The sequence below is a fragment of the Echeneis naucrates genome, chromosome 1, assembly GCF_900963305.1.
Source record: "Echeneis naucrates chromosome 1, fEcheNa1.1, whole genome shotgun sequence".
Lineage (NCBI taxonomy): Eukaryota > Metazoa > Chordata > Actinopteri > Carangiformes > Echeneidae > Echeneis > Echeneis naucrates.
Window position 1 is genome coordinate 20188708 of NC_042511.1, and position 72089 is coordinate 20260796.

Below are 72089 nucleotides of genomic sequence, written 5' to 3' on the forward strand. Positions count from 1 at the left end.
CTGCATCCCCATCAAGCTATTGTCTAATATCACTTATAAATGTAGATATTTAAATTATTTGCAAGGCACTAGCTAGAAGACTTGAAAAAGTAACACCTCACATAATACATCCTGACCAAACTGGGTTTATAAATACCGACACTCTACGAACAACACCTGCAGACTTATCAACCTGATAGACTAATGTAACAGCCAGAGCAAAGATTCCATAATAGTCTTGCTAGATGCAGAAAAAGCATTTTACAGGGTAAATTGGAATTTTCTCCTCCTATTGAATAGCCCTCCCAGTGCCTGTGTTAAAACAAATGATGAAACTCTCCAAGTTTTTCTCCCCAGAGGGGAACCAGGTAGGGTTATTCACTTTCCCCTCTCTTTTTGCTATATTTATAGAGCCACTCGCAGCTGCAGTTCAAAAAAGTAAAAATATTAAGGGAATTGATCCAGCAAATGTGAACCATAAGATAAACCTTTATGCTCATGATGTATTACTTTTCCTATGAAATGCACAAACGTCTCTCCCTGACACAATAGCACTCATCGACACATTCTCAACCATCTCTGACTACTCTATTAATTGGAGAAAATCAACTGTACTACCCAACCAACTCAGATTTCCAGTGTACGTTAGCCACCCCACTGCAGCCAGGAAACATTAGATACCTAGGTATCGACATCCCCGCTAAACTTTCCAACCTGTCATGGCTAAACCACACCATCCTAATTAAAGAAATAGAGGACGACCTCACCCGGTAGAGGACACTGCCCATATCACTTATGGTAAGAGTAGCAGTGAAACTGTGAAAATAATGATCTTGCCAAAAATTAACTATGTTTTTTTAATGGTTCCAACCAAACCTCCCCTGACTTGGTTCAAATCAATAGACATCTCCAAATTTCTTTGGAAAGCTAAACCACCACATATAAGCTTAAAGACCTTACAAACGAGTAAAGGCCATGGTGGTTTGGAATTACTCAATTTTTACAATTACTAATCCCTACCAATATTGTAATTGTAATTGTAATAAATATTGGTAGGGATTGTTGTTGACAAGTGTACAAAGCCAAAGAGCATACAGATAGCAATCTGGGGAGACAGTCCCGCATTTCGGACAAACATTTGTTTTCATGAGGCCCATCTTGAACATCCTTTGTCCTGTATAGTGTCTTCTGTGTAGAACCTTGTAATTTATTAATTATGGATTGCTATTTTGTCCTCACATCTCCATCCCATCACACCCACCTAATGTGACACTAGGCCTTGAGGCGCTGGACCCCCCAGTTTTAATCACAACATAGACAACCTGGTAATGAAGTGGTTCCCAAGCCAAGTCAGCCTCCTCCAATTTTAATTGCATCCTAGTCATCCACACCATCGCATCTACACTCCCACTCACAACATGAACCCTACACCCATGTTGGAATTGGGGAGGTGGCTGGGGCAGGGCGTAGACCCATTGCTGTCCCTGTCGCCGTCCACACCAGTGTTGGGCTGGGGCTCTGAGAGAGGGGAGCGGGGCCTCGATCCGGGTCTGGGGTTACATTTGGCGTTCACAGGGGCAGGGGTTGTTGGGCTGGGGTTGGTCATGGGCCTTGCGTGGTGGGCCCCTGGCTGATGGTTTTACTGGGCCTGGGGTACCCTGGATTATATGCTCCTGTTTTGGTGGAGGAGGATTGGGGTGTTTATTTTTCATTTTTATTTCTTATTTCCCCTTTGTTGGTGGGATGGATGTGGGAGTGGGAAGGCAGCCTGGTCGCTGTGGTGGACCACAGCTCGCCAGTGTGTGGCAGGGCCCTTGCTGGAGGCCCAGCTGGGTCTCTGGCCAGGACGGCTCCTGCCCCAGGGCTTAGCCTGTGCTGTGTGGGGTGCACCCAACGGGCCTGGGTCATTTGGTTCCTTTTTCTCTCTGTGGGCTACCATCGAGTGTTTTCCTATGAGTCCTTACATGGGTTGGACCCGGCTAGGTGCCTTGGTGGCTCGGTCCTGAACTGCCTGCCACCCTGTGCCTGGGGCGTGTACACACATATAGTACAGGTCAAAAGTTTGGAAAGTTTGGACACACTTTCCTATTCATTTGAATGAGAAGGTGTGTCCAAACTTTTGGCCTGTACTGTATATACACTTGCATATATACAAGGTTTCCCATGTTAATTGTGTTGCTGCTGATGTTGTTGTTGTTTTTGTAAGACCCCCCGGCTTCCCTATCCGAACGAATACCATTGCCAATAAAGTCAAACGCAAATGGCGACAGCAGAAATATGTCAGACTCCTTCACAGAGTAAAACTCTTTCAGCTCAATGAGGCACCAGAAACATTCATACTTCCTGCCCCAGGTGATGAACAGAACAGGTGAAAATAAATAAATAAATAAATAAATAATTTAATTTTTTATATGTTTTTATTTTCTAACTGTAAAGTTGGTTCAGGTTATATATTAATCCCAGCAACTGATCAAGTACTCAGTCTATGGAGACATGCCCAAAGCACACTTTTAGGAAAACAAGCTGTCACAACTTGGTCCTCAGCTCAGTCACATTCACCCCACCAAATTGTTTTGTATGATGTTTTGTGTGTGTGTGTGTGTGTGTGTGTGAGTGTTCACTTAAATTCTGCTATATTTTTATTGGAGATTGCACAAAAAATAATTAATCACACTCACTGGCCATTTATTACCAGAGCTTTGGAGACCAGAAAACAGAGATATAAAACTTCACAGCTCACATCCATCGTCTTGTTTTCGGTTCTTCAAAACAGATTAACCTGCTTAAGTATTTCAACACTTAAATATTGGAAATGGATTCTAATATTGGATTTTAAAATATTGGAACTTTAAGGGGCACATTGCCTTGATATACATTTTTGTCACATCGACATGCTATCTATATTTTAAAAAAAAAGTAAAGCAGTTTTATAAAACTTGTATGTTACTGTTTATTTTACTGAGGTTTTACAAGAGAGTTTTAGAGAACTGAGAAACATTTTAGTGACATCATCGGTATTGTGGGATATACTTGGAAGAAATTTATTCATAAAAAAGATAATGATGAATTCCAAATTTAAACCCATTCCTGTCTATTTTGAAAAGTAAAGGAATTCACACTTCTCTATATGTAAATATATAATAATCACATAATCCCAGTGTAATTTGTTATTTACATCAATAATTTAGGGAATGTCTATTAGAGGAAAAGATAAGACAGAAAGCAGAGGGAAGATGATTTTCAGTGTATACTAAAAGAATATATTCAGATACTGATGGGGAGTGGAAGTGTCTGAAGGAGACAGTAGTCCTGGAAGCCAATCTCTTATTTATTGTTAGGTTACTGGCACTCATGCTCAGACTTTCTAAATTATGGAGGACAACACCAAGAAACACACACACACACACACAGTGCATAACAAGTACCGTATTTTCCGAAATGTTTATTTTCATAACTTATTTGTTTCAAAACGGTGCTGTAAAACAGCAGATCGAACAAAACAGAAAAGTTGTAATTTTTTTTTATTCATCCTCCTCTTCTGTACTGAAACCATTGAAGTCGTCTTCTTCAGTGTCAGAGTTAAAGAGCCCCAGAAGATCTCCATCACACACGTGTTCAGTCTCTCTCTCCATGTCGCTCTCAATATCACTTTCATGTCGGGGCACAGTTACCGCTGAAGTTGTGCTGTTCTCTCCATGTAGCAAAATTACTGTCTTCTTCGTCGCTTTGACCTCTTGCATCTGTCTCGTTTTTGCACCTCCTGCGCCCCCTGGTGGCTGTTAGCCAAGAAAAATCTGTAGATAAGCCGCATCATTGTATAAGCCATGGGGTTCAAAGTGTGGGAAAAAATCTGATGCAGAGTGCAGACAAAAATCTTTTTTACTGCAGTTTTTTGTTGTTGTTGTTGTTGTTGTTTTGTTGTTTTTTTTTTTGCTGCACTGCTTTGACACTGTCATTCCTCTGTGTAGCAGCTATAAACCATTGAGTTGCTGAGAGTGTGTGACGCGCCAGGAGGTTATAGTTATATATATATAGTTAGATAAGCTGAGATCCAAATATACTTTTGTTACATTTATTGCTTAAAACAGTACAGAGCTATCACAGCACACCGAGGATGGATGTATGGAAAATGACACCAGTGGATTACAAAGGTAAAAAAAGGAGATTAATGAACAGGTGAGTAGAGAACAGCGATCAACAAAGATTATGGCTACTACCCAACCCTGACTCTCTCTCTCATCTGAGTCACTGGTGAGTGCACACCTTTATTCACACACACACCCACGCACACCCAAGCACACTGTGCTCCTCCTCTTCCACCTATGTCCCCTACACTCTGGTTAAAGGGATCTAACTTGCTCAATATGGTAGCAGTTGTTGAATTTAATAATAAGGTGGCATGTGTTCAGCTGAAAAGTGAGTGGGCAATAACACTGAAGAAAGAAACATTGTAAAAAAAACAACAACAAACCAATTTTTTATTTGTTTAACGTGAAGACCTTGTTTCTTCATATATCACTAATTCACCTCTGTAATGTGTTTCATGGATCTCTAAAGTCCAAATTCAAAACCAGTGCACAAGACATTCGCAGCTCAATGATTTTCATCCATTGCCTTGTGTGTCACAGACATGCAGAAACACACACACAGATACTAAGATTTTATGACACACTTATCTGTCCCATACTGGAAGTCTTGAACATTTAATGAATATTTGACTTGCAACCACTAATATTGACATATATCCTGAACCCAGTCTGATAATACAGAAAGGCTGATATATACCCATTTGTCCTGATGTTCTGTGAGTGGTTAGCACTGTTGCCCCACAACAAGAAGGTCCTGGGCCTGCAGACTTTCCTCCGGGTACTCCAGTTTCCTCCCATCATCCAAAGACCTGTTTACGTTAATTGGTGGCTCTAAATTGACCCTAGGTAGGAGTGTGAGTGGTTATTCGTCCCTGTCTGTGTGTTGGCCCTACGATAGAGTTGGAACCTGTCCAGGATTCTCCTTCACCCAATGTGGGCTAGGATTGGCTCTAACACAATACAATAACTCAATATGACCTCCACAACTTTGCATAAAATTGTGTCAATATTGACTTCCAAATGATAATTTCATAGACATGTTTGAAATTTTTTAAAGCAACTAATGAAGCAAATTTCCCCCCTTTTGGTAATTTAAGTCACTATCAGACTTTAAACAATGTTAAAAGTTGTTAACACTGTTAATCGTTGAGAGCCACAATTTTTCCAGACATTTTGTAATAATTAGGACATGGGGTCGATTCCCAGGCCTGGGGCCCTGACTGTGAGCCTGAATTGTTGTTTGTCTCTCTATGTCTCTGGATGTTGGCCCTGAGATGAACTGGCAACCTGTCCAGGATGCACCCCGCTCTTGCCCAGAATGTTGTCTGAGATTGGATCCAGCACCTCCCATAACCCTTACGGATAAGCAGTATAAAGTGAATGAGTGAGAGAGTAGTACCAATACAGTGAAACAACCAGGCAATAAAATCACACTGCACTTATATTTATATTTGGAAACATAAAAAATAATGTCATCAATGTAATGAATGGATCATTATCTTGCTTTGTGCATCTTGCGGGACCTGATTTGCTGATGTTCATTTTACATTTTAGTAGAACCATAAGTTGGAATAGGATCTTATGCCAAATTTTGCTGCATTGAGGGCATAAAAAAATTGTATATATAAAAAAAAAAAAAAATGCATTAACTACATGTGTGAAAGGAGCAAAAAGGCAGTAGAGAAGCTGAAGGTACACTTACTTTGTGCACTAAGTGCTTGAAGCTTGAATATGCAATGGCCAATGTATCATTCTGCTCAAGGTTTCTTGCCAACTGCTTGTATAAGTTGTGGGGTTCAAAGCGTGGGAATAAAGTAGTGGCTTATAGTCCGAAAAATACGGTAATCTGATTCAGAGTGCAGACAAATAAATACATTTCTTGAAAAAATATCTGCCATTAACATTCGTTATCTTTTATAAATTCTTTTGACGGGCTTCTTTTTGTGTTGTGCATCTCTGCCATTTAGTTGCCATTGAAGTGTTTTCTATCTGAAATGGCAACGGAGAAGAACAGTCTTTCCCCTCTTGTTCCTTGCCTGTAAACGCTAAAAATAAAATAAATAAAATAAATAATAAAATAAATAAAATCACATGTACATACGCACGCAGCATGCCCAACCATACATGTCCCAGAGCATTCCCAGCATGCATCCCCAACATGCAGCACATCACAATGTTCACAGTTCAGAAGCAGCACACATGATCCCATGCAGCACATCATAATGATCACAACAAAGAAGCAGCATATAAATCACAAAAACAGACTGGCAATATTTATCACTATGATCATGTCACATACAATTCAGCCTATTGTGTACAGGTATAGTTGTCAGCGAACCAGGTTTTTAAGTGTGCAGTAAAGGTGGAGTATGTATGTATGTCTTTGATTTGGGTGGGTAGAGAATTTTAATCCTGAGTGGCTCTAGCTGAGGATAGTTGACCAAGTGTACTTTTCCTGAAAAAGATTAACAGGTTGCCATGTGTAATGCTCCTGGTAGTTTGACTGTTATTGTTACTTTTAGTTATGAGTGATTTAAGAGTGGGAGGAGCTGTATTGTGCAGAATTTTGTGGAAGTTTGGAAGTTTATGTTTTTTTCAGAATCGGACAATGATGGGAGCTGTTCAGTCTCTTATCCAGTACTTTAACAGTTTGCTTATAGAGAGTGGCTAGTGGTTTCAATGTTGAACTGTTTGTTTGTCCCCAGCTTGTGAGACAATATGTTCAGTGTGGCATGATCATTGTATTCACATATAACATGGCAGCATGTAGAATCATTGTGTTCTGTATGTATCTGAAGCTAAAGCTAAGCTAAGCTAAACTTCACTCTTCTGGACACTTTTTTAATGCGTGCTTTAAAAGTCAAATTGAAATCAGTTATGATTCTTGGGTATTTGGCTTCTGGCATAATGGTGATGTTTTGGCCTGAGATTTTAACTTCTGGCACAATATCACACTGTCTTAAAAAAAAAAAAAAAAAAAAAAACATTCATACAGTTGTTTTTAACAATTAGTTGGAGGAAGGAACAGTTGAGCCTGTTGATGATACGCTACAGAGCGGAGTGTGGTTTATCAGCAGCTTTGCTTTGTTTTAGCATGCACAAAGATCACTGTATCATCTGCATAACTGTGTCTCCACATCTGGACATACTGATGATGGTAGATCATTGATATATAGTTTGTTTGTTTTATTTAGATTTAAATACTATTGAAATCCTAGGCAAATCTGTTTGCTGAAGATCTGGGTTGTCGGGGCAGATGATGCTGGTGGGATTGGTAACTTTTGATGGGGCAAGTGTTTTCTAGGTTTGACATTTTGTTTTGCAATTTTTGTAATTTTCATTAGATAAAATGTTAGTTTATTTTCCTTGTGTGTGGTTTTGTGTATATAGTGATTCTTGTTGTGTTGTTGCTGCTAGATGTAGCTTGGGTCAGTCTCCTGTATAGGACCTCTTCTTCGGGGGGTGTCACAGCCCTGTGTGTATCTCAGGGCCTGGGCTGGGTCCTCCTGGGGTTGTGTGTCTCTCCCTTCTTTTCTTCCTTTTGGTGCATGGGGCTCTGATTGGGACAACTCAGTGCACCTGGCCAGTGCATGGTGGGGTGTTGATTTGAGCCCTGTCTCAGCATCAGTCTCTCTCTGACTACCTGAGAACAGCAGCACCTTTTGGTTTTGTTTGACTTATCCTTTGTTCTTGTGTTTCGCACCATACAACACACATGCAGCACATTCTACATTCATAACATCCCCCACACTACTGACTACTGCTTGCCACATCCCACCTTTATTCTTTTGTTGCACATTTTGGTTTGAGTAAGAATTATTTAAATAAATTGCATTCTTTCGTTTGTAAACCAGTGCGCTTCCTCCTTCTTTTGACGTGGCCATTTAGCCAGGTCGTGTCAACACACATTACAACACACGCTACCACAGTAAGGACAACACAAAACAACACATTAAATTTTCTCCATTTTGATCTGACGACTTCTAGAAATGGCATTACAACTAAAAGGTAATACACTGAAAGTGATACACTTTCAGATGAAGTTTCTTGTTTGGTAGTAGTCTTTAAGTTTCATTTTAAAATTTGTCATGTATTTCTGTATTGTGAGAACAGGAGTGGCATGGTAAGGGATGTTACCATGCCTATGCATAACCGTATGATGCATGTAGATATTAAAAAGAATAGGCCTGAAAATTGATCCTTGGGGACGCCACATTTCATCTTTTTATGCTCAGATTCGAAGTTAGCAATAGACACAAAGTAGTCCCTGTCTTGTAGGTATGTTTTGAAGCAGTTCAGTACAGTACCAGAGATTCCCACCCACTGTTCCAGTTTGTTGAGCAAGTATACCATGGTCAGCGGTGTCAAAAGCAGCACTGAGATCAAGCTGGTAAAAAAATTGTTAAAAAGGGCAGCAGGCAAAATGTCGAGGCTGCAGATAGTTGGCCCAAGATGGTAAACAGTCTCTGTTATAGAGGTGTAATCTAGATGGTGAAACTTTTCTAACTAACCGAGTATACAAAGGCACAGGTAACATTGCAGTTTCACTTAAAGTTAAGACTGTCTGCCTTAAGATTCTGATTTTCCCATTGAAAAGAGAAGCAAAGTCATTATATGATTTAGTCGATAAGCATTCTGGAGGAACTGATGTTGCAGGGTTTGTCAATCTGTCAACAATGTTAAATAAAGTGTGTGTATTATTCTTGTGTGTGTTAATAATGCCAGAGAAAAAGGAGTGTCACATACCATGTGCACATGTCAGTTCTTGGTTATAAGTGCAAATACTTTGTAATTCTTGTAGTGAACCTGGAGTTTTGTGTTAAACCACTTGGACTCTGTTTGTCTACACACTCTCTTCTGAGTTGTAACAAGTGTGGCCTTCCTCCAGGATGCCTTTTTTTTTTTTTTTTTTTTTTTACCAGACACAACTTTAGATTTCACGGGGGCAATGCTATTGATAACACTCATAACTGTTGACCTGAAGGAATCAACAAGGTCATAGACACAAGCTGAAGGTGTAAAAGCCTGGCTGAACAACAAAGTGTTTTCATTAATGAAGTGTTTCCTCATTACTTCTGTTTTGGTTCTGCAGGTCTCAAGAGGAAGGCTCATTTTAAAGAACACACTGTAATGATTTGAGAGAGCCACATCAATCACCCCTACCTCAGAGATTTTAAAATCCCTTACAAGTGATTAAGTCTAGAATGTGTCGCTTATAATGGGTTGGTTCTGTTACATGCCAAGATAGCCCAAAACGATGCATAATATTTAACAATTCTTTAGCATTTGCATCATAGGGGTTGTGAACATGAAAATTTAGGTCACCCACTATGAGAAGACACACTCGATGCACTGTAGACGTAAGACTGGTAAAATCATCAAAAAACTGCATTGTATTGGGAGGACTGTAAATGTTTATTATTACTGCTCGAGAGGAAAGTCTTTGCTGCAGTGCAACATATTTTAAGGAGTGAAATTTCCCATACAACCACTGTTTGCACTAAAACACATTACTGAATAAGATAACCACTCCCCCTCCTTTTCTCTCTGCCAAGTAAGCGTCATGTACCTGTAGCTTGGTGGAACTATTTCAATGAGAACTGCTGCATTGCTGTGCTCAGTTAGCCAGACTTCAGTTAAAAATATAAAATCAGTTTTGTTCTTGATTACAAGATCATTAATTAAAAGTAACTCACTGGCTAGTGACCTAATATTCAATTAAACTAAGTTTAGTCCACTACAGGCACTGTTGTGCACTGTTTGTGACTGACATATAGTTGGAGTAAGATAAAGTTACAGTGCATTCTAAATACGTTCTAGTATGCCTGTCCTATCTCTGTTGCATTCCTGGCTGATGGTTAGGTCTCTCGGTCACTAAAACTGTTTAGCAGTTCATCTATGTTACTAACGCTTTAACGTGGCAGAGATCAACTTCAGCATCATAGGCACCTCTCATCTTGCTATTTGCGCCTTTAACCTGATGTCAACTGATGTAAAAAAAACAAACAGTTTCTCTGTGCAGGACTTGGGATGCACACAAGGGAGTGGGGACTATTTTTTATCTTTCTGAATCTGTGTACTTTTCTGGGCTGACTGCCAAACTATCAGTCAACTGTACTACACTGCCCACACAGGCCTTCTTCAGTCCCACTGGCCACTCACACCAATACCACTAGACTAGGAGGAGCCTGGAGGTGTTCCTCTTCAGTCATTCACTCCTTTCTTTTACCTCTTTAACTTTCATTTAACTGCTTCGATTCTGACTTCACAATTTTCCTACATGTGCCACAACCTGACCTAACTACCTCACCCTATTTGTTCACTTCCAACAGTCCCCCCTAAACCACACAACACATCTTTTTCATCCATTCACTTACATCCAGCCTAGAAGCTAAGCATATTTATTTATGCTTAGCTTTATTTATGCATATTTTCAGAATAACCACACATTGCAGATTTACTAAAATGTGACAGTTTGCATTGCAAAACCTTACGCTAATGGGATGGAGTTTTCTTCATACAAAATACATTCAGAATTTAGAGTTGCAACAGTATATATAGTGACAGCATATCAACAGAGACAGCTTTGCTTTGTTTTGTTGAGAGTCACCGGGAGTCATCAAGTTTTGAGGAGCATGCAATTTAATACTACAGTGCTTCACTCTCTCACACTTCATTCACTCTCTTTCTCTTTTTTCAAAATGACTCACCTCTATCAATTCAAGTCACATCTGGTTAGCTGTCCTTAGACAAGGGAACTTTATATAAGCATTTATTTATGTTTTATTTTATTTCCTAATTTTCAGGGGCCACACAATTCCATCATTATGACCTAAAATTTTTCTCCCGTTTGAGCTTTTCTAAATTGGAAATTAGAGAGGTCCGAAATTCACTCTTAGCAAGGAGTTATAAACAGATATTATAATTGTTATATTATTATAAATTATTTAATTATAAGTGGCTAAGGAGCTGGCTGATTTTGGATGAAATTGAACTTACACAGCACAGCTTAAGTGGTTATTTTTTTCTTTTCTTTTGCATTGGCACTGAAATGCATGTGATAAGTTTGGCTCGTTCCTTGATGAGGTTTAATACTCCTCCACATATATATTTTTATTAGGTGAGTATAATTTGGCTTCGGGTTTCCCAGTTAAGAGTATGGCCGCCCAAAGACTTCTCCATACTCTCACCGACTTATAGCATAGCTCACAGTTCGCTTCCTATCTCATTCTATCCTCAGCCTGCAGTTATCACACGCACACAAACCAGGGGGCCCCTGGCGCCAGTACTTCACTATTATTCTGCACTTCACAAAACTCATATTTCCACAGCACATAGCTCGAGCATCTCTGGCTCCTTTCTGTAGCTGGACAGCTCAATTTTTCTAACATACAACTGGGACCCAATTCCTCCCTCCTTTCCTGTCAGACAACCTCTCCAAACACTATGACTGGCAAGTCGCCCAATCAGCCAAAATGGAATTTACACCTACGCTGATCAAGCCGTCCCAGAGTACCTTCCGTGCTTCTCATAAATGCATAACCATAATAAATACAGCAAACACACTTTCTGGCAGAACCTCCACATGCAGGTTTCACCCAGGACCTATGTCCCCTTCTGATCCTCTACCACTCTTCAACAATGTTTTTGATTCTATAGCCTCAAATCAGGGGTATAGCAAACAGTCTTTTTAAATCAGAATAACTTTATCTTGTCCCCATGGGGAAATTGTTTTTTAGCGTCTATGGACATTTCATAGACACTGGGTTACACACACACAGTTAGACACAACATACAGTAGAGAACATACCATAAAAATGGTACAGACAAACGCCTTGAATTAAGTGCAATGATAGAATGAAATGTAAGAGTACACCAGCTGTATGGGTATTTGGATCTGTTTTTTGTGGATGGGGGTGGGTGGTAGCGACACACAGTAAAACATGTTCAACATTTGGTTGTGAACTTTAAAAGACAGCAATTTATTATTATATTAATTAATTCCTTATTATTTCAAGGCATGTTGCTGTGTTTTCTTCTTCCTGAAGTCAATGGACATCTCTTTTGTTTTTGTTGTGTTCAGGAGAAGATCTGATTTCTCACACCAGTCAAAAAAGTAGTCTAAGGCCCAGTCCCAATACACCCCCTACCCTTACTTTTTAGCCCTACCCCTAAATTTTGCACGTTCCCGTGAAGGTAGTGGTGTCCCAATTCCTTTTTTCATGTAGGGGTAGGGGCTATTTAGATCAAGTGTTTTCAGATGCTGACTTCCCAAGGAAGGGCCAGTGAAAATTTCCCAGAATGCATCACGTCATCATTTGCATACTGAATGAAACAACGACAACCCCCAGGGAGCGAGATGATGAGAAGTCAGAGAAGAAAAACAGCAAAAAATAAACCATCAACAAACGTTGATGGTGTATTCTTCTCTCTGTACCTCTCGGTTTATTTATCAACTGAAGCATGATGAATGCTAAAAAAACGATTGCAAACGATGCAACCGTTGCAAATGATGCAAATGTTGCTGCTGGGACTATGCAGTCGCTTGCCTGCCCAAATGTATTAAGCACTGACAAAGCAAGTGGTATCCCAATTACTAGGACATATTACAAAGCCCTACCCCTTGTGGCTTGTGGTGAACAATGGGATTGGGCCTAAGACTGGTCCATGCTCCTCCTCATCATTACATAAGAGGCTCACCAGAGCTGTTTCATCTGCATATTTCATAAAATGCCTGTTAGTGAAAGTACTAGTGCATGAGTTTGTATATAGATTAAATAACAGAGATGATAAAAATACAACCCTGAGGAGAGCCTGTGCTGGTTGTCATTTTGTTTGAGAGTGATGTACCAGCTCTGACCTGCTGGGTTCTTCAAGTGAGGAAGTTCACAATCCATGAGATCAGTTCTGGCTCAAGTAAAATCTGTGTAGATAAAATGTTGGCTAAAATAGTAATTTGAATAGTATTAAAAGCAGATAAAAAGTCCACAAATAAAATCTTAGCATGAGCCTATGGTTTCTAAAGGTGAGTGTGCAACAGGTGCAGTAATGCATTTTCCACTCCCCTGGAGGCCTGATAGGCAAACTGCAGTGGGTCCATCAGGTGCTGTGTTGTTGATTTAATGTACCTCTTCACTAGACGCTCAAAACACTTCATGACCAGGGATGTTAAAGCTATTGGTCTGAAGTCAATAAGTTCTGTGGGTCTGAGAGTTTTACGTACAGTTGTTGATGATTTCCACAGAGCGGGGACCTGCTTAAGATGGAGGGATGATTTAAAGATGTCAATGAAAAATGGTGCTAATTGTGCAGCACAGTGCTTTAAAACATGACCACTGATGTTGTCCAGGCCAGGGCTTTTCCGAGGGTCACAGCCTCTGAGTAGACAAAGGACTTCTGATTCCTTAATAATAGCATTAGATAACTGGGGAGGGGTAGATGGGGGGTGGAGGCATCAGGGAGCTAATCTCAGATCTATTTCTTCTTTATAGAAGAACGCATTCCATGATTTACAAATGGGAATAATCAGATAATTGTGTAACACGTTACAGGTTGAGGTTGATTATGTCTCTCCATGCTCTCTCTTCTGTCTGCCATTGTAGTTTGGCCCTTGTTTGAATACTGTGCATGCGCACATAACAGTAGCGATTGGTTTAAGTGTGGAGAAATCTAAAGAGGCATATGATTGGCTGAATGAAAACAACCTGATTGGCTGATGAATCTATCAATCAGACTCATACATTTGATTGACAACTTTATCAGCCAATGGTGACGTCTGTTGACCTGCAGCATCAGGTCAGTCTCAAAATTGACTGTACAGATTGCGCTCACAAATGCAGCGAAGTTTGCACAAATGAGAAACAGTTCATAAATGCACATTCAGCAATTCGTATGATCAGTGAATTTATATTACAAGTGTGTCTCAAGATAATATTTGTGAAGCAGAGTGTGTACATTTCCGAATGTATATAAAAAATTTGCATAAAAATTATAATCGTGAACCAAAGCGTGTGCATTTATTGAACAGCCAAATCCAATTTGATTGATAAAGTTGAGTCAGGTAGACCCTTAGTTTGGGATCTTACATTTTTTCAGGTTCTTAAGAGAGCATGAAGAAGGCATGAGAAGTTGGCTATGACATTTTGAATATGAATAAACTAAAATGAACACTGTAAAATTTTAAGGGTTATTAGCAGATCAGGTTCAGCGGCCTCATTTATAAAACTGTGCGTAGGATCGTTACTAAAAGTGAACTATGCCCCAAAGCAAAGGTTTGTGTACGCCAGAAGATTTATAAAACCATGCGTACACACATTTAAAGTAAACTTTGCTTTATTGCTTTATAAAGACTTGACTATAAGTGTGCACAGCTGTGTCGGCTCCATGTCATGCCTTGTACATGCCCATTTTTAACCAAAAATTGTCAATGGAGAGCACCTTATGAATATAAAATAAGACAGATAGAAGTGCTATGTTTTGTTGGAAACAATGGCGGCTACAGGAAGAAAAGGTAAAAAAATATATATATTCTGAGGTGGAAGTGGAGATGCTTGTCAGTGAGGTGAGGGTCTGAAAAACCATCCCATTTGGAGGTCACAGCACCGGAATCACAAACCAAAGGAAACAAAGCAGTGCACCTTCTCCCTCCTAATCCTGCCATTGGCACAGTTCTCCAACAGTGCGAGCATTAGCACGTTCGTACTAACCCCCACCACTAAAAATATTCTTTAGACTAAAGTGTGTGAACATTACCCTTTGATTATGTGTTCACAGTATCACAGGAAAATATTATGTTATTTACACATGTTATGCAGATACTTTATGAGCCATCCTCTCCTCCTCCTCCTTCACTCCAGGAGTCGACAATATGATGGAGAGATGGTGTTGATTAAATGTAGAGAACAGATTTTGATTTAGAATTTTCAGTTAGATTCTAAGGAGATGTTTCCGAAACAACTGCTCAGTCCAATGCAAAATAAGACAGCTGAATTAAATTATTCTGATGACATGGCTCTAACGCATGATACGGGTTGAAATTAAATGTATGAAGGGCAATCATAAACACCTAACTGTTCTTCCCACTCTTCTCTGCAATCTGACTTCACCACCGCATTGTCTGTGTCGCCAATTCCCCTTTGTACACCCCAAACCGTGTGTACGTATGGGTCAAAGTTTCCACAGGTGTGCACACAAGTCTATTTTTTATAGCTCACAACCTTTGTGTGGAAATGACGTACGCAGGTTTTAGGTCTGGTTTTGTGCATACGCAACATTTATACATGTGCTGTTTTCTGGCGTTTACTTCATATGTTTAAACTGAATACAAACAGATTTATAATACTGCTGCTTACACACATGCACAATTGATAAGTACATATAAAGTTTTGAAATGTAACACAACAAAACATTTGCAAATGTCTACAAAATCATGTAGTGTTGTGAGTTAATTTAAAATAATGAGTACATTTTGGGAAAGTAAAATTGTCTTGCTGGTTTATTTCTTCTGCTGACAGTTGCCTAGTAATATATGGCAGAAATGAAATTATTCTACCATGCCAAACTACTACAGGGAAGTCACAGAGATCTACACTGTCAAACAAGAAATTTCAAAAGTTGAAACTTTATGAGAAAACTTTTTCAGCATCTGGCAGCCATTAGTGGCACCGGCTGCAGCTCTTGGCAATGGTCTTGGCCATTTCTGATAGACATAGTGGTGAAATAGATAATGGCTGAATTCTTATTTTGGCACAGTCGAATGTATGCACCCTCTTTATAGCCATGACTCCAGCATCTGCCACAACCCAGAAATGGATAAGTGGTAGAAGATGAATGAATGAATGAATGAATGTTTGTCATGGTGCAAATGTGTCGAACAGGTTTTTGAATAGAGGGTTAACCTGTCCATAAGCTATCCCCTTCAACAGACTTATATAAAAGTCAACACAACAAGATGTTGACATTCAAAAGGTGAATGCACAGGTGCCTTGGCAAGTCACCGCAGAAACCATTATGGGTGACTGTAAGGAACACATTATGGATAAATGGGACCTTCACTATATAGCTCTGCACAAACATTCAAGTTCATCTGTACAGAAAATACTGTAATGTACATGCATGGGGGACACACAGAGAGAGAGAGAGAGAGAGCGCAACAGGCTTACGTACTCTTGCACTGATACGCACTCACACCCACCCCCCCGCAGCCCATATGCACACACACACACATACACATACACACATAAAGCAAAACTTAACACATTTGCACATACTTGTAGTTCTAAAAAGCTTAATCACAGAGCGTCCTGCTCAACCCTGCAGAGAACCTCCCCAACACCCACACAGTGACAACAGACACAGTGCAAAATGCTTTAGGCCAGACACCATTATATAAAAGACAAATTCCACCGAGGCAAGCAGCAATCAGACTCCTTGGTAAGAGTTACTGGTCTGTGAATTCTGTTCCTGCGATTTTGTTCTTTCTTGAGAGCCAAAATGCCATTTTTTTGCCTGATCTATTTGGAAGTTGATCAAGTAAATCTTTTTCCTCTGTGATGCCTTGTAGTTTGGACAGATAAAAAGTTCCCCTCCCAGAACCTGACCCAACCGCATGAGCTACCGTCACAGCAGTCAGATCAGTTTCTGTTCAAAAACCTCACTGCCTATGTGTAGAGGTCCTTCCTGGTCACAATGGAGAAGTCCATCTGCTGCTCTGCTCAACAGATAAACAGGGCTGTGTTGGCGTCCTCTGTATCGCTGTTGATGGCTCCAATTTTCAGTAGTGAGAAATTCAGTGGTGTGGCCTGCTGGTCCCCCACACACTCTCTCAAGCCCTGGGAGTTTTCCTGCCACCGCCTCCAACAGTTTCTCAAGCAGCCGCAGAGCCTTGCAGCCAGTCCTGGCTCAGCCTGGCAGCAGACTTCCACTGCTCCGCCATCCTCAGGTCAGACAGTCTGGTGATGCCTGTCCCCCTGCTGCTCACCACTGTGTTATAAAAATTTGGCTGCACATCAACATGCCCATAAAAGTTGTGGCAGTTCTTGGGTTAAAAACATTTTTAAAAACACTGAGGACAGATCGATCAAAGTGAGGCGTCAACACCATTGACATTCACAAGGAACAGGCCTCCCACTATCTGGAGCAACATTAATACTGTCTGTATCCATGTCTGCCCTCCCAGGAGGACAACTGTACCTCCCTGTTCCACTGCAGCCCCAATGGCAGCATCATTGGCCCAGCAGAAGTCCCTAACACTTTTCCCAGCACAAAAAATGCTCTTTCAGAATGTTAATTACTGTTGAAGGATGTGAATGTTTTTTGTGGCTGGTTATAAATACTGTGATGTTGTCTGCATATGCTAACATGCTAATGGTGTTTTCAGTGTCTTCTGAAAGGGCCAACCCCACCAGGCTTCTCTTCTCTCAACAGGGGTTCGATGGTCAGGGCACACAGAATCCCAGAGATGGGACATCCCTGCCTGATGCCTCTCCCCACTATGACTGGCCTGCTCAGCCCAACCTCAACTTTCAATAAAACTGTGGCCCTCGTATATCGAAGTTTGATCCAGGAGATAAACCTACTGCTAAAACCAAAGACATCAAGAATTTTAAAAAGATAGTCACGATCCACTCAATCAAACGCTTTCTCTTGGTCGAAGGCCTCACATCCAGGTTTTGGAACTTGGCCCGAGACATCTCTGGTTAAAACCAAGTTGTCCATTACTGTCCTTTCTGGTACACAGTATATCTGGTTGCTGTGGATGATGGTGTCCAGTAGGGTTGAGCCGGATACAGATATAGCAATTTTGACAAGTACAAATGCCATGAGTAATATGAGTCAATATCCGTGCTTGGGCTGAAGGAAAATCCTCCTCAGGGTGTCCTGTGATAGAGGAGATGGCGTGCTTCCTCATCTCAGCAGGGTTGTTCGTCACCTCGCTGTTCGGGAGCCTAAGGTGAAGTAGCTGGTCACGTTCCTTAGGTTAGGTTTTACTCTTGTTGTTATTAATGCCCCCTTTGCCTTTTCCTGTAGGAATGCATCAAATGCTTTCTTTTTTTGGTTCCATTTGTTTTCTATTGACTGTTCTATCTGTACTTTGATTTTCCAGAGTTGCTAGGTTTGATTCTGGGTCTTTCTGTCCCTCCACTGATACCATAACCCAGAGAAGGCCTGACAGAAGGCCACCAGTAGGGGCAGCGCTGAGAATTTTGGGTTAGGGAGAGGCCTACAGACACCAGGTAATGGTCTGGGAAACCTACAAGAGTGATCTTTGCTCCAGATAGTTTATTGTTGTGAATTTGGTTGATGTGCATTGGCCCACTCCCACATGAACTGTCTGACCACATGGTGAAACCTCAGAATATCAGAAAACTCTGATAGGAATTCTGAATACAGACCGGGTGGATGGTATACTGTAACTAACAGAACTGGTTTTTCGCCTTTCCAGTTTGAGTGGGAAAGACTAAACGTGAGGCTACAAGAGCTAGAGACAGCTAGAACCTGCTGCAGCCAGGTTTCTGCTTCAACTATACAAAATAGGTCAATACAAAGATCAGTTGTAAGATTTAGTCACTTTTCTAAATGTAGGTGATTCGGGGACAGACACAGTTTCTATAGACCTAGACATGGACAGAGACTCGATTCTATTCTCGGCAGGTAACCACTCTGACTGAGGCACAGAGAAGCAAGTTAAACTGCAGCTCATGTAAGGTACAAGTTCATCTTTGTCTCATCTGGCCATAGGATGCTTTTGCAGAACTGGCAGGCTCTTTCAGATGTGTTTTTGGCAAACTCTAATTTGCCTACCTATTTTTGAGGTATACCAATAATTTACAGCTCACGCTGTCTCTCTTAATTGCTGACTTTTTATAGAGATACCCTTGCCTCCTGGAGAGTGCTCTTGATCTGAATCTACTGTCATCCACCATACTTTTTTTTCATGACCTTCTGGGTCTTTTGGTATTATTCAACTAACCAGTGCATTATTTCATATTAAGAATTTACCACCTAATTATTTTTCTATATCTCTGATGAGTTTGTTTTGGTTTTTCAGCCTAATTGCTTCACTGACAATGACAGCTCTTTTGACTTTATAGTGAGAGCTGACCTCACCAGATTCCAAATGCAAATACCACACTTGAAATGAACTCTAGAACTTTTGTCTGCTCCTTGTAAATAATAATCAAGGGAATAACCTATGCCTCACCATGGAACAACTGAGTGGCCAATTGTTCAATTACTTTTGGTCCCTTAAAAAGGTGCAGGGCACAAATAAAATGTGTTGTAATTCCCACACGGTTAGCCTGGTTTGCATGCAAATTACCTCAAATGAAAGCTGATCCTCTGCATGTAAAGTACATCTTGATTATTTAATTTCAAATCCATTGTAGTGGCGTATAGAGCTGAAATGCTGAACATGGTGTTTGCGTCTAAATATTTATGGACCTAACTGTATATGTGTATGGGATTTTGAGAATTTGAAGCAAGTCCACATCATAATCTAGATCTGACAATTCTTTATTCTTTGTAAAGTTCTGGTTACATAAGTGATCTTACCTTTTCAGCGTGAATGCAAATAAAGCATGGGACTTACTGTAAAGTAAAACCTAAATGTAAATAGTGTTTGCTGAATGATCTGTTCCAAATGGACTGTTGTAAGTGCTTCAAATTAATTCTCTGATCCATTGGCAAATGAACACGTACATCATTCCTGTTAATGACCAAATGTCTTCTATATTTTCATTCAATCAGACATGTCTGATGATTGGCCTAGGCTATGTACTGCTCTCAAAGCTCTGCATTGAAATGAGGTTCTAGCCATTTCAAATAAGAGAAAACTGAAAATACATTTGTGGCAACTAATGTGACAGGCATACCTATAAATGAGGGTGTTAAAAATACCTGTTCGTGGGATGAGATTGTAATGTTGTCCAGCACACATTAACACTTGAACTACCAAGGCAGTCATTTTGACTGCTTTCAAAATTTTCATCGTCATAACTTTGTTTAAATAAAAGCTGTATACCAATAAGACCCTGACTTCTCCTAAATGTGTGTATATTTTATTCTAACATTTTTTTATCATTACATTTCAAAACACCAATGAGATCTGAGTATCACTACCTCAAATGACCATAACAGTCAAATTGACTGCAAGCTTTTTACAAGGGGTGTCATGTTTCACAGTTGTCTGCCTTTTCCCTCTCTTTCTCCTGCTCTATTGTCTGTTTTTTTTTTTATGCTCTGTGAAGCCAAAATCTAGCTATAGCTTCACTCAAAAACCCAAGAGAGCCAAAAATGACAACTAGAATGAGAATGACACATATGCAGACTTTAGCCTTGCTTCAGGTAACTATTGATGAGTAGCACTAAATGTCACTCGATACTGTGTGGAAGTTGCACATGGAAGGTACAGGTTGCCTGTGTTGACTGTTAGGGATTTTGAGCCATAAGCAAAACATCTTGACATCGTAACAGCAGTGTGTCTTCAGCTAGCTGCCAGCTATCACAGCATTTGGGAATGTTAATAATTCCAACAGTAGCCTGTTTTCAGTAAGGGTTTTCAAAGAAGTTACGTTGATATCAATTAAATAAATAAAAATCTCATTCACTATAATTTTCCTTTTGTGTCCTTATGTGTTTTTTATCTTTTCCATCAATTTATTCTTCTCTTTTATTGATTATCCAAATTATATGCACATAATGTCTGAGCAGTCCAAATGACTGCTATGGTCATTCTAGTAGTAGCAGAATTCTGGACTGAGTGTTAATATTGCACAAATTCCAATGTGGTCCATGTGAGATATCAATGCCAGGTCTGAACAGTGTCTGCGAAAATGGAGACCGTGTTTATTAAAATGATGTTGATGATGATTCAGCTGATGATTCAACTCAAGATTTAACATAAGTGACAAAGAAGAAAAATAATGCATTCAACAGATCCCTACACAAATATCCATGATTACTGTAGTCCAGCAGAGGGTTTAAGCAGAAGGTTTAACCTTTGAAAATGCTGGCATTGTCTCTAAATCTGTTCTTCATCCACTCCAGATTAAATAATTTCTTGCGTTGTGCAGTTTATCTGGACATTATTTGGAGAAGCACTATGAAAACCTCATCTTCCCTATGCTGACATCCTAAGAGTCTGTGTGTGTCTGTGTCCCGATTTTCAAGGAACATCTTTGACCAGACATGCCTCATTGTGTAACCTTCCCACCAGTGATTCTGCTTCTCTACCCTGGCCTTGGTAGAATTGTAAAAATCCTACTATAACATTCCTATCAGTGGTGGTTTTATGAGGTTGGCACAGACATAGATTTTTTTTAAATCTTGAGGGAATAGTTTTGATCTTTCTATGGTTGTCTAGCCAGAAAAAGTTGACCGCAGTGGGGAAAGATATGTCCTGATACATTCATCACAAGAACTTCATATTGTGGATTTTTTTTTCTTGTTCATAAAGAAGGATTTTATGTTTGCTGCTGGCCATACATAGAGACGGTGTCAGTATAGTGCTACAGTTGCAGTCAGGCCATTAACACCTTTCACAGGATTTTAATTGCCATTGTTCCATGCTAGTGTCCTGCAGGAGGGCAGTCCTCACCCTAATGCCAAAGAAGGGGAAGCTGCAGGACATCCAGATCTGGCGCCCTGTGTCGTTGCTCTGAGTGGATTACAAACTCCTGTCCAAAGTCTTGGCCTCCAGTCTGGGGAAAGCTATGGAGCAGGTCATCCAACAGGACCAGACCAACGGTGTGCACGTCCATGGTCCATGGTGGACCATGGACCTGCCAGTATCCCGAAATAGGTGGACCATGTTTTGGAATCAGTGTCCTGCAATCATTAAAAACACTGAGGGTTTTGTAGAATTCTGACTTCAGGCCATTGACACCAGGGGCTCTTTGCCCCTGCATGTCGTACAGGGCAGCCTGCAGTTAGTTGGCCTCTTTTGAGACTTGAGGCAGTCCTTCACAGAACCCCTCCAGGAGTGCCTGTTGTAAAAACTCACTGCTTTAAGGCGTGCTGAGAGGCTGGATGAAGCTCTGCATGATTACAATCTAAAGTCGCAACTCTAGTACGGTGATAATCCCCACCCAAGAATAAAAAATCCTCAGAAGCACAGCCATTTAACACTAGAACAGCCAAGACGGTCATTTTGACCGTTTTGAAATTTCTATGTACAATAACTTTGCCAAATAATATGATACAATCCTGCTGGTACTTGACTTTTCCTAAAAGTATCTCTAATTTAATTTAAAATGTTTTTTATATAAATAACACAAAAGACAAAGCAGATATGATATTTTTTACCTATTTCGTTCGTAAGCGGTCATATTGACCGCACGGAATTTCACGGTATTGAAGTTCATATTTCCTGCGATTTATGTCGCAGTTTTAGTTGCTCAGCAACTATTACTGTCTGTCAAGTCACGATTAGTCTCGGATTATACAGAGATTTGTATTTGTACCATTCTATATATCAAAGTTTAGAGTAAGGAGACCAGACAATGTCTAAAATAAATGAGCGAAGGAAGAGAAAGATGACAGCTGCCATGGCCTTGGAAATGCTTCAAAACTTGGACAGCGACCTACATGAAAATAGGTCTACACTGAAGAAAAGGAGTCGACTTTCATTGGATACTGTGGATCCAGATGTTCTCTTCAAGGCTGACATGGGCCAGGTGAGCTCTGCTGCCCTGTGTTTTTGTCCTGCTGCTCTACTGTTATGTCCTGTGCTGCCTTTTTCTCCACGACCCTTTCACTATTACTATTATTATTATAATTAGCTGATTCTTGTTCTTCTTATTATTATTGTTGTTGTTGTTGTTATAGGGATTCCAGAACCAGTACATACCCCTGAGCCAACTGTGTCCAGTCTGCCAGTCTGGGGGAAAGCTGTCAATATTGAGGATGCGCTCAGAGCCTTTTTATGTGTGTTCCATGACGGCATGCTGATGAACGTCAGAGACGACTGTTTTGTTACAAAGGTTAAAATAAAATGTTTAACTATCATGTATAATACTTAAAATTTTTGTATTTGTGTTCTACGTTATGTTGAATTCTATCGAGAAAATAATTACGATTTACAATGCTATAAATGAATAATTAAACTTGTTAAAATATACATCTTGGTGTTATTTTGTTTTTTAAATATATCTTAACACAATTAATGAATACATTTTTAACTGGGTATTTTTCATGAGAGATTATAGAGTTTGGAATCAAGCGGTCAAAATGACCGTTTAGGCAGTTCTAGTAGTTATGGAATTCCGGCTCTTCTAGTGTTAAAACATCATTAACTCTGAGTAAAAACTGCTTCCTGTCTGCACCAGTTGTTGGCGCATTTTTGATAAAAACAGCTTTAAAATGGCCAAACTGAGCTCTGATGAAAAGCACTCTCCCCTCAATACAGTGTTGGACTTCCAGTGAGTTTGGTTTAAAAGCTTTGGAGAAGAGACTTAAAGAAGTCCTCTTGACTTAACTTAAAATGGCTTCCCCTTCCCACTGTGCCATTCTGCTTCATTTGTAAAATCACTGTGTGATTCTTGTAAAAAAAAAAAAAAAGAAAAGAAAAGAAAGAAAGAAAAAAAAGACCAAAATAAAATCAGAGAGGCAAGAAAATTGCCTCTCTGGCTCCAATTACATTTAAAGAACCCAGTTTAAAAACATGGGCGATCTGGTTCCATCAAAACTAGAGTTAAAAACAATAATCTTATGAAAACATGCATATCTTCCTTTCCCATTATTGCTCAATTTTTGTTGTTTGTTGTTTTGCTTTAAGCACAAATTTCTTTAAACACCCAATATGCAAGTCCAGTCTCCTCCTCACTCATGTGAAATTTGGCTGAAAAATAAAAAAAGAATCAAGTCCGGAAAAAACGGGCTTCTATTTTTACACTATGTTGTTTTTTTTCTGTTAAAAAAATCGTAAAATTTTTCAGAACTGTACATTTTCATTCGACAATTACAATTAATTCAAAATGCAGCAGCACGTATTCTCACTGGTACAAACAAATATCAACACATTACACCCGTTCTTAAAAGCCTGCATTGGTTACCCATCAAAAAAAGAATAGATTTTAAGATCCTCCTGTTAGTTTACAAAGCATTAAATGGTCTTGCACCTCAGTATCTAACAGGCATGCTAATTACTTACACACCAGCAAGAACCCTCAGGTCCACAAACACTAGTACACTAGTCCCGCACAAACCTCAGGAAGGGAAGGCTGCATTTTCTGTTTATGCCCCACGCAGGTGGAACAGTTTGCCTGAAACAGTAAAAAGACAGTGAAAAGACCGCCCCGTCAGTCAATATTTTTAAAAATAGGTTTAAAACTTTTCTTTTAAACTATGTTGTCACAGGGTAGAGTATATCATTTTGGGGTGATGAAAGCAGTGGTAAACACAGTGAAATATCAGGTGCTAGTTCAGTGCAAAGGCGAAAATGGAGAGGTCACACAGCCTTAATTGCCTCCCAATCACTCTCCATATCTACATCTGTCCCATGTGATAATTATCTAAAAGTCATATAATAATAATAATGTTGTTATCATGATTTGACATCGGTTTATACAGGGTGCGTATTTAAAGCACAATGCATAGAGTATCAGCACAAAATGGTATTCTGTTTTACTTCCAGTCATACAGACATTATATATATATACATATATATATATATATATATATATATATATATAAATAATAAGTATTTATAATAGTATTATACATTGGTATATATATATATATATAAGTATATAAAATTTACCAATGTTTAATTACGCTTAAAGAGGAATATTGTCAAACTTAAATCCAACAGTTTTATCATTGATGTGGTAAACCTGCATAAAATTTTATTTAATTGATAATTCAAAATCCAGTTCAAAATCATAAGTAATCAATTTAACACTACTTGAATATTAGCTTTCTTTTGCCATAAGGCCGATGCTTAAGAGGATAACTGTTGAGACAGTGAGAAAATATAGGTTCAATGTTTAATATGAATGTTTTTAATATTTTAGTTAATATCTGTTAATATTACTAAGCCAGTAATTGATGGCCTACCTATAACAATATCATGAAAAAAAATTTGTTGAAATGCCCAAATTGGCAGAAATGCTTTACTTATTGTGTGGACACAACAAGACATTTTTATTGGCTGATTATGACATAGGAGCTACTGCACAGGCTCTGACAGGTGCATTTAAATATGGAGATGAACCAATTAAATCACATTCAGGGGAGAGAGGATGTTTTAAAGACTTAAAATACAGCTCCAGGCCTAAGCCTAATATGACTCACACAAAATTTTCCTTATAGAGGCATGACGCTGCTGTTAAAGGTGAGACACTGATAGATTGAAAAGGTTGTCATCTCACAATAACAAGGCTTTAACGAAGGTCACTGACTGCCGATCTACCAACTACTGAAAGAAAGAAGAAGAAAAGATGGGACTGACCAGAATTTCTCCCAGATTAGATTTTTCCAATTGGATTGTTGGTTTTCTTTTAACGAAAAGGTAGAATAGGCTTCAAATTACTAAACTGTTATGTTATGCTAAGTGAAATAACCCTTAAAGGTAATTAATGGTACTATTGATGGTAGTACCATTAATTATAAGTGACTTAATATGTTCTCTTGTATTGTAATTGACAGATTTTCTAAATAAATATAAAAATAACTGGAAATACACAATAAAGAAATAATATAGGAAAAATATTAACTCAGGTTTTTGTACATAATACTGAACATGGTTGCAGCAAATGCCAATCCATCTTTGCTGATAAACTGCCCAAACCATAGCATAAAATAATGGAGTCAATGGATAAATATCTTTGTTTTGGCTTTTTGACAGCACAGTTCAGTCAAGTCATAATTATTTCAATGTTTTAAGAATGATTTATTATCTTTAGCGGTGTTGGGATCGATTCCCACGTGCTCTGAAAAGAACAATAAAGAGGTCTACATGTCCCTCCTGAAGCCTGAGCCAGACATGTTACTATTGGCTGTAGATGGCGACCAGCTGCCATCTTGGCTCCAACGTGTGCGTAATCGACGTCACATTGTCACCATCTTCGCTCTGACGCGTGCGTAATTGACGTCACCCTGTTGCCATCCTGGCTCCGACGAGTGCGTAGCCAATGTCACTCCGTTGCCATCCTGGCTCCGACGAGTGCGTAGCCAATGTCACTCCGTTGCCATCTTGGCCATTGCAGACGTCACTCACATGACTCTCCAGCCATCCTTACTGCTCACACAGACATACACACAGATACACACACCCTCAAGATCCATAGATAGACTGGTGCTATTGTGATTGTCATTGCTATCGCTATTTATTAGTGTTGCTGCATATGATGTTACTATTGTTACTGCTATAGCTATTACCATCGCTAAGGCTATCCATATGACTGACCCATTCTTATTACATGGGTGCTATCCGTTGTTAGTAGCTGATGTATGTCATTGAATAATCAAACTATAACAGCCATTTATCTAGAGTGATGTTATTTTGAATAATTATTGCTGTAAATAAATTCTGTTATATGTTAAACTGTTGTTGTTTATGATTATTGTGGCTATAATTTTGACAATTACTGGATTTATAACAGACAGAGCTTGGCTTTGTTAACCCTTTTGAGACTTGATATTGATTTTGCTTATTTGTACATTGGTCCCTGGTAACAGGGTGGTGCCCCAAAATGTACTACTTATAGTAAATAATTTTAGATATCAATAATCAGTTTCATAATCATTGATATTAATTGCCAATCTCCAAATTACCCCTACTAGTGCACAACAAGAGCAATGGGAGAATGCCTGGTCTTGTGAAACACATTTTCTTTTACATTATGCAGTCGGCCAGGTGTGTGTACATTGTTCACCTGGGAAAAATTATCACTAGAATGTATAATCGGAGGAAGGCAAGCTGGTGGAGGTGTGATGCTTTGGTTGATGTTCTACAAGGAAACCTTGGGTCCTGCATGTCATGTCAATGTTAATTGTGGCATGCATTTTCAAGCAGTACTAACCTACACATTGTTCAGAACAAGAACAACCCTTCATGGATGCAGTATCCTCTATTGGATAACAAGATAAAACTACACAGAAACAATAGTTCAGGAATGGTTTGAGGAAGAACAAGCAGTTTGCGTGTTTTGGATAAATAAATCCATTCCACAGAGGGCCCACCTCACAACTTCCAGAACTTAAAGGCTCTGCTGTCTCTGTCCAGATAACACAGCTCACCTTCAAAGGTCTAGTAGAGTCCATGGCTTGATGTGTTAGGGTTTGGAATATGTCAACTCATTCATAGCTGCTTTCATGTATCATCTGTCACTGTCTTTATCAGAAAATTATTAGTAGTGATTTAGAATTTTGCCTTTTCGGCCTAGAGTTGATGTTCCATTTCAACAACTTTGTAAACTACAAAAAGATTTTTCATTGCATCTCGCCTCATATCTGAGCTCCCCCTTGCTTCATTTTTAGGTAAATGAAATGATAGATGTTCAAAAGAAAGCTTCACTATAACAGTTTCATGTCTAGTATCTCTGCTGGCTATATTAGTATGATCTGCAGTAAAACCCTTTTGGCTTTCTGACTGAAAGACTATAGGACTATAAGTTCTGTGCTCTCGTTGACTGCTATCACTTTTCATTTTTTGACAGTATGCTTATTTATTCTTTCAAGACACATAACTAACACAACTATAAGGGTTGCGTTTTGCATTTAATTTTGACATTTCAGGAATTTAATTCCATATACAGATGCCCATGAAAAATTAATGCATCCTGTATTGAGAAACTGAGCCATAAAATGAGTCATTAGGACCTCTTTAACTATGATGCCACAGCAAAACTGTCACCTGACCTGTCCAAGTCCAAGAGAGATGTAAAACTAAACTGGCAGGAATTTGATTACGAAAACCACAAATATATCTTCATATAGATAAAGGGACTCTTAAGAAAGCAGTAGAAATCGAGCATTTGATATTTCATTAGTTTAACCTATTTTTACCAGTTCTGGAAACAGCAACAACATAACTGGAGGACAGCTACAGTATTACTGTGATTCACCGCTGTACAAAACAGTATGTGTTTGGCCTACTCCCACTAAGTCACCTCACACTGGAGATGATGCATGCAGATCAGTTTGATAGGTAGAAAATAGTTTAGAGAAGAATTGTAAAGGCTAATCAATAATGCATTATCACAACAATTATTACTCAAAATAGCATTATTTTAATAACATCAAAGCACAGAGCAGAAATGCATGTGCGTGCACACACACACACACACCAGCAATCTTCATTATAATAAGACATAAAGAAAGCATTGCCCTTATGTAAGACTTGTACGGTCTGCTTTTTATTCACATGGCTCTAATCAGAAAAGCCCTGAAGGTTCTCATCTAACCCTAACCCAACCCCGACCCTAACCCTCCTGAATAAATTATTCACTTGTTATTCACTCTCTTGTTTCAAGTTTTTTTTCCAATACAATACAATGCATATTTTTTAAATTATGGCCACCATAACTGATAGACTGTACCACAAATGGCCACCTGCCATAGCAATCACATAGCAGGTGAGATCCATCTTTCACTCCACCTCAGCTACACTTCTCATCCATATTTGATTTCTTCTGGTTTCAAAAACTAAGACTGCAGGCTTCACATACCTATGGGTGACATAGTGGGTTAACAATCGATCCTGCTATGTGTAATAGTGTACTTTGCGTCCATTGCATTCATTTTCACAGCCAAGCGTTTCTAAATTATGAAAAACCCTAGGCTTTTGGGTGATTCTGACAATTCACTACTGCTGAGGACCTAATGCTTAAAGAAGTCCATTAGGTTCATTTGACATGTTCATTACATATGCTGAAAGGAATCAGTAAGAATCTATAATGATTCAACCTACTGCATGTAAGCAGTAAGTTGAAGCTTACAGTCCCCATTGAATAAAAGTTTGGAAATACACTGTAGAGACAAATTTTATTTTTAAAGAATACATATGAAGACAATACTGAAGTTCATGCATTTGTTTTTATGAAAAACTGGAGAAACAATGCTCCACATACAAGTGCTAAAGCTGAGGAAATCTTAGTATATATGTATATGAGAGAACAAAGAGACAACAGAAGTATCAATAGTCAGTGAAAAGATATTGACTGGCAGTGTCAGGAGAACCAGTGGAGGACAGGGCATGTGTCTTGGCTAGAGACTGGGATTAGCTGGCATCCCAATATTGTAGAGCCATCATATATCATACAGCAAAACTGACACAGACAGGAGTATCGATACTTACCAACAACAGAAAATAATGAGCTTGTTTCATATCTCCATTTACACTATATAGCAAATATTGAAATTTACCGCTAAGGGAGAATGAATGAGAGAGAGAGAGAGATGTAGAGAGAAGTATGAGAGACACAGAAAGAAAGGCAAGAGAGACATAAACATTCTCTGAGTCCATACGTGCTTCAGGTAGCCTATATACATTACAGCAAGGTTCATGGAACATTCCAGGTATGTTTAGGGTGGAAATAAATATTTCTTGGTGGCACGGTGAAATAGTGGTGAGCACCATTGCCTCAACAAGAAGGTTCTGGGTCGATTCTATATGTTATATATGTTATATATGTTAGTATCTCCTCCCTGTGCCTGCATAGGTTGCCTCCAGGCACTCCTCTCTCAATATCCAAAAATGTGCACAGATAGGTTAATTAGTGACTCTAGACTGCCATTGTGAGTGTGATTGGTTGTCTCTATGCGTCCTGAGATAGACTGGCACTCAGTCCAAGCTGTACCCGCCCTAGCGCAATGTCAATTGGGATTGGTTCCAGCACCTGTGACCCTGACAGATAAGTGATATTGAAGTGAAATTGTTTAAGTTCTTTCACTTTCTTTCACTTTCACTTTGATGTATGTCAAGCATATCTGCATATATGGTTAGGGCTGCATGCAGCAGCAGCCTATTAATAATACACATTTATTATTTATTATTATTTATTTATTTGTATATTTATGAATTAAAGTGAAGAGCAGGCACATTCTGTCAAATTTTAAATAAATGTTATTGCCTAATTCAAGACACAACACTGCAACTGTTAAAACATATATGCAGATGTAGAAAATGTGTATAATTAAAAGAAAAATATATCATCTAATAACTTTCATAACAGAAAGCACTTGGAGTGCATACTTTAAAGGAGATCTATCTCAGTCCTCAATTATAAATTTTGTACATAAAGCATCTGTATCTGGCTCCATATTAAAATATGTGCAACCCAAGTACGGAAGATTACATAGAAGATTGCATTTTTGAATGTCTGTCTCTGTATGTTGGCCTTACGATGGACTGGCTGGGACAACAGGGGGAAACAGATAAGCAGTAGAAAATTAATGAATTTTATTTTATTTTCAGTTTAACTGTGTTATCATGCTCAAAAAATTATTATATTGTTATAATATTATAATATTATATATTATATATAATTATATTTTGAACAATGTTTTTATATTTGTTTTTCACTGGCTCCAGAGTCCTCTTTGCTCTGGTTAAAATTGTCGAGCAAGTGATTAAAATACAGTACAATACAGTAAATCTCTCTGATATTTGTGTAATATTAAACTCTGCTACTTCATTGAGAAATACGGTGCTATTTGTGCCTCTCCATGGTCTGACTGGTCAGATGCAGCAAATCTCACCCTCTTAAGTGAACATGTACATTTAGATCGGATCACTCTGGATTCAGTTAGCAAGTTGATAACCAGCTTCGTGACACTGATTATCCAGATTGAGGATGTCTGGGTAAATTAGGCCAGAAAATGGCCAGGGCTCGGGCATGTTCATTTGCCAGCTTCGAGATACAGGACCCCAGGACTACTAGTTATTTTTATTTTGATGAACAGCATCCTCAAACAATTCCATTTCATCACATACGGACACTTGAATTTTAAAATTGAATAAAAAAAAACAAATAAACACAAAAACTCTCCAGCATTGTAATGAGATTGTTTTTTAATTAAGGGGTTGTATGAGGAAATTGATTTGCCTGAAGGCAAAACCATGTCTATATTAAAGGAACATACTTGTTTTCATTTCATACAGTGCATGAGCCACTAGTCACTCTCAAGAATACAATAAACACATCCATAATGTGAAATACCTCCCAATCATCACCAAAACTTTCTTGCTCTGTTTTTAAATCCGACACATCAGTGTTAACATGCTGGCTGAATGTGTTCTTATGAAACAAAGACATTTTATCACACGACTCATCACACTGACCAAGGCGCTGATCCTTTAACCTGGTCAAGCGAAGGCTCCAGGAACTTCATCTGAGGTACTCCCTGAAATATCCCTGCACACTGTGCATCTTCACTGTTCACTAATCACAAAGCTGCTGAATCTGTCTTTATGCCCACAGCAAAGTCCTCCATAAATTCTCCAGGTTAAGTTTCCCTACTAGTGGCTATTGCCACTAATTATAGAATTAGACATAAAATAACTGCAGTGAAAATAAAAATAGGCACTAAAAATGTATTACAAAATGAACATGTAATGTAAAAACTAAATGGAAAACCAAAGACCAAACTCAACATGAAGTTGTGTGTGTATGTAACACTCAGGTCAGAGTGGGCCTTGCAAACATAGGCATCACATTTGCAACATCTCAGGCTTGTTTTGTTGTCTCTAGCGGCACAGAGCTCACAGCGCTTCCTTTTCTGCCGATGTCCTTGTTGGGGGAGAGCAGCCAGGGCAGTGGCTGGGGCTGGGGCTTGCACATGCCTAACCAGACTGGCAGAGGCTGGTGTGTGGGGAATGTGATGGCACCTTTGAATAAGAGAAGTCACCAAAGCTTTCCCCAGCTCTGCTAGGAAAAGTCTAACCCTGACCCTAACCCCCTCTTGAAACTTTTCCCCTGATTCCAGGTTGGGTCGATGGCTGTCCACACCACATATGCAGACACATCAAGGATGTTGTGGAACAGTGCCACAGGCCAGCGGGCTGTCATTTGCTTGCAGGTGTATGTACCAGTAAGCTGCAATAAAAGGAACAATAAATAAGAGATTGGGAACAATATTGAATCTGTCGTACACAAAATGCTATGATTCGCATAAATAAAGATAAAATAAAATGCATGATGGGTGAAACTTTACATTACCTTATCAAGGCAGTCAACGCCTCCTTTGTTCTTGTTGTAGTCCTGGATCATAAGGGGCTTCCTATCCTCTGTGGTTCTGACAGCAGCGTCTTTGTGTAGCGAGCTCATCGGGATGACATTTCTATTCTTCTTGGGAACATATGACAAGAGTGTGTATGACAATGAAAGCAAATTTTGATGAGAGTGCCTCTCTTCCTCTAGTCGATACCAGTGCAGAGGGAAGTTCAGTCTTGTTCTTCCTCACTGTCCCTACCATGGTGAGCTTTCTCCTGACCAAGAGCATATGATGTGAAGAGACCGGTTGTCATGTCCAGCACAGCACGCATGCCCTGGTTTTTTTCGGCCCTTCCAGTACTGGGTTTCCCCATGTATACCTGCATATTCAAAATAATTCTTGCTCAGAAAATAGGCCTCCAACACTCTGCATCCCACAGACTTTTTTTAGCCTCATTGTTTGAGCAATATACTCCAGCTAAAATCAACAGACTTATGTAGGCTTGGAGGTCTATCAGACTACTACAGTAAGTTGCTTGCTCAGCACTTTAAAAATCCCAAATAACTATGGAATAGTCAGCACTTTTCAACTATATCCTCTGCCACTATGCCCAATTCTCCCACATCTGGCTATCTTAGCAATGTCTGGTCTGATAATTTTTCATTTAAAAATTTAACACCTGTTAAGGTATATAATGCAATTAATGAGCGAAAAGTAAGTAGCAGTCTTGGACTGGATGGAATCAAAGCCAAATTTCTTAAATTATCATCACATTTCTTAAAATATCCTCTCTGTGATCTCTTTAATTATGTTTTTATCCACCTATCAAAAACCTGTCATATCTAAATGTTTGTGTATCACTCCCCTTCACAAAGGTGGTGATACTTTACCATTGCCAAAGTATTTGAAGAGATGATTTACAATCAGTTATCATTATATACATATAATAACAATATTCTATCATCATCTCAATCTGGCTTTCAATCAAATCACTCAACAACTACTGGCCTACTGAAACTTACAAATTAAATCTTCTCTGTGTCTAAAGACAGTCAATTAACCGGTGTAATTTTCATTGATCTAACTAAAGCTTTCAATCTTGTTTCTTCCAGATAAACTTTACTCCATTGGTCTATGCTCTACTTTGGTTTAGTTCTTATCTTCATAACAGAAAACAATGTGTTGATGTGCTAATACAAGAAAGATACAAATCTGATACTTTAAACTTCCTCGTGTGTTAGCTTTCTGTTACTATCTCATGTTAACAGGTCGGTTTTGGCTGGTGTCAAACCTTAAGTCAGCCATAAAATGCCATAAAAGCAATTATTTATCCATCCAATTTGTTTCTTATATCTTGGTTACCTTGTTAAGCTTCCTTATCCATGAAAAGATTGATTTTAATATTTTTGGTGTGGCCCCCTGGGCCTTTCTTTTGACAGCATACCCTTTGTTTGCAATATAAAAAATATCAAATGAATCTCAATATATCATATTTATATATAATATATATAATTTATATATATACATTTATATAAATAAAAAGCTGTTATGTTACCTGACTATTCCTGAGAGGGTTTTTAACATATCTCTGAAATGTTTAAAATTTTAATATTATTAACTATAGTGACATCTATGGTATTATGGGTCAGTTTCGACCCATACATATTTACTTCAAGAAAAAGTCAAAAAAACATGTCTTTTTTTTTTTTTTATAGAACTTTAATACAAATACCAAATGAAGAGCAGAACCAGTAATAAAACAAAATGTAGATTTGCAAGGTCAAAAAACATTCATGGGTATCCATGCATGTTAGATACATGTATGGAAAAACGTGACACTTACAATGTGTTAGTCTTTCTGTCCTTATTGCTTGGGCAGAGCTGACACCTGTTTCTTTTTGAATCAGGTGGTCTCACTGGGGTTTTGGCAGTGGCTCTTGTTTTTTTTTTTTTTATTGTTTACTGACAATTAATGAGATATAGCTCAGCTGTCAGTACATTTTCAGTCCATATAAAATAAAAGTGATATAAGGACAAAGCAAAAACAAAAATAATAAATAAAATGAGAAAAAAGAGAAGGGAAAAAAGAATATGTGTATGCAGTATAACTATATAAACAAACAAAATATGACAGAAAAAAAAGAGGGAGGATGTACAGGGAGCATACACATCTCATCTCACGTATGTAACCAGCTAATAACCAGGCGTATAAAGTCTCCCATATTCAGACCCTATACCAGAAACACAAAGGTTTCAAAGATCAGTGAAAAGAGGATAGCTTGCATATTATATTGATTATTTCTCTCCACAAGAGCTGTTCCTCCTTGCAGTTTTCCAAAAGGTTAGAGGTGGTTCCCTCCATGGAGATTGTCTCTGAAAAAGATTGCAGCCATTTCTCTTCATCCAGATGGCCAGCGTTTTTCCAGTTGGTTGCAATGAGTCTTTTAGCCATCACGCATCCAGTTGATATCATTTGTTTGCTACATATGGGACCCAATCCCTTGTTCATGTAATACAATAGACACAGTGTTGGATCATAAACAACACATTTACCAATAATTTGACCCAGTTAATGTGCCACCCTTTCCCAAAAGGTTTTGATTTTAGGGCAAGCCCATACCATATGGAAAAATTAACTTTTTTCTTTTTGACAATGCCAACAACAGTCAGATACAGAGGGATTCATACGGTGCAGTCAAATGGGAGTAAGGTATGTTCTATGACTCATGTTAAAATTCATCATTCTGTTCTTTACTAATTTTGAAACTCTATATAAGTCTTTTCAAATTTGGCTCAATTTTTCCATACTTAGTGGGCTGCCCAGATCAATTTCCCAGTTTCAGAGTTTAAAAGCAATTTTGTGAGTCTGTTTGACCAATGATTCAAGAAAAGTTTCCGATCCTGTCACAGTAGATATTTTAACCACTTCACCCAGATAAGAAGCCAGATGAGATCTAATTTTCAGATAAGTTAAGTAGGCCATTTGATCAATACTATATAAGTCTGAAAGTTCGATAAAATTATTTGTCCCTAGGATTTATCAAGTCACCAAAGTTCATTTTTGAGAGGTTTGTTGTTTAAGGTGAACTTATAGTTGTTCCACAAGATTAATCATCTCTTGGATTCTCTTGGATTCTTTTTTGCCATAGAACAGGAAAATTTGATCAAAGGGTTGTCATTTTTTTTTGCAAATAGGAGCATACCACATCCCTTGTACTGATGACTTATCTTTTCAATGCTTTCCCAGCTAGTGTCTCTAAATTCGGCTCCATATTCCTATTTCAAGGGGTATCTGGCGTTGAAAGCTATATAATATTTTTGTATTCGGAAGGCCAAGGCCACCCATTCAATCCATCCACATTCCAGCTACATACTGTTACACTGTTTAACGACTGGTTTGCCATTTTTTTTTTCAGAAAAACAAAACTTGATCACTATTTCTCTACACCCTCTTCCAATCTTGAGTATTTGTAAGCCCTCTGCACCAAAAACTAAAGAAATAAAAAGATAGAAAAAGGAAAAAGCAAAACACACATACACAAAAAAATAAGACGTAGCTAAAACTATGCCAGATGGAGAGTTCCATAAAAAAGCTTCCAAAATCTGCCTAACAATGCATCTGTGAGACCCATTGCCTAAGAGCAGCTCCAGAATAGAGAGAAACTAAATCAACCTAAAGATTATTGTTTTCCCTTCTATTTGCAATAACCTGTTTTATGCATAACAAGTGCATGTTCAACGAACATAACATAATGGGAGCAAAACACACCTGTGCATGCCAAAAAAAGAGAGAGAGAGAAAAAATTTATATATATATATATATATATATATATATATATATATATATATATATATATATAAAAAAATTGATAAATAAATAAATGTATACACTCGCAAGATCATTTAAGATATGGCCTACCTTAACGATTAATTATTAACTTTCCAAATCTCTAATAATCGGGGATATCCTTTCTGTTCCTTGTCAGATTGGAAGCATGAACAAAACAAAAAAGAAACAGTTGACTTATTATGCCATAAAAGAGAGATTAGTCCAGTACCTTAGGCCTACATAGGAAAATCAAATCAAATCAAATCAAATCAGATTTATTTGTATAGCGCCAAATCATTACAAAGTTACATCAAGGCACTTTATATATAGAGCCGGTCCAGACCAAACTCTTTATAAAATTATTTAAAGAGACCCAACAGATCCCCCGATGAGCAAGCACTTGGCGACAGTGAGAGAGAGAGAGAGAGAGAGAGAGAGAGAGAGACAGGCAGGCAGGCATTGGAGGGGGGGGGGGTGTAGGCAGGAACATGTTGTTGCATGAAGTTCATGGAGTTGAGCTGTAGTACAGAATTCATGAAATATGGGACCAGCAGGTGTTGCAGGAACATGGGATGGCGATGAGTCACCACCTGCAGGATGAGGACAGGGAGAGAGAGGACAGGAACTGGGAGAGACAGAGACTTTGGCAGAACATGTAGTAAATGCAGTATAAATGCTTAGAACTGGGTGAAACTGTGTTTTTTAAGAAGGATGGTTCTTATCAATGCATGCAAGGGGGGAGGAGGGAGAGCGAGCGAGATGGAGGGAGGGCGGGGGAGAGGGGGAGACAGGGTAACAGGGAGAGACAGGGAGAGACAGAGAGAGAGAGAAGCTCAGTCCTTCCCCCAGCAGCCTAGGCCTACAGCAGCATAGCTAAAGAGTAGAGGACTTTAACTTTTTAACTATAAGCTCTGTCATACAGGAAAGTTTTAAGCCTGGTCTTGAAAATTACTAAAGAGTCCACCCCCCGGACCGATACTGGAAGTTGGTTCCATAGAAGAGGAGCCTGATAACTAAACGATCTGCCTCCAGATTTACTCTTGGAGACTCTAGTAACCCTAACCCTAACCCTCCATCTAGAGAGTGGAGTGGCCTGCTAGGACAGTAACGAACTATGAGCTCTCTGAGATACGATGGAGCTTGGCCATTAAGAGCTTTATATGTTAACAGAAGGATTTTGTTTTCTACTCTATATTTTACTGGCAGCCAATGAAGAGCAGTTAACACAGGAGAGATATGATCTCTTTTCCTAGTTCCTGTTAATATTCGTGCAGCAGCATTCTGAATCAACTGAAGGCCTTTTAGAGATTTGTATGGACATCCAGATAGTAATGAGTTACAGTAGTCCAGCGTAGAAGTTATAAATGCATGGACTAGTTTTTCTGCATCATCCTGACAGAGGATGTTTCTGATTTTCCTAATGTTTCTCAGGTGGAAGAAAGCTGCCCGACTAACTTGTTTTATGTGAGGGACAAAGGACATGTCTTGGTCAAAAATTACTCCAAGGTTTCTTACAGTGGAGCTGGAAGCCAAAGTGATGCCGGCTAGACTGATGAGATGATTAGATAGTATTTTTCTGAGGTGCTTAGGGCCGAGTACAATAACTTTTGTTTTGTCAGAGTTGAGAAGTAAAAAATTTCCAGTCATCCAGACTTTTATGTCTTCAAGACATGCCTGCAGTCTGACTATCTGAGTGGCTTCATTTGGCTTCATTGATAGGTACAGCTGAGTATCGTCTGCATAGCAGTGGAAGTTGATGCTGTGTTTCCTGATAATGTTGCCTAGAGGAAGCAGATAAAGCGTAAAGACGATTGGTCCAAGTAACCGAACCCTGCGGGACTCCATGACTGACTACAGTACATGAGGAGGAGATGTTAACATGAACAAACTGATGTCTATCTGATAAGTAGGATTTGAACCACCTTAGTGCAGTTCCTTTAATTCCAATTTCATGTTCCAGTCTCTGTAGTAAAATATTATGATCTATGGTGTCGAATGCAGCACTAAGATTGAACAGGAGAATTATGGAAGCCATTAGACTATAATGGGAGACTTTAACCAGCGCTCTTTCAGTGCTATGATGGGTTCTAAATCCTGACTGAAAATCTTCAAGCAAACTGTTTCCATCCAGGTGTTCTTGCAAATGGTTTGCTACTGCTTTCTCAATGATTTTAGAAATGAATGGAAGGTTTGATATGGGTCTATAATTAGGAAAAACATCTGGATCACAATTCAGCTTTTTAAGCTGGGGTTTGATGACTGCGGTCTTAAGTGCCTGAGGTACATAACCCAGAAATAAAGTCAGATTAATCAAATCTAGAATGAACGGCTTAATTGAATAAAATATCTCTTTAAAGAGGCTAGTTGGTACTGGGTCTAATAGACAGGTTGACGGTCTGGATGATGAAACTACAGAAGCTAGCTCTGAGAGATTCTGAGGTGAGAATGATTCCAGATGTAAAAGAGGCGTTGCAGTTGATTCAGGAGTTGTTGTATTCAGTCGGAGATTTTTATCTAACGTAGGCAAGAGCTGATAAATTCTTTCTCTGATCGTGAGAATTTTATATGTAAAAAAGTCCATAAAATCATCACTGCTTAGAGCTAAGGGGATCACCGTTTCAACTGAGCTAAGGCTCTCTGTCAGCCTGACTACAGTGCTGAAGAGAAATCTGGGGTTGTTCTTGTTTTCTTTTATGAGTGCTTCCAGGCTCTGGGAGACTCTTCTGACTTACTGGAACGCTAATTTCTTTCTATTTCCTTGATGTCTGCTTTAAGGCATGGGTTTGGTAATTATACTAGGGTGCCAGCCTCCTCAGATTGAATACTTTCTTTTTGAGAGGGGCGGCATTGTCGAGATTCGAACACAGTGTGGCCATAGTGCTAGTCACAAGGTCATCAACCTGCGTATGGGAGAAATCCTCATTTCAATTTAGATATGGCATTGTTGGGAATGATGACCGAATGTTCTCTTTAAATGTAGCCACAGCAGCTTCAGATAAACATCTTCTATAGCTGAATTTATTCCTCAATGCTGTGGAGCCCATTAAAGTAAACTCAAATGTAATAAGGTAATGGTCAGTCAAGAGAGAGTTTTGGGGAAGAATTGTTAGCTTGTCAATTTCAATGCCATATGTTAGAACAAGATCAATGATATGATTGTAGAAGTGAGTGGGTTCATTCACATGCTGGGAAAAGCCAATTGAGTCTAATAGGGAAAGAAACCCAGAACTAAGGCTGTTACTTTCTACATCAACAGGTATATTGAAATCTCCCAGTATAATGATTTTATCTGTGCTGAGTACTAACTCTGATAGGAATTCTGAGTACGGACCAGGTGGACGGTACACTGTAACTAACAGAACAGATTTTTCACCTCTCCAGTCTGAGTGGGAAAGACTAAGAGTGAGGCTTTCAAAAGAACTGCAGCCAGATTTTGGTCTGGGGTTGATTAATAGGCTTGACTGAAATATTGCAGCCACCCTCCCCCTCGACCTGTGGTACGAGGGATATGAAAGTTAAAATTAGTTGGGGGTGTAGCTTCATTAATGCTAACATACTCATCCTGCTGCAGCCACGTTTCAGTTATGCAAAATAAATCAATATGATGATCAGCAATGAGATCATTTACTAGTAGAGATTTTGATGATAATGATCAAATGTTCAACAGTCCACATTTGATCACAGTGTTATTTAAGACTGACTTTGTGGCTGTTTTCATTTCAGTTAAGTTTTTGTTTTTAGCTCCTCTTTTTAATTTGGGTTTATTAACTTTTCAAAATTTAGGTGGCCAGGGGACAGACACAGTTTCTATAGAGCTAAACATAGACAGAGACTCTATTCTATTCTCAGCAGGTGACCGATTGGGGAGGGACAAAACTACAGTGTCCGACCTCGTTTTAGCAAAAGTACGTAACGATTCCACATTAATTTTTGTGACTTCTGACTGGCGAAGTCAGGTGTTGTGAATAACAATATTAGGAGAGATTAGGGAGAGGAGAGGAGGAGGAGAAGGATTAACAGAGAGTGGAGAGAGAGAGCTAGAGGACATTGCTAATCGGGTAGTTTGATTAGCGGAGGAGCAGAACTGGTTATAATCTTTGGAGAAAGGGGAGATATTGACTTTTAGTCCTAGTGTTGGTGTGAAAATAATTTGCTGTCGGATTAATCGAGTGAATTAGGAAATAATAACAGAAGAAACAGTGGAAACAACACATGAGATGACACAGAGCACAGCAGAGAGCACAACCGCCAGTGACCAGAAATGATGCAACATGTCAAAAGAAGAAAGGGAATCATGGCTGTGGTTCTTGTTGACGGTGAGGCATGGCTGGCTGAGGAGGATGCTGGCATTGATGCTCTCCATGTTGCTTAGGGCATGGATGGAATTCTTGGAGAGCTCTGCAGCTGTCTGACCATGGCTGCAGTATTAATATGAGTCGACAACACACATTCTTTGTATGCAGACAGATCCAAGATGTTGTAAATCACAACCATTGTCCATCTCTTGGTCATTCACTATAAAGTGTATGTGACAGTCAGCTTGTCCAGGTCGTCCACTCCTCCTTTGTTTTTGTTATAGACGAGGATGATTATTGGCTTTTTGTCACTTCCTGCTGACACAGCTACATCTTTGAGATGCGTGGTCCTCAGTATCACATTCCAGCATTTTTTTGGACGGTATGAAACAGCACTGGTGGTGTTTGTAAAAACAAACTTTGTGGAAAGTGGAACCCTGTCCTTCCTGCAACATCTCAGCGGGCAGCTCAGGTTTATTGATTTTTTTCTATGCCCGCCATGTTGAGTTTCCTCCTGAAAAGTTCTTGTCCAAGGTCATAGTTGGTGTAAAATTGTGCCTGGATGTCATTTACTCTCGGCACAGCAAACCTTGTGATCCCAGGGGTGATTTTGATGACATTTGCAGCAGCTGCCCTGCCATGTACATCAGAAGGTACTGAGCTCCAACAGATGTTGCCATTTTTGGATTTGAATGTTTCTACAGGAGTGGGAGCAGCTTCAGCACCGGTGACCTCCTCATCAGACTGATCAGATGTGTCCATGTCTACGGATTGATACGCCACATTGTCTTCCTGCTCAGAAACCTGCTCCTCCTTATCACTATGGTGCTGTGTGTCCTCTGCCTCATTGTCAGCAAAGATATGATCCAGAGCTTGGCTTACAGGAAATTTTGTTATCATTGTTGCATGCTGTAAACTGGAGATGCGTACTCAGCAAGTCACCAACTCTAAAGTGAATTGGCCTTACATGCCTGAACATGTCCGTCTTTGTTTTTTTTTTTGTCAAAAAGGCAAAGAGAGAAGCCCCTAACTGAATCTCAAGTGGTTGAAAGAGGAGCTGGCTGTGGGCTGTTGGCTGATAGTGTGTTTATGATTTCAGTTTTGGCACTTATGGTTTTATAAGGATATGGAGTCGAAACTGACCCTGACATGACAAAGGTCATAATTTTCACCAGAGCATTTAATAATGTAGTAAAACCATATTTTGTTAAAATAGAAGTTCCTGACAAACTTAGATTACTATTTAGATGCATTTAAAACCTAAAACGGGTCGATGCCAACCCTAATAATAGAGGAAGGTTAATTCAACAACAAGGTGTACCTCAAGGCTCTACTCTTGGTCCACTTCTTTTTCCTATTTTTGTACCTGATCTTACCACAATTTGCTCTAAATTTGTGTTCAACTCTATGCTGATGACACAGTAATGTCTCCATCCCAATCTAGTCCTTTACTCATTGAATTAGCCCCATCAACAAACTTCAACATTGGCTTACAACAAACAATCTACGGCTCGATAATACTAAAACTCATTTCATGATTTTTGGCATTGCTCAAAATATCAAATCCAAACCAAGACATCACTCCTGTATTATTAAGTGCCTTGACGGTCATCCTGTGTGGTATTTTAACCCCAGTATTCCATACTGTGCTGCAGTTTCATGTTCTTGTACTATATGGATTTTGGACATAGTCTGCACTCCTGAAGCTACAGACTGCTAAAATATGTCTCTGTACATGGCTCTTGCAGACTATTTTACTATGTGACATTTTTCAGCTGTATCCTTAAATGAAGCTCCCTCTCCAATTGTTATTGCTAGTAAAACAATATATAAAGAAGCATCCATTTCTAGAGCTTTCATGATGACAGAGTTGAAGTGTCTTTGCTGTTCTTGCTGTTGTATCGTCATAGCTGGAAGTCTTTCTTGCTTCTGGGAGTGTGAGAAGGCCTAATGGCTCCAAAGGGAGTGACACCAAACTGTCTTTGATAAATTGTTTTTAAATTATAAGATAATTCCATTTAGGCAGCAATTTCCACAAGACTCCTACAGAGAAGTGATTCAGGCTACATTGGGATTGGCTTACAGACGTACACGCGCCCACATGGTCTCACATACACACACTCAAATGTGCACATGCACATAAACCATCATCTGCTTTGGTGAGGATAGTGTTACATGACCTGCAGCCTGGAGGCTAACCAAATTATCCTCCCCCCCGACTACTAAAGTGGTCATTAAGAACACTCTGCCTCACTGTGCATCTTATCTCTGTCTCTCGCTGTATTGCTCCTTTTTTTTCATCATGTTCTCAAGCCTTTTTCCATAATTTTTCTTGATTATTTCTTCTAACCTATTTGTTCTCCTGTTTACGTTTTAGCCCACTCTCTTCCCCCATTTTGCACATCTTTTTGTTCTCTCACTTTCTTTTCCCTTTGGCTCACAGTTTTTTTTCTTCCCTTGCTCTCTTCCTTCGGTCTCTTTTGTTATTGCTGGTAAAATCATTATGATTGTTGCCTCAATATTACTGTTCAGGCTGTCAGTTGTGTGTCATTACTCACACTAGCAAGCAATGCCACACACTCATTCTTCATTATAGTGTAATGCTGCATTACACTCAAGCACGCATACATACACACACACACACTTGCTGTGTAATATCTATGACGAATGTATAAAAGAGCTGTAATGATCCAGGCCCCTAAATCTTGTTAGAGAAGCTCCGCCCTGGCAGAAAACACTAAAACACACACATACACACACACACATAGGCAGACAATAAAGTATGGTTGATGCTGTTTCACGTTCAACTTTCTTCAAAAGAGATCTGGTGCTGAGAGTCTGAAATCAGACATTTCCCTGTTTGAAAATGAAAGCAATTGAACTTTGTGTGAAAGTACTTACACTATCTTCCTTATTACAAGCTGTATTTGTCATAAGAACATTGGGAGAAAGTCATACATGGTTTTATTACAGCAGTGCAACACTTTACCGTTCACTCCAGAGCTCTGATGTCAGATTGGGGAGAACTCAAAAAAGTAGAATAGTAGTAGTAGTAGAATTCTATCATTTTCCAAGATTACTTATGTGATATTTGTGTTTCCATCCATCCATCTTCTACAGCTTATCCATTTCCAGGTCACGGGGAGTGCTGGAGCCAATCCCAGCCAATGTTCCGGGTGAGGACGGGGTACACTGTGGATAGGTCACCAGTCTATCACAGGGCCAACACACAAAGACAAACAACCACTCATTCAGACCTACGGACAATTTAGAGTCATTTAACCTACACATGCATGTCTTTGGATGGTTGGAAGAAACCGGAGTACCTGGAGGAAACCCACACAGGCACGGGGAGAACATGTAAAGTCTGAACAGACTGGCCCCAGGCCAGGAAATGAACTCGCAACCTTCTTATTGTAGGGCGACGGGGCTAATCACTTCGCCGCTGTGCTGCCCAATATATTTGTGTTTGAGAATTTAAATGAGCTTTTGTCTGTTGCCAGTTTTCCAATGATAGTATATTAAAACAGCTGTCTGCAGATCAAGAGGCCTCTTGCTATCACTTTGGAGAAGACTTCTTTCTACCTAAACCAGGAGACTATGACTAACAATTAGGGGCTATTATCTGCAATTGGAATAATGTGAAATATGAACGGTGTGGCGTTGACCTGAACACAAAGCCTTGCTTTGTGCCAGACTGTTAGGAGCTGAAAAGCTGTATTTTCTTGAAGTCTCCCTTTTCTTCTGTCTCTTGTTTTTCCTTAGCATGACACAATGATGAAGCTTGGCTAATTTTGAAAGTTTATATCAGTATAGTCCAGTAAAATGGCAATATTACAATTATTTCTGTATTTCATGTTTCAGTTATGCTGCCTCTATTATATGAATATGTAATGTATTATTCAATATGCACCCAAATCTATTATTGAAAATACATAAGCTGCAACACCTTTTCCATTTTAATAAAGTACCCTGCTGTCGTGATACTACAGCAGCATCAAGTTACAGACTAGACCCCTCATTTCCACCAACAAATTTTTCCACTATCCAAAGCATGTAAGAGATATATTGTCAGGCAAAACTAGATTTCTCAGATATTGCCATTTGAAGGTAATATCTTTAATTCTGGCAGCACTGTGGCTCAGCGGTTACTGATTGTGCCTCACAGCAAGAAGTTTGTGGGTTCCGTTATCAAGTCAGGGACCTTTCTGTGTGGAGTTTGCATCTTCTTCCCATGTCTGCATGGGTTCCTCTGGGTTAGCTAGTTTCCTCTCACAGTCATATATGACTAGGTTGATTGTTCACTCTAAATTTGCGGTAGGCATGAGTGTGAGATGACTGGTTGTATGTCTCTATGCATTGGCCCTGGAATAAAGTGGTGACCTGTCTAGGGTATAACACATCCTTGCCTTGAACATTGGCTGGTATTGTCTCCAGGAACTCCCATGACCCTTACGGATAAGCAGTAGAAAATGAGAGCGAGTGGGTGAGTATCTTTTATTTTTTATGTTTAATTAGACTATCTGGTTTCCTGACAAAATGTATATTGGAGTTAGCACAATTACGTTAACATATTGCACAATAAAGATGTCAATTCAGGATCAGGGTGCTGAAATAACTTCCAATCAGCTGTACCACACTAAATCACCTCCATGGCAAAAGATTTGTTGAAGCCTTTTAATCTTATTAAAAATTGTAATTGTAATAATTAATTGTAATAATTTAATATGCAGCTGGGGCAAGACTTACATATAGGATATGATAACTTATAGGATTTCACAAGGAACTTAGAGACCATGATTCAGGATCTGACTTAAACTTTACTTTCGATTTACAAAACAATACAAACAACAAAAAGAATGATCAGATTGTTTTGAACTTTATGTAAAAATGACCCTACTTCACACATTTATTACCTCAGTAAATATTTTGCAAATAAGTTTATAGTCCCAGTAGCTTAATCTCTCTTTGAAACTTTCAAGGAAAGGAGATGATGAAATAATGTCTGGATTAGGGCATTGCAACTCTGTGAGTGATGGATTGTACTACACACAGCACATAGCCTGACAAGGTGGATAGGGTACAGACAAAATAATAACATGAAATAGTCTGGGTTCATGGGAGTTGCTGTTACCTCATCGATCATTGTCAATGGTTCGGGGCAGTGGTTGATGATGAAACCCGCCACGCACAGATTTCTGTGTGTGAATAGACCGTGATCACTGGTGTCCCAGAGTCACCCCCCTAATGCCAGCCATCACTGCTCCTCACACAAAAACAACTATCTCAAGCAGCACTACTGTCAACTACTCTGACCTCTCACCAACTGCACCAGTAAAAGTGGGGTGGGGATACAGACCCTGGTTCAGGTAGGGGGGAGAAATAGAAGAGGTGGAGATAAAAGTAGGGATGGGATACAGACCCTGGTTCGGGTAGGGGGCATGAAAGTACAGAGGGTGCAAGAGGTGAAGGACAAGCTACGCTAGCATATTCAGCAACCAAACCTGAACAGTCCTATAATCAAACCAATACAGACCAACACATGGTCTCAAAGAGGCTGAGACAGGTCACACCAAGATACTATCAGAACTACAGAACTACACAGGCTCTTTTAGATGTTTCTTGGCACACACTACTCTAGCCTTGTTGTTTTTAAAGCTAACCAATGCTTTACACCTAATGGCGTACCCTATGTATTAACTCAGTTAAAATCTTCTTTTAATTGTTGACTTTGACACAGATATCCATCCCTCCTGGAGTGTGTTCTTGATCTGGCCAACTGTTGTGAATGGGTTTTTCTTGACCAGGGAAAAGTGGTGATCCACCACATTTGTTTTTTGCAATCTTCCGGGTCTTTTGGTGTTTGGTGTGAGCTAAACTGTGGGATCTTCCATTTTAAGGATGCCCCAATTAGTTGTTTTACCTATACACCTAAGGTTTTTGCTATCTGCCTGATGGGTTTGTTTTGATTTTTCAGTCTAATGGTGACCTACTTCACTGATAGTGACAGCTCCTTTTCCATTTTGAGAGCTGACCTCAACACATTCCAAATGCAAATACCACACTTAAATGGATTCTAGAGGTTTTGTCTGCTCCTTGGTAACATGCTTCGCCATGAAACAGCTGAGAAGCCAATTGTCCAATGACTTTTTGTCTTTTCCACAGGTGGAGGGCATATATAAAATTAATTATAATTCCTACACCATTCACCTGATTTGGACATAAATACCATCATATTATGCCTATAGCAGCCAATGACACAGATGTATTCTTTGCAGCATGAGATGGTGCATTGTCATGCATGAAGATTATTTTGCGACAGAAGGCACTGTACTTATATCCGCAATTTTAGTTGACTTTTGGTTCTTTTGTTTCCACTGGTGGCTGTGCTGGACCCAAGGTTTGACATGTGCAAGTGAAAGATGAAGGGGGTGAAGTGTTCCAGTTGGTCCCAGTGACCATTTATTGAATAATATTTGCTTGACAGATAACTTAACAATATATAAAAATGAACTTAATATAGTTTTTAGCTATGGCCACACAGTCAAAGAACTGTTGCCTCTCTCAACCACACCTAGCAGCTGTGACTTCTGGGTAATATAGCCCCACCCCAGGCTCCACCTTCAGTCTCTCTTGTTTCCCCAAATGGGGTTAGCTTAGTCTTCATGTATTTTTGGGCCCTCTGCAAGCATTTCTGCTAGTGAGCATTGGTTTGGGGTGGCCCAATAGTAGGTTTATACACAACTGCAAGCCTTTGGACGATCCTGCACCTTCAGGTTCACAGGACTCCAGAGGCAACAGCAGTTTCAAGTACCTGTTTGCTGTTTTTTAATGGCATTTTAGGAGCTGCTCTCTTAATCCAATTCATTTGTCTGGCAGAAACCTTCATCATTATGCTTTTATCTGCACAAAGCCGTGCTCTGAATCACCCACAAATCTCTTCACAGATGATGATCAAGCTTAAGCTAGCGATGATTCACCACCTGCAGGATGAGGATTTGGAGAGAGAGGAGAGGGACTGGGAGAGGTAGAGACTTTGGGGAAACATGGTTATTGATTGCAGTACACATGCTTAGAACCAGGAGAAATTAGCAGCAGAGCTAAAGAGTAGATGGACTTTTTAACTATAAGCTCTGTCATACAGAACGGTTTTAAGCCTGGTCTTTAAAATAGCTAAGGAGTCCACCCCCCGGACCGATACTGGAAGTTGGTTCCATAGAAGAGGAGCCTGATAACTGAAAGATTTGCCTCCAGATATACTCTTGGAGACTACAGGAACCACAAGTAAACCTCCATCTAGAGAGGATAGTGGCTTATTGGCACAGTAAGGAACTAAGAGTTCTCTGAGATAGGATGGAGCTTGGCCATTAAGAGCTTTATATGTTAACAGAGGGATTTTAAATTCTATTCTGAATTTTACCGGCAGCCAATGAAGAGCAGCTATAACAAAGAGGAGATGTGATCTCTTTTTCTCGTTCCTGTTAATGTTTGTGCAGCAGCATTCTGAATCAACTGAAGGTCTTTCAGAGATTTGTCTGGATATCCAGATAGCAATAAGTTACACTAGTCCAGCCTGGAAGTTATGAATGCATGTACTAGTTTTTCTGCATCTTCTTGAGAGAGGATGTTTCTGATTTTCCTAATGTTTTGCAGGTGGATGAAAGCTGCCCTAATGACTTGTTTTATGTTTTATTCAACTGAGACAACTACCACCCAGAGCAGACTCTCTAACAACTAGAGCTCCATCCACTCGAACTTATCATTCTCTAAGGTGAAACTTTTGGGATTAACATTTGGCTATGGATTTTGACCCAGTTACTTGTTCTGTGCCTCTTGTGCTTTGCTTCTTGCAGTCTTGGTTAAACAAAGGCAAGGCAGCCTCTGGGTGTCTAAGCTATCTCAGCATTTCATGCAGGGTAGCCTTGCATGCTTACGTAGCCCATAGTCAGCCTCTAAAGAGATCTCATTCTTAGCTTTCCTCAGCTGCTGTTGGAATGGTTCTCAATGGTTCGTTGTTGTTATCTCAATTGGTTATGTGGGGCAGGGTTTACCTGTTCCCCCAGGGATATGTGCATACCGTCCTAGAAGTGTAGTCAAAACTGATTGTAAAATAGGATAGCTTTATGAAGTTCTCACCCATCTAAACAGTTGGCTGGTGTAACCCTCACCCGTCTGATATAGCTAAACCAAGGTTCAAACACACTGCAGGATGTCCAGTAAAAGACAGTGAGGGAGTGGAATTTCATAATTTTATAAGAGAGCCACACACAACCACTCACAGCAGTATCATCCGTGTATAAATGTGGTTCTGAAACGAAACAATAAACATATGCATTGAAATAGAAAGGTAAGTTGTAAACCGCTTGTGATGCGGTGTGGTAGCAGTAGGTGGGGCCAGACAGCTATGTATGCAATGTGATTGGCTAACGGTGACAAGTGATTGACAACTGAGTGAACGAATAGAGAACTGCTAAACATAAATGGAACAAAGACTAAGAAAGGTTGGCCTTTTTAACACGGATCATAAGTTTTATATATAATTATGAATCTGTTAGCCTGAAAGATGACCTTCACTATCCTTGTCACTTGGAACATTTTGAGGCATTCAAGGAAAGAAGGTGAGTCTGATGTTTTCACAGCTTTTTTAGTATGGGAAGTTACGCACCCAAAGGTCATGGGCATAACTGGGCATAACAAATTTACATTTGGTCTCATGAATAAACAGAATGAAGGCAGCCATCATTTTGTCTCAGAGAGCCATAGTTACATACATAACTTAAGATTTGCCTTGTCTTGACAGGTATGAACTCTGGCTATCACTTATTCATACAGACATATTTGTTAAGTTTGTGGGAAGTGCTGGAGCCAATCCCGCCCAACGTAACTGGACAGTTTGCCAGTCCATCACAGGGCTGACACATGGAGACAAACAACCACTCACTCATGTCTACAGGCTATTTAGTGTCACCAGTCATCGTTGACGTACATGTCTTTGGACTGTGTGAGGAAAACCAGCGTATACGCAGGAAACCCACACAAACACAGGGAGAATAAGAAAACTCGGCCCATGAATAAAACTCATGACCCTCTTGCTATGAGGCAAGGTGGTATGAACTATTCGGCTGTACTGCCCAATTTTGAATGACAGCTGAATATTTTTTTTCAAAAATAGACTTTTTATTCTACTTTCTCAACGCTCAATTCTTTTTCCACCATTCACATGATGACAAAACAAAAATAAATTGAGAACAAAAAGAAGGAAAAAAATTACATAAAATAAATAACTTTCTCCTTTTTTTACATGTTGTGTCTTCTGATGCTTTATTTGATATAAGGGTCAGTTGAGTCCTGCTGTGTAATGTGAGAGTGTGTATGTGAGTGGTATCCATGCACCCGCTGACATACAAGCTGACGCATACACATACAAATGAACAGCAGGGCTCCACAGTGGCTTCTGACATTGTAAGAGATATACTATACAATTCTGTGTGTGTGTGTGTGCATGTGCGTGTCTGCCCAAGGTATGGCTTTTTCTTTTGTCTGGGTGTTTGAGCGCTTTAGTCTTAAATGCGCCCTAACCAGTAGCAAGGAATTTAACAAACGTGTTCAAAAACCACAAGATCAAGTTTGTGCATATTTTATGGCAACATATTTTGTTAAACTGTCAATATGCCCACAGGGAGAGAAAAATACAGTCACAATCATATTGATGCTTATCTCTTACCTTTTTCTAAACTGTGCTTTGTCTGTGTCAGTAACACAGTGACGCCTATGACCACTACATACGGTCACTGATTCTGGTTCAAGACCTATGCTGCAGATCATTTCCCTCTCTTTCTATTTCCTGTCAGCCACTCTGTCAATTGCTGATGGATATAAAGCAGAACAGAAGAAAAAAATGACACTGAAAAACTCCTAATGCAATGCTTCCCAAAGTTAAATAATAAAAGACTTTTTTCAGTGGCAATACAAGATTTCCCAATAGAAGATTTATTTACATTACATGACATGTAATTACATTTAATTTTTCACCTCAGGTTTTGTTTTCATTATCTAATGGTTTTACTTTTTGTTTCAGTGTTAAAAGTGTGTCATGTTTCTATCCCCATGTGATTTGGCAAGGTGCTTAGTAGCATGTATTCCCAGACAAATGTGCCCTAAAAATGTTGACACATTATAAACCTGCAGCCTTTTGGGGCCACGATGAGGCAGCACATAAGGATAAGAACAATAGACATGGGCCATTGGTACTGGTGTTGTGTGGGAGAAATCAAATCCTCATAGGGAGTCATTAGATCTACTTTTATGTAGCAGATACTGCAGAACAGTGATTTAAAGGGGTCACTAGAGGAATATGATGGGTCACAAGATAGGAAATCTAAACAAAACAAGTTTGAGCTACATGAAAATATGGTTAGTTTTTCTGTCTGTTATCTAACCGTTTAAGGTGGAGCATGGAGGTGACCTACAATGTCTCTCCTCTTAGGTTGTTGAGGCTGTTCCACCAAAATGATTGTTTTATTTCAAGCTCCTGAAAGCTGTTTGTATGAAATGTCACTTGTTTAAGTGCTCACTACTCATTGTATCTGCATTGGGGTGAGCCAAAATAAAAAATAACAATATACTGAACTGATGAATTGGTGAGATAATGTATGAACTTTTGGAAGTTTTTGTTTCAAAACCTTATGTAACAGGAAATAGGTCAGGCCTGTTTTAGGATTAAGATCAATAAAAACCCTGAAGTCATGTAGAAATCTTATAAACCAGTTCGCTAAATACACATTAGATCTGAATCAAAAATACATTATTAATCCACAGGGGAAAATACTGTTAGCTACAAGTGCTCCAAAGCAGGAGTAGAAATAAAAATACAATTGCAAAGAAAAGATATAAGATAGATTACTAAGGTACAAAGTAAGAGATAATTAAAGACATTGGGCCTATGAAAGGTAAGGTGAGTGAAAGTATCAAAATCTGAGAAAAATTGAAATAGAGAAATAGTGCTTTATATTAGGGATGCAATGGTACAATTTTCCCATGGTTTGGTATGTATCTTGGTTTTTGGGCCACAGTAACAGTGCAGTTTTGATATCTTAATACAAAACTATTCACTAGAAAAGGCAACATGTTGCATGTAAAAATAATTAAAAGCAAGCACAGATATAGTCAAGTCGAAAATGCAACACCCTTCCATGAAAACAGAGCAGTATCCAATAGAAAAACAGCAAACATTATTGTAGCCACCATAATTAGAAACTACAAACTGTTACAAATAGAATATCAGAGAATAGCACAGATGTAGTCAAACCAAAAAATGTATCATAAAAAGGAACACTAATCTTACTTGCTATTTATCAAAAATAGGTAATCTCAAATAGAATGTGTTGTATCTAATAAAAATAAACAGAATTTTAACTCACTCATAGAAACTGTTTAACTGCTACAAATACAATCTACAATCAACAAATGTGAACACGACATGAAGCGCAGCATCAGTTCAAAAACAACAAACCCTATTACAACCTGCACACTTCAGCGTTGCATGACCAGTGCAGTGCTGCTCTCTCTACTGCGTCTGCTCCGAGTGTAACACAGCAAGCACTGTACCTAATTTTGATAAAATTTTGTGATGTGCTGAAATGTACTGAAATACTATTGTTAGCCTCTGTGTATTGAACCAAACAGGACGTATTAAAGGTTCAATAAAATTTTGAATATTGTTGCATCCTCACTGTATATAGAGATAAGTATCAGGTAACGAATTCAAATAAGATGCAGCAGTGATGCAGAGTAACAATCATTTAGAATCAGTAAGGAATCATCGTGTTGATGATCATTGGGCAGATTTATAGAGTCTGATGGCCATTGGTAGGAATTAATTCATTTGATGCTCAGTGGGATGAGTTTGTGGATGAAGCTGCTCAGTATTTGGCCAGGAAGGGATGGAGTGGGTGGGAGGTGTTGTCCAATATAGTCTGTAGTTTGGATAGCATCCACCTCCAACCCCAAGACATCACTGGCCTTTCAGATGAGCCTGTTAAGTCTGATGGCATCTATTTCTTTCAGCCTGCTGCCCCAGCACATAACAGCAAACAGAATAGTACTTTGCCACTACAGACTCATAAAAAATCCTCAGCATTGTCTGGCAGATATTGTAGGACCTCAGCCTACTTTTAAAATAATTTCCTCTCTGACCCTTCTTTTATTGTCTGTGTAGACTACTAAGTACTAGCAATCCTCCTCAATGTCCACAGAAACCCCTTGGATGAAGACGGGAGTTACAAGCACCTTCATCCTTCCCAGGTCAACAAGAAGTTCCTTTGTTTTTGCCATGTTGATCTGTAGGTAATTATTGTCACACCATGTTACAAAGTTTTTTACCACCGCCTAATACTTGGACCTGTCTGAGACAGATGCATCCAACCAGTGCAGAGTCATCAGAAAATTGATGCTGGGAATATGAAGATGGTGGGAATCTGTGCAGTGGCTGAAATCTCTGGTGTAGAGGGTGAAGAGGAGGGGAGAGAAGACAGTGCCCTCTGGTGTTGCTGATCCCTCTGTTAGTGTTGTTGGCAAATATGCTGTGGTCTGCCATTCACGTAGTTAACAATCCAGAACATAAGGGGGCATCCCACTGCATCACTTTCACCTTCTCACCCAGTGTTGAATGCACTGGATGGGTCAAAGAACCTGAATCACGCAATGCTTGCCAGCTTGTCAAGGTGACACTGGATGTGGTTCAGCAGGTATGTGATCATCTCACAGTAGGTCAATGAGTGTCCTGACCATAAGCCTGAGTTGCTGTTAGGGTTGCTGAGCTGCATGCATCAGGTCCAGGTTCTTCTCGTCTCTGGTCAGGCAGCTTGCATTCTGTGTGAACATGGCTGGAGGCAGGATTTTAGAATTGCTAGTTCAAAAGGTCAAAAATTTAGCTTGATGATACTGAAAGTTTATCCTGTGAGGCTCTTCCACTAAACATATGATATTTGCTGACTCTATTACTAGACTTGATTTTTTGGTTTGTCTATAACTTAGGTGAGAGTCTCTGACTTGCATATTTTCATGCAAACTGAATTTTTTCACTAAACATTTAATTTTGATAGTTGCCAGAATGTCATGAATGTACAAGTTCTTTTGAAATCTTAGTGAAATAATACTTATTTAAATGCTAAACAAATATTTTATAGTCAATAGTCTGGAAACAGAATCAAATCACATCACTTCAAACTAGATTCATTTGTATAGTGCCAAATCAAAACAAAATGACATCAAGGTACTTGATGTCTAGATGACTAGAGCAGGCCTAGACCAAACTCTACATAAAATTATTTTAAGAGACTCAACAGCTCCACAACAGCAAGCACTTGGCGACAGTGGCAAGGATAAACTTCCTTTAAGAAGCAGAAACGTAACATATTCATCCTGCTGCAGTCAGTTTTCTGCTGTACAAAATAAGTCAATACGATGATCAGCAATGAGATCATTAACTAGTAGGGATATTGATGATCGTGATCAAATATTCAACAGTCCACATATAATTGCAATGTTATTTGAGATCAAATTTGTGGATGTTTTGACTTCAGTTATGTTTCTGGTTTAAGGTCCTCTTCTATTTAATTTGGGTTTAGTAACTTTTTCTAAATTTAGGTGGTTGTGGGACAGACACAGTTTCTATAGACCTAAACATAGACAGAGACTCTATTCTATTCTTGGCAGGTGACCACTCTGACTGAGGTGCAGAGGAGCGTGTTAAACTGCGGCGCTGCTTCCTGGTCTCGACTCGGGGCTGTATGGGTTTTGGCTTTCTAATAAAATTGACCATATTCCTAGATGTGAGAACGGCCACATCCACGGTCTGATGGACACCATCTCTCCTAATTAGACCAGGTCTCCCGCAGGAAGACTTCCAGTTATGTATGTAGCCCACATTGTTTTTAGGGACACTGCCTCAACAGCCAGCGGTAAAACGACGACATGCGACTGCACATGTCATCACTGGTCCGATTGGGGAGGGGGCCAGAGAAAACTACAGTGTCATTGTTTTGTTTTGGCAAACTAACACACCGATTCCACATTAATTTTTCTTCATTCCGACTGGCGAAGTCCGGTGTTGTTACTGGAGACATGAATAACAATATTACCATATTTACGTTTATCCTTAGCCAGCAGTTTCAGATAAGACTGGATGTCGCCTGCTGTGGCACCCGGTATACACTTAACTATGGCCACCAGTGTCCGAACTTCACGTTCCTCACAATAGAACCGCCAATTACTAGAGCTTTTCAGCGTCTGTGCCACTAAGTGGGGAGAACCTGTTACCTGAACCTGAAACGTGAATTGGTTGGTGGTGAGCCGGGCGCTACTGCCTATGACTATGCCTCTTGTCTTGGACAGTCACCCAGTCGCCCTGACTTGATCCCGGCTGCCACTGGGGGGGGGACTCTCTCAGCTGCTGTAGGAGCTGGTCTAGGTTGGACCGCACTAGCTACAGGCGGGCTAGCTACACTAGCCCCTTTACGCAGAGGCCCTTTTTGGCAATTTCCGCCTGTTTTGGTATCACTGCAAATAAAGCTTTATAACTGCAGATGTACTAATCCCAGAACTATGGCTGATGGCTTAAATGAAAGAAGACATCTGTACCTTTATATCTATTGAAAATATATATTAATCAATATATATTAAAATATTGAATTGAGTCATTCCCTATAAAATAGGGCCATTGAAAAAACTATATTTTGGGGAAAAATAAAAAATGAGTTAGAAATTTTTTGTGAAAACAGTGATATCTCAAAATTTTCACTACGAAACAGGTTGAATTTTACATATATGGTTCACACACTCCCTGTCCACATGTGTACCAAATTTGATAGGTAAAACTATAGAGTTTTTACCAAACAGTGTCCCTTGGCGATCTCCAGTGTGCCAAACCTATCCAAAATGGTCCAATTTGGCTAAAATTCACACTGCAAGATTTCAGTGATATATATATATATATATATGTGTATATATATATATATATATATATATATATATATATATATATATATATTTTTTTTTTTTTTTTTTTTTTTTTTTTACGGATAACTTCTTGGGGCAAATCCCAGACATGACAGCTTTTAGGAACACCAGTTTCAAAAGTAACATTTCACAACTAGGCCTTCAGTGATGTCCTACAGTCTTACCTGAATTTATCCACCTCTTAATAACATCATTATGACACCATGGCTCTAGAAACCAATAGAGCATTTGAAATCAATACACCTGCATTAACAAGAGTAGTTAGAAAATGGCACTCTGAAATATTCTATTCTGATATCTCAATTGCCAAAATTCAGTTATTTCTCGACAGATGACTGCTGCAAAATAATCGCAGCTGCTCCATTGCTGTGGATGCTGGGGCATACCAAGTTCAGTTTTGTTAATGTTACTTAAAGTAAGAAAGGCATCGCAATGCCTCTCACTAGTGCATACCCAATCAAAGAACATGAATATGGTCCCAGTTTTGCCTCAGGGCAGATTTCTTGGAACCTAGCTACACATGATAGCTGATATATGATTAGATAAAAGCTCTAACATAAATAAAGAAAACTGGAAGCTGCGCAACCAAGAGCAAAGTTATGAATAGAGGGGAATAGCCTATGGGGAACAATTTAATGCATATTTCTGAAAGAAAAGAAAAAAAACGGATTTAGAGAAATTATACTTTAATTACATATATACATTTTCTGATGATGTCTAGGCCAGCAGGGAAGGTCTTGCCTGATGGTCCACAACTGGTTACTCTCAACCTGAGAAAGTCTTACTCTGTCATTATTGCTCTCTCTTGTCACATTTGAAGCTAAGAGATGCAGCTGAAAATCATTCTGGAAAGTGATGAATTAGTAGAATTAGACAGAGTAGAATTAGATGGGTTCCAAGGTGGTGATTGCAGAGAATACCATAAAAAAATAAGTGTCTGGAAACATAGAAACATCTGACAAAATTAGAAGTGTTCACAAGGGCATGTGGCTGCAATTTAAAATTATGTAGTTGCCCATTGAATACAACCTTGTCTCTTAATGCTTTTGCAGGACTCAGTCCATGGGACTGGGGCTCAGATGGAATGGGCTTACTTTAGAAAAAGGTAATTCTGGAAAAATAGTTAGTCTGATAATCCAACCTTTTTGCATTGGTACTCAATGTCCCCCCATATTGTCTTAGTTGAAATGTTGATGGATGAAAGCAAATCAGATTACCAGATATGATTATCATAATACAGAAAATAACTTCTATGCATTTTTATATGTTTTTTGATTTCCCTTTAAATTACATCCACTGATTTACCTTCAGTACCACATATTAACTAAAAGACAGCCAGAGACTTATCCCAAAACCACGCTCAGGGTTCAGGATATTAATGATGAGAATTTCAAATCTTTACACTGACTCAAGTCTTTTTATCTTGTTCAGTAAAATGAAGAAATCTTCTTTCAAGTCATTTGTTAATTTCATGCATTGGGACCAGTGTGGTGCTGTTATTTGAGTAATGACTGAAAAATCATGGCTTTCAAACACTGAAGAGCAACATGGTTTGCTTCCCTTGCCGTATCATACACCAGTTTGCTTTTGTCAAACTATTGAGCACCTTTTCGAGCCACAGCCTACTGAAGTTGAAATTACTGATTACTAAATTTGTCGGTAGGAGAGCGCTCCGCCTATTATCAAAAAATTCTCATTCTATGATGACTATATACTTCAGTATATCTGGTTATTGAAGACCAGGTAGGGTCATTGAAATGGCAGGAAATATGTTACACAGAAAGATTTCACTTTTTTGCCAGGTCAATCAACTTTAACTTGAAAGCTGCATCATATGCATTACTTTGTGTGTTTTCCATGATAAGGGTGTGTGCATGAAGCAGAAACTAAATGACTGATCTGAAGATTTAAATTAATTTGAACAATTAAATTGGTCCACTGTGAACTGTTTGGTAATTTCATTGGTCTGATGTGACACTAAATGTATTGGTGGCATTAAGCTCGTTACCCGTAAAAATTAATTAATTAGCCGCACAGTTGTTTAAGCCGCAGGGTTCAAACTGTGTGAAAAAAGTAGCAGTTTATAATCAGGAAATTTAGGTATATATATATATATATATATATATATATATATATATATATATCTCACCCTGCCCTGTGATTAATAATAGAATATTTACATTGATGAATTCTAATGATTCTTATTCTTATGATGATACTCTTTGGAGGTGAACCGGGAAGCTGAAGATGGATGGACTAAGGGTCTCTGAGTTGGACAATCTGACATGTCCTATCAAAATCGTCCTGCTTAAAATATTTCCAGCAAAGCACTGAAGAATAACTAGCAGTGAATCCTTCTCTCCTCAAAGCCACTTCCCACTTCTTCCTCACATCATTGTCTTTGGGAAACATTAAAAATGAAAACGGGAGATTTGGGAAAGTCTACACAAAATGTAGACTCATGAAACATGAGAGGTATTTTTTTGGAAGTAACTTTTGTTAATATTTGTTTTATTTCTACAATCACATTCTTGTGTCCATTGTAATCTAAGTCAGTATTATGGAATATGACTAAAGTCTCAGTTCATAGATGGGTGAACACCGACACTAAACATAGCCTAGCTGGCAGGCTTCAATTTAGCGGGTGGGCTGCAGCAATGCAATGTGGCATGGAGTCGATCAGTCTGCGGCACTGCTCAGGTATTTTGAGAGCCCAGATTGTTCCGACCTTCAGCACTTCTGCATTGTCTGGTATATTGCATCTTCCTCTTTACAATACCCCATAGATTTTCTATGGGGTTAAGGTCAGGTGAGTTTGCTGGCCAATTAAGAACAGGGATACCATGGTCCTTAAACCAGGTACTGGTAGCTTTGGCACTGTGGGCAGGTGCCAAGTCCTGTTGGAAAATGAAATCTGCATCTCCATAAAGTTGATCAGCAGCAGGAAGCATGAAGTGCTTTAAAACTTCCTCGTTGGCAGCTGCATTGACCTTGGACCTCAGAAAACACAATGGGCCAACACCAGCAGATGACATGGCACCTCAAACCATCACTGACTGTGGAAACTTTACACTGGACCTCAAGCAATGTGGATTCTGTGCCTCTCCACTCTTCCTCTAGACTGACTCTGGGACCTTGATTTCCAAGGACATGCAAAATTTACTTTCATCAGAGAACATAACTTTGGACCACTCAGCAGCAGTTCAGTCCTTTTTTTCTTTAACCTAGGTGAGACGATTCTGACGCTGACAATTCAACTTGTTCAAGAGTGGCATGACACGAGGAATGTGACAGCTGAAACCCATGTCTTGCATATGTCTGTGCGTGGTGGTTCTTGAAGCACTGACTCCAGCTGCAGTCCATTCTTTGTGAATCTCCCGCACGTTTTCTTTCACAATCCTCTCCAGGGTGCAGTTATCCCTATTGCTTGTACACTTTTTTCTGCCACATCTTTTCCTTCCCTTCATCTCTCTACTCATGTGCTTGGACACAGAGCTCTGTGAACAGCCACTTTTGCAATGACCTTTTGTGTCTTGCCCTGTTTGTGCAAGCTGTCAATGGTCGTCTTTTGGACAAAAGTCAGCAGTCTTCCCCATGATTGTGTACAGAACTAGACTGGGAGACCATTTAAAGGGCTTTGCATGTGTTTTGAGTTAATTAGCTGATTAGATTGTGGTACCAGGTGTCTTCATTATTGATCATTTTCACAATATTCTAACTTTCTGAGACTCTGAATTTGGGGTTTTCATTAGTTGTCAGTTATAATAATCGAAATTAAAAGAAATAAACGTAAAAGTTTCACTTTTTCAATGGAATTACTGATATAAATCAACTTTTTCATGATATTGTAATGATATGACCAGCACCTGTATGTCACAAACTGCCTAAAGGCCACCTCCATAAAGGGGAATGCTCAGGACAGTGACACTGCTCTGTGGCCATTTGACAAGTGAACGAGACACTCAGACCCAAAGACCCGTACTTTTGAGTCCTGAATGAGTCAGTCACATTTACGCTAAAAATGTGCACCGGTCATATGACAAGTGAATGAAAGACTCAGCCCTGAAGACCCTATTTTATGAGCCCCGAACGAATCAATCATTCCTACATTGAGATTATACGGCAGAAAGACCTATTCGTGAACCAATCTGAGCCTGTGGCCTGCATTCTTGGACCAGGAAAACATAACTAAGAGAGATGACTTATTACCCCCCAAGTCATACAAAAGATCAGTTCAAAGTTGTTGGGTTTGAAACAAGTGCGTTGGTTATCAGCTATAATTCCTAATTATCAGAGATAAATCAAAAATTATTAAATTCAGTTAATAATGTCGGGCACCACCCGGACCAATAACCGAACTTGGACATGCATGTCTAGATTGATTGGTGACTATAAATTACCTGTAGGTCTGAGTGTGAGTGGTTGGTCATCACTGTCTGTCTCTATGTTTTGCTGCTCCTGCAATGCACTGGCGACTGGTCTACGATGTACACCGCTCTCCCCTAATGTGAACTAGGAGTGGTTTCGGCAAGAGGAGAGAATGAGTGAGCGTCCAGCCATCCATCTTCTAATGCTTCTCTGTTTCCTTGTCGAGGGGGTGCTGGAGCCAATCCCAGTCAATGTTCTGCACAAAGGGCAGGGGTACACCCTGGACAGATTGCCAGTCCATCACAGGGCCAACATACACAGACAAACAGAGATGAACAACCACTTATGCTCACATTCAGACCTACGGACAATTTAGAGTCACCAGTTAACCTATACATGCATGTCTTTGGAGTTTAGGAGGAATTTAATTCTCTTGGCCACAATCATGGTTAAGAAATTTCCAAAACATCACTGTCCCAGCTCTTGGGTGGCTCTTCTGTGGACCAAGTTGAAAGAGTTCCCACTACCTCCTTGACAGAAGTCTTGTACACTTCAAGCTGATGATGGAGTCCTATCCAGGTTCATGACAGACCATGATAGATTGAAGTGCAGTGCTTCTAGGAAGAAACAAATATTGCCAGCCCAGCCCTGCCCTCTCCACTCTTCCCCTAAGTGCATGTGACTTAAATATTGGCAGCTTGAAGCACATCTTGATACTGGTGATGAGCCTTTTGAGCCCTGGATGATTTATCAGGCTAATAGTACTATTGTACCTCTCAACCACTGAAGCTCTTATGTTTGACAAAGCTACGTACAAACGGGTAAATGAACCTAGACGCACGTTATATCCAAGCTAGTATCACTTAGGTGAAGTTCTGACATTGACTGTCAAAATAAAAGTATTGCGACAGTGTTGATGATGATGTAAGATGAGATGAGATGGGATGGAATTAATGATGCTGATGTGCGAAGTTGTCCTTTATACCCCCCCAGTATTATAAGTATCTAAGTAATGAGATCAATAAGGGCTGTAACAACTTATTAACAAGAGGAAGAGTAACAGATAACACCTGTGAACATATCACGATTCTGAATTGCCAGGGATTGAAATTGTGCAGTAATTTATGATTTATGATTCTATGATGATCTTAAGTGGCAAAGAGGAAGTAGGAAAATGTTTGTGTGTGAAACTAAATCTCAACGATTCATGTTTTAATGTCAGTCAGTTCTTTTCAGGTGTTTGTTTTCCTTTATAAATATCCATTAAAATTAAGTCCAATGTCACAATGGTTAGCGCTGTTGCATTACAGTAAGAAGTTTGGAGGTTTGATTCCCACGCCTGGGGCCCTTCCAAGAAGAAGAGAAACATACACAGCCACAACAGCCTGGTCAATCACTGCTGGGGAATGGCATCCCATTGTTCAACCAGTATTTGTCGGAAGTCAGCCAATGGGTTTGTGTTGGTCACTCTGGCCAAATCATAACAAAGCTACATCAAGGCATTTTACATAAAGAGCAGGTCTAGACCAAACTCTGTATGAAATTATTTAAAGAGATCCCACAGATCCCCCGATGAGCAAGCATTTGGTGACAGTGGCGAGGAAAAACTTCCTTTAAGAGGCAGAAACCTTGGGCAGAGCCAGGCTCAAGGGGGCAGCCATCTGCCACATGGGATGGTGATGAGTCATTACCTGCAGGATGAGGATAGGGAGAGAAAGGAGAGGAACTGGGAGAGACAGAGACTTCAGGAAAACATGGTTAGTGAATGCAGTAGACATGCTTAGAACTGGTTGAAATGGAGATTTCTGAGAAGCATGGTTATTGTCAGTGCATGCAGGGGGCGGGAGAGGGAGAGAGAGAGAGAGATGCTCAGTCCTTCCCCCAGCAGCCTATGCCTATAGCATAGCTAAAGAGTAGATGGACTTTAACTTTTTAACTATAAGCTCTGTCAAACAGCAAGGTTTTAAGCCTGGTCTTGAAATTGCTAAAGAGTCCGCCCCCCAGGCCGATACTGAAATTTGGTTCCATTGAAGAGGAGCCTGATAACTGAAAAATCTGCCTCCAGATTTGCTCTTGGAGATTCTAGGAAACACAAGTAAATCTCCATCTAGAGAGCAGAGTGGCCTACTAGGACAGTAAGGGACTATGAGCTCTCTGAGATAAGATGGCGTTTGGCCATTTCGAGGTATAGATGTTAACAGAAGGATTTTAAATTCTACTCTGGATTTTACCAGCAGCCAAAGAAGAGCAGCTAACACAGGAGAGATGTCATCTTGTTTCCTAGTTCATGTTAATATTCGTGCAGCAGCATTTTGAATCAATAAAGGCCTTTCAGAGATCTGTTTGGGCATCCAGATAATAATGAGTGAGAGTAGTTCAGCCTAGAAGTTAAAATCGCATGGACTAGTTTTTCAGTACCCTCTTGAGAGAGGATGTTTCTGATTTTCCTAATGTTTCTCAGGTGGAAGGAAGGTGCCTGACTAACTTGTTTTATGTGAGGGACAAAGGGCATGTCCTGGTCAAAAGTTACTCCAAGGTTTCTTACAGTGGAGCTCGAAGCCTTAAGTAATGCCATCCAGACTTATTAGATGATTAATTAGGGTTTCTCTGAGGTACTTAGGGCCAAATATAATAACTTTATTTTTTTAGAATTAAGGAGCAAAACATTTTGGTTCATCCAGACTTTTATACCTTCAAGACATGTATGTAGTTTGATTATCAACTTCATTTGGCTTCATTGATAGGTACAGCTGAGTATCGTCTGCATAGCAGTGGAAGTTGATGCTGTGTTTCCTGATAATGTTGCCTAGAGGAAGCAGATAAAGCGTAAAGAGGATTGGTCCAAGTACCAAACCCTGCGGGACTCCATGACTGACTACAGTACATGAGGAGGAGATGTTGTTAACATGAACGGACTGATGTCTATCTGATGAATAGGATTTGAACCACCTTCATGCAGTTCCTTTAATGCTGATTTCATGTTCCAGTTTCTGTAGTAAAATGTTATGATCTATGGTGTTGAATGCAGCACTAAGATCGAAGAGGAGAATTATGGAAGTCGTTAGAATATAATGGGAGACTTTAACCATCATTCTTTCATTGCTATGATGGGCTCTAAATCCTGACTGAAAATCTTCAAGCAAACTGTTTCCATCCAGGTGTTCTTGCAAATGGTTTGCTACTGCTTTCTCAATGATTTTAGAAATGAATGGAAGGCTTGATATGGGTCTATAATTGGGAAAAACATCACAATTCAGCTTTTTCAGCTGGGGTTTGATGACTGCGGTCTTAAAACTCTGGGGTATATAACCCAAAGATAGGGTCAAATTAATCAGGTATTAGATGAATGGCTCAATTAAGTAAAAAATCTCTTTAAAGAGGCTAGTTGGTAATGGGTCTAAAAGACAGATTGATGATCTGGATGATGAGACTATAGAAGCTAGCTCTGAGAGACTCAGAGATGAGAACGATTTCATATTTAAAATACGTGTTGCAGTTGATTCAGGAGTTGCTGTATTCAGTAGAAGATTATTGTCTGATGTAGGTAAGAGCTGATACATTCTTTCTCTGATTGTTAGGAGTTTATCTGTATAAAAGTCCATAAAATCATCATTGCTGAGAGTTAAGGGGATCACTGGTTCAATTGTGCTATGACTGTCTATCAGCCTGGCTACAGTGCTGAAGAGAAACCTGGGGTTGTTCTTGTTCTCTTTTATTAGTGCTGAGTAATATGAGCTTCTAGCACTGTGGAGAGCTTTTTTATATGTTTTTAGGCTATATTTCCAGGCTCGGTGAGACTCTTCTGAGTTACTGGAATGCCAACATCTAATTTCCTTGATGTCTGCTTTAAGGAACAAATTTGGGAATTATACCGCTAAGCCAGCATCTGTTTTATTACTTTCTTTTTGAGAGGGGCAGCATCTTGAACAAAGTGTGGCCACAGTGCTAATCACAAGGTCATCAACCTGTGTATGGCAGAAATCCTCATTTGAAACAGACAGACAGAAAGTTCTCTTTAAATTTAGCCACAGCATTTTGAGATCAATATCTTCTATAGCTGAACTTATTCCTCAATGCTGTACAGTCAATTAAAGCAAACTCAAAAGTAATGAGGTAATGGTTGGTCAAAAGAGAGTTTTGAAGGACAATTGCTAACCTGTCAATTTCAATACCATATGTGAGAACAAGATCAAGAATATGATTGAAGCAGTGAGTGAGTTCATTCACATGCTGGGAAAAGCCAATTGAGTTTAGTAGGGAAAGAAACCCAGAACTAAGACTGTCACTTTCTACATCTACATGAATCTTGAAATCCCCCAGTATAATGACTGAGTATTATCGTTGATATAAACTCAGAAAACTCTTATAGGAATTCAGAGTACGGACCAGGTGGATGGTATACTGTATCTAACAGAACTGGATAGAGTTCGGTCACGGACTGTGGGGATATGGGATTGCTACTGGTAGCAGAATCTCATCTTGACATCTCTCTGCATTCAGATTGCCTTCAGTGATGACAAGCCTTGTTTTTCCAGTGACACCATCATACTGCCTCCACCATAAGATTATAATATATCGGTGCAGCAATCAGCATAGTGTTCTCCTCATCTTCTCCACACTTTGACCCCATGCTGCTGTAGACAGAATCTGAACTCATCACTTAAAGTAACGTTTCTCCACATGTTCAGGTTCCAGTGCATATGTTGATGACACCATCGCAAACGGGCCTGACGGTGAAGGGCATTCAAGGCAGGCCTCCAGGCAGGAAACTGGAGAGTGGCTGCTTACAGTCTGTTCTGGATTGACTGGGCAGAGAGCTGTCGGCCATATCATCCCGCAAGCTTTAACTGTAAATCCTTAGAAGACAGCCTACAGTACCTAAGTGCTGACAGGGTGAGGAAACAGTCTTCTTGGGAAATCCACTTTGTGGCCTGTCTCTGACATTCCCCAAATCGCACTGGCCCTATCCAGATCAGTCAAACGTGGCTTTCCGATTCTTGGAGCAGACACCCACTGACCGCTACATCAGGGCCCATGCTCTCAGTTGGGGTGGCAGAATCTCAAAACATCAGCAAAATAAGCGTTTTGGCATTGACAGAGAACACTGTGAGAGACATTGGGGAACAAGTGAAAAATTTGTCTTTGAAGTGGATGTGTTAGAACTAGGGAGAGTGGACAAGTGAAAGGATTTGAATGAGCTTCAATTGGATCAAATCCTGATTCCTAGACGACTGCGTAAGAGCATCCACAAAACTGCATTTCATGTCCAGGATAAGTGGTTGAAGATGAATGAATGAATGAATGTAGGGTCTTTCCAGTCTGCAGTGGTCAGTATCTATCAAAAATGGTCCAAGGAACGGTGGCGAGCCAGCAACAGGGCAGCCAAGTCATGGGCAGCCAAGGCTCAATGATGCACATAGGGAATGAAGATTGGCCTATGTGCTCCAATCCAACAGATGAGCCCCTGTTGCTCAAATTGCTGAAGAAGTTAATACTAGCTCTGTTAGAAAGGTGTCAGTATACACAGTGCATTGCACTGAGGACACTCTGGTGGATTAAAATCAAACCTAGTGTTTTACTTACTGTTTCTAATCGTATAAAACAGTGACTCTTCTGTTTCAACATCATTACTGTAGACTACAGCAATTGTGGTTTTCATCTGAATTTACATACAGTGCACACAAGCTGGATATAAGACACATCCAAGTGCAATTTTTTACAGTCTGTTACAGACCAAACTTGGTCTGCAACAGACCCCTTTAAAAGTCCATGTGAAAATCTGAAGGTGTGCCCCCATAGTCATTCTTAAAACGTCACAGGAACGAACCCAGCATTATTCCCTCAAAAGGAAATCAAAAGTTCATCCCCTCAGGTTTAAGACACGCTCTTTAGTGCTTAGTCTGAACTGCCATAATCCTGTGCCATTTTACTATACTGACTGCAATCTGCTGTCACTTCACTTTATCAGTTGTCACCCAGTTAGGCAGATGTGCTTAGACAGGCTGCTGAAGAGACATAATATGAATATCAATTGAAATCCTCAAAAAGAATGAAAGGTGAAAAGGTTTGAAAAAACAACTACAACAACAACAACAACAACAAAAAAAAAAAACAAAAAAACAAGCGACTAAGAGCTCCTTGTGTCCTTTATTATTGGTTAACATTATTCACAGATGATATCAACCAAAGACTAGGTATATGTTATAAGTGTATAAGTGGACATAATGTCTATCTAGCGTCAGATCATAGCAGAGTTTCATTACCATACATGAAAGCATATCAGAGCAAACTCTGATTATTAAAATAAAAAAAATTATTAAAATTCATTAAAATAAATAAAATAAAATAAAATAAAATAAAAATATTAATTATTAAAGGGGCCCCACAAATCGCTCCAAGAGCAAGCACTTGGTGACAGTGGAGGGAAAAACTTCTTTTGAGAGTTAGAAACCTGGGGTCAAAACAGACATATGGTAGCAGGCTATTTTCTTCATCTCCAAACCAAATTAGTTGAATATCCCCCGCATCGCACAGACCCTATCCAGATCAGTCAAATGAGGCATTCCGATTCTTGGAGCAGACACCCACTTACCGCGACAGCAGGGCCCATTCTCACAATCAGGGTCAAAACAGACCCATGTTAGCAGGCTATTTTCCTCATCTCCAAACCAAATTAATTGAATAAGATCATTTAAAAAAATCATCAAGGTCCTGCGATGGACTAGTGACCTGCCAAGGGTGTATATGCCTGGAACATCGGCTGGGATTGGCTCCAGCACCCCCTGTGACCCACACAGATAAGCATACACAAAAGAGTGAGCGATAAATGGTGTTTCTTTGGACTGGATAATGCTTGTGCAAATAAAGGCCCATACAGCTGGTCAGAAATCAGAGGTAAACACTTGGCAAACAGGAGCTGAAAATTCTAGACAATTCATCTTCCAAAATTGTCTTTAAAACTGTAGTTTTTTAGCTATCTGTTCTTATGACTGGAGATGTTCACATGATAATATATCCACACAAATCAACATACAAATCAACATATCATTTGGAACTAAATGCAATCTGGTCTGATTTGACTGACAATTGATAACTTAGTAAGCATTTGGTGTTGAAGAAGGGTAGGGTAAATGTGAGCTTGGCATCTTCAACCACTTTATCCATATCTGGCTTGCAGGGCTACTGGAGCCAATCCCAGCACACATTGGACGAGGGGCAGGGTATACCCTGGACAGGTCGCCAGTCCATCGCAGGGACAACATACAAGGACAAACAGCCACCCACGTTTGCATTCACATCTATGGTCAATTTAGAGTCCGCAGTTAACATGTTAACTGTATATATGTTATGTCTGCAGTTAACATGCATGTCTTTGGACAGAGGGAGGAAACCCTCGCAGACACGGGGAGAACATGCACACTCTGCACAGAAAGGACCCAAGCCGGGAACCGAACCTGCGACCTTTCTTATTGTGGAGTGACAGTGACAGCGCTAACGCCAGTGCTACGCTTATATGTCTTGCTTGAAATTTGTGCTCGCTGTACTCATTCCATCAGTAAGCTGCTCCTTAACTGTGGATAAGCTTTTGGTCAGTCAACATGTGTGCTGTCCTCTGTGTAAACATCCATGATTCTGAGCATTGAAGATAAATTTATATTTTTTTCCAGCTTCAGCTGGAATGTGTGTTCCCCTCAGTTGCCTTGAAAACCTTGAAGTCCTTGCACTTAAACGTCTGTTTTTGTGGATAGATAGCCAGCTTACTTGATTGATTGATTGATTTACATTAGTTATTCCAAAATAAGAAATTCTTTTATAGCAACAAGTTATCAAACATATAACAAAAACCTGTCTAACATAATATAGAATGAACAAATATTTACAGGAACAACTCATAAAAGGTATCAAGATAAAAAAAAAATATCACGAAAAGTATATATGCAATAGCTTTTTACAGTTAAATATGCAATAACAGTGACAAAAATAAAAATGTAGCTGTATATATATAAAACTGTGCACAGTGTGGCATTGTTGAAAAGTAAGATATATTAAATAAATAAAAGAAATAAACCGTGCAAAGTGACAGCATGACCAAGGCTAGGGTTATACAGTACAGAGTTAACCTGGAGGTATCTTTAATCATGGTTGGAGACTTTAACTACTTGGAATTAAAAGCAGTACTTCCCACATCCCACAACAAGTTCACAGACTTCCCAACCAGAGACAATAACATTCTAGATCAAGCATACAAGGCTGTACCAGCTCCACACCTGGGCATGTCAGGCCACATCTCGGTAGAACTGCCTCCTGTCTCAGGGACTGCTGCCTGTCACCCTGAAACCTGGTAATCATGAAGTGGTTTAAAAGGATTCTCCTAAAGCACATCAAATTTAATATCTGCTGATCTGGACAGACATTGATATGCCTAAATTGCTATTTGTTGACTTAATTTCAGCTTTTAAAACAGTAAATCCAGATAAGATGAAACTGAAGCTCCACTTCCTCAGATTGTCACCATTGTTGTGTCTCTAGGTCAGGGACTTTCTCACCAACAGACCCCAGGAGGAGAATAGGGGAACGAACATCATTCACACCGGTCCTGAACACAGGGACACCGCAGCCTTGTATGCTCATCCCTGCCCTCTTCATGCTCTTCGCACTCAACTGCTCCGCCATCCACTCCACCAGCACTGTTCTAAAATGGGTTGGACTCTCCCATCAACTGTTTTCAAAATTCTACAGTCAGAATAGAGAGCATGCTCTGTCTTAGTGTGACAGTGTGGTATGGCAACTTACCCCGGGTGGTGGGAACAGCACAGGGGATAATGGGAAATCATCTGCCACAGATGGACTTTGTGCCGTTTCCCTCAGAACAGCAATAAAGTAACATAAGAGCACGCACCACCAGGCTGAAAGACAGCTTTCTCCCCAGAGCTGTAAATTCCCTCCCTCTACACACACCCCACCCTGCACAAGCACATTCATACAGATCACCTGCCACCTGAGTGAGAGTAACCTGTCTGTCTTCTTTTGTGAATATTTTATGTGCAAGCATAATGAAAATAAGAAATTCCTGATTCTTATACAGCAGGAAGTTCAGCATTCTCTCTGTCAGATAGAGGCGAGTTACTGTATGGTATTATGGCTTTGGGCAGGGAAGATTTCCTCCATTGCTCACTCCAACAGTAAAGATGTAACAGTCTGGTGGAAATGGTGATCTCTTGTCTATCCAGTGAGTGGTGGATAGGGTGGTCAGGTTTGATGAATAGCAGTTTGTTCAGTGTCCTCTCTACCACAGCCTCAATCGTATGATCGTATGAAGACAAGAGGGATGACTGACAATTTATTGATTGTGTGTCAGTGTGACAACATAACACACAGGTAGTAGATAATCTCTAACTTGATATGTACTAAACATTCTGTCAGCTGGATGTGCATTTTTCAATGTCTGGCCTTTCACCTTGGATTCCGAGCTTCTGACTGGCCAAGTTTTCAGCTTCCAAACATCCCACATCATAGGTGACTGTCTTGTGCGTGCCTCTAAGTGGGAGTATTATATCAGCTAGCCCAGAAAATGTACAGCTCCAGATTGCAGTCCTGCCTTTTGAGGGCTGCTCCATTGAGGAGTAGCCTTTTCTCTGGAAAGTTTTATTGTAACTCGCTAGCTCCTCCACTTTTGGTTTTTGCTTTTTTACCAGTCAAAAACAAAACAAAAAGAAACGTATTCCCTTATTTCACATTAAACTTTTTTTTTTTTTAATTTTGTGAAGTATCACAGCTGTAACACAATGCAGTCCAACTACACACAAATTACACCACAAGACTGTTACTCAGATGAAGCAAGCTGAATTAGTCATTAATTACATGCATAAAATAAAGTTATATGTACATTTGTCTTACTTCAGTGCTGAGACATGCACAATCTTTGGGAGTTTGTTTGGCTGGTTGTGAGATTTGGTGTTTGACAAGTGAATGTAAGATAAGATAAAACAAGAGTACTTTATTTATCCCACATATGGGAAATTTCTTGTTACAGCAGCAACCATAGATATAGAAGAGGAAGATATAAGAATGTAAACAAAGATATCCATCCATCTTCTGCCATTTTTCCATTTCCGGGTCATGGAAGATGAGGGTGGGGTACACCCTGGACAGGTGCCAGTCCATCGTAGAGACAACCACTCACACTCACACTCAGACCTATGGACAATTTATAGTCACCAGTTAACCTACACATGCATGTCTTTGGATGGTGGGAGGAAACCAGAGAGGAAACAGGCCGGGAACCGCAACCCGCAGCCTTCTTATTGTGGGGCAACAGCACTAACCACTACGCCGCTGTGCTGCCACTAAAACAAATATATTCAAAATATAAATACAAATACAAAAACCCGAAAATATAAAGTGTCAGTAATAATGAGAAGGTGACTGTGAGAAGAGAAACTCTCTATGTAGTCCAGGGTGTTGCAGAGAAGTGTTATACAATCTGACCACCGTTGGGATGAATGACATGCGGTAGTGGTCCCTCCATCAACAATGTCCATCCTGGTTGAATAACAATGGACCAGCTCTTTATTCTGGCAGGGATCCTTGAGGGGGCCAGTCTCCCACTCCACATGATTTTTGTGGATCTGGAGAAGGCGTATGACCGGGCTCCCAGGTATGTTCTGATGGGAGTATTGGGTGAGGGGGTCATTTTTGAGGGCTATCCGATCCCTATATGTCTAGAGTTGTGTGCGAATACATGTAAACTGGACTTGTTTCCAGTGGGTGTCGGCCTCTGCCATGGCTGCGCCTTGTCTCTGATTCTGTTTGGGATATTCTTGGACAGGAATTTGAGGCACAGCTGTGGTGAGGAGGGATTGCAGGTTGGTAGCCAGAGGATTGCATTGTTGCTTTTTGTGGATGACGTGATCCTTTTGTCACCATCGGCCTTAGATCTACAGAGCTCAATGGACTGGTGTGAAGTGGGAGGAATGAGGATTAGCACCCCCAAATCTGAGGCCATGGTTCTCAGTAGGACACAGAGAGATTGCCAACTCCAGGTGGGGAATAAATTCTTGCCCAAAGTAATGGAGTTAAAGTATCTTGCGGTCTAGCTAAAGAGTGAGGGAACTCTGGAATGTGAGATTGACCAGAAAACTGGGGCAACTGGTACAGTGCTGCATTAACTGTACTTCACCATTGTCAGGAAAACAGAGCTGTCAATCTACCGGTCAGTCTTTGTTCTTCCTCTCACCTATGATCATGAGAGCTGGCTCATAACCGAAAGAACGAAATTGTGGATAAAAGCGTCCAAATGGGTTTTCTCCGCACAGTGGCTGGGGTTTCCCTTAGAGAAGTGAGAAGCGCAGTCATCCAGGAGAGACTTGGGGCCTGATCTACTAAAGGTTTGCTCATTTAAAACATGTGAAAACCTGATGTCACCCACAAAAAAATGTGCAAGTTGATCAACTAACGGTGCGCACTGAGGACTGCATCTTTGAAGTGAGCAAAACGACACGCCGTGTCCATTTAGCACCTTGGTGTTAATGAATATCTAATATGGGGCATTTCAGTCCAGGTGAGCAAAATACTGGGAGGGGAAAATGCAGATAAGAAATATTAGCAGATGCATCATCATCATTCATTAATTTCTCACTCATTCATCACGAGAAATAGCAGTATATTTTCAAAGTTAGGAGATTGCGAGTATTGTGATGGCTGGCTGTTGCGAGTAGTTTCTATATTCTCTACACTATATAAATCATTTCTCTCACTAAACAAAATCAAACCATGTATTTTCTTATGTTTCAAAGGTGACAGTGCATATCCCCTCCATCCCTTCCTCCTGACTCTGATACCCTACCACTCCGGGAGAGAATTGGTACAATGTGGCCCATATACTCACACAGAACATAGTGGAGCGCATGTTGGGGTTCAGGTGTTTATTTGCCTCATCTACAAGCACTTCCAATTTAACTGCATCAAATTTAATTTTGCGCTTTCACACTTCCTCCACACTTGCCATAATGGAAAGGGTGGAAGCTTGCAAACTCCTCATTTAAGTACTGCTGTTTGCACCTATAGTCACTTTGGCAATTTCTCTTCATATATCGGACGGATTCAGAACAAGGCTAGAAGTATCACTGCAGACGCCACCCACCTGGGCAATGGACTGTTTGTGCCACTTCCCTAAGAACAGCAGTAAAATGCCCGTTCCCAGGCTTATACATCCTAAAATGTATCTCTAAATAAAGCTGTTGTATTGGCATTTATGTTTTATATTTTAGGTTTATTTGTGTGTGTGTGTGTGTATTTTATGTGTCAGCTCATGACACAACTAAGCAGTAGTTCAAAGTGCAGAGCTTCTTTTTTTTC